Source organism: Gossypium raimondii, chromosome 10 (genome assembly GCF_025698545.1).
Source record: "Gossypium raimondii isolate GPD5lz chromosome 10, ASM2569854v1, whole genome shotgun sequence".
NCBI classification, from domain to species: Eukaryota; Viridiplantae; Streptophyta; class Magnoliopsida; order Malvales; family Malvaceae; genus Gossypium; species Gossypium raimondii.
Genome location: NC_068574.1, coordinates 33460695 through 33532783, shown reverse-complemented (window position 1 = coordinate 33532783; position 72089 = coordinate 33460695). Strand labels below are relative to the sequence as shown.

Sequence of the window (72089 nt, the reverse complement as noted above, 5' to 3'; positions counted from 1 at the left end):
CCATGTATTTTGGTTGTGGTTTTGGCCATTTAACTTGGCTTGTATCTTGGCATCTTGTTGTTGAAATGGTATAGTTTTGGCATGTAAATATTAGCCTTAATATGGTTGATGATTTGCTTAATGTTAGCTGAATGTGCATATTATATATGTCTTATAACTTGTTGTGAATTGGTACTTTGTTTTGGAAGACATATATGTATTTTTGAGGCTAGTGATTGAGTGGTTTAATTGGTACCATTTGGTATGTTTTGGTAAGGTAACTATATGTTATGTATTAATGTAAACATGCCTATAAATTAGTTGACTAATTGGCCATATTGAATACATAGTTATACATGTTTATTATTTTCATTTGAGGTGCCTAAGGGCATATTGGTTGTATGTGATCATACAATTTATATAAGGCTAGAATATGCATGGTTTTGGTGCCTTACTATGGCTTGTGTATATGTGCATTTTTTATTGTAGGTACATGTCAAATTGGGTAAGAAAAATGACTTGTAAAATGACCTATTTTTGTCCACACGGGTAAAGACATAGGCGTATGTCTCAGCCGTGTGTGACACATGGCTAGGTGACACAGTAGTGTGTCCCTTGTAGCTTTCAAAGGGTTGCAAGTTAGGTTGTTACATGACGTAGCACGCGGCCTGGCACACGGGCTTGTGGCTTGGCCGTGTGGCCCAAGTCAGTGAGTTACATGGGCACAGACACGGGCTGGGACACGGCTGTGTGTCCCTATTTCGAATGCCCACATAGCTTGAGACATGAGTGTGTTTCTTGGCTATGTGAGTCACAAGGCCTGGCCATGCGGCCATGTGACCCCTGTGTGTTGAAAATTTTCAACGTTTTCTAAAATATTCTCCGAGTTTTTGATTTAGCCTGACTTATTTCTAATACATATTTTGGGCCTCGAAAGCTCTTATAAAGGACAATTTGTATGTTTTTAATTGATTTTAATATGTTTAATGATATATTTCGAAATGTTTGAAATTTCTGTCCGATTATTCTGTAAACTCCTGTAATGCTTTGTGATCCTATTCTAGCGATGGATACGGGTTAGGGTTGTTACATCATTGTTATTGTTTTGGATATGTAAAATGTTAAGTATGAACTTAAGTGCAAATAATTAACTTATATGATATATATGTGAATGAGGTAAGATGTTTCAATGCAAATATGAATGATATGTGTTAATACAATGTTGTGTTTGAGGTGCCTATGATAGGTACATTGGTTAGGTGTTAGATTTGGTGAATTGATAAGTTGCGACTAATGTTTCATTTTGATGTATAATTGTATACACTTGTGGTATCAATGAGGATGCATTGGTTAGGCACTTAGGACGTCGATTTGGCATGTTTTTGGCTTGTTTCATGTTACTTTGAATAGGTCTTCTGGCAGGTAAATGGATTACTTAGAGTCCAATTAAGCTTGAAATGGTAAACTTGTTGTTTAAGGTTCATTTTGGGTCCACACAGCCTGAGACACGGGTGTGTGATTCAGACATGTGAGACACATGGCCATGTGTCACCTGATGAGTTATTTGGGGTACAAGTCAGTGAGTTACATGGCCTAGCACACGGGCATGTGACATGTTCATGTGACCTTACTCAAAGAGTTACACGAAAGAGGACACAGATTGGGACATGGTCGTGTGTCCCTGGTTTGAAGGTTACACGGCCTGAGACACAGACGTGTGTCTCAACTGTGTGAGGCACACGGCCTTGCCACGCGGTCGTGTGACCCCTGTATTGAAATTTTTGTAAACTTTTCCTAGACTTTCCAAATGATTTCAATTTAGTCTCGAATTTTTTCTAAGGTGTTTCTTGGGCCTCGAGGGCTCAATATAGGGATGATGTATGTATGTATGTATGAATAATTTCTTTTATATTTATGATATTGAATGAAATTAATTTTAAATGTTTTGATTGTATGGTAATGCTCTATAACCCTAATCCAAAGATGGATACGGGTTAGGGGTGTTACAATGTGGCTTTCATTTACATCAAAATATATGAGTCACATCTACATAGTCTATCATCCACTCAAGATTAAGGTCTGACACACTATGAATGTTACAAGTGAATAGATGCATAAACAAATCTAGAATCTATTCTACTTGGGTCCTTTTTGATGTACTGTCAATCTAGTTAGTCACATCTATGTCCCTGTCTTCTAGGAGTCATCCACTTCGATACCTAAGACAAGGCATCTCCCTAATTGGACTTGATAGATGTCATATTAGTCTTTCAAGCAATTTTCTCATTTCTAATTAAACGAGGTACATGTTTTAGATAATCCACTAATATAAGCTGTTTTTCTATGTTACGATTCGACCACGTAATACCGCTTAGTATTAATTAAGGATTAGATAATATTTGAGCCAATATTTTCGTTCATTTTGCTTTGCATGAAAAAACCGTTGAGAATAATATACAAATGATTTTATTGTAACTGATGGATATTTTATTAAACCAATATTCAAAAAATACAATTACATATAGGATTTCAGCATTGATGTGAATAATTGTCTTCGATTCCGCAATCAGATTTGTGTTCTTTACAATGCTAAACTAAAGAAATTCATTTTGCATGAAGCTCACAGCTCTTTTTCTATGCATTTTGGCGGTGCAAAAGTGTGTCGTGACATACGAGAATCATATTGGTGACCTGGGATGAAAAAGAGAAATCGTCGAGTATGTTGCTAATTCTTAACTTACCAGCGATAAAGGCTGAGCCTCAGTTTCCCAGTAGTTTGCTTCAACCAATCTCGATTCCTGAGTCAAATTGAGAATGAATCGTGATGGATTTTGTAGTTGGCCTGTCGACTTCGCTGAACAAAAGAAATGTTGTCTGGGTGATAATGGATCGATTAACGAAATTAGGTCATTTTTTCTGGTAGCCAGAATCGATTGGCCACTTTCGAATTTTTCTAAAGTGGATATTCGAGAGATAATAAGACTTCATGGAATACCTATATCTATTATCTTGGATTGAGATCCTCACTTCACTTTGAGATTATGGAAACAATTACATCAATATTTGGGTAAAAGGCTGAATTTTAGCACAACTTTTTGTAGCGCCCTCAACCTAACCCGATTCACCAGGTCCGGATCTCGAGTGTTACTTGAAATAAAAAACATTTAACAAAACAATTTACAATCTCATTTATTTTAAATATATTATTTGAAGTCCAAAAGAAAACTTGAAATTTGAAAAATTAAAGTGAGATATGTATTTAACAACTTATTATGACATATTTGATTCAGATCTTTACAAGTTTGAAATTTAATCAGGATATACTCAAAGGCAAATTTCAAGACTGCGCCACAATCCTCTACATGCATAATAACCCATTCTACCACTAGCTTGGCGTACTCTAGGCGTTGTCCCTATAGGTGAAACCTCTTCTCAACAAACTGGAAAGGAAATAATAATCTTGTAAGTACACAAGTACTTAGTGAACTCATTAACCATACCTTGATGGAGTCTTCGTAATATTTTTGGACATTCCATGAGTCAAATTCTACTCTGCATCATTTACTATGGTTGATACCATACGATCTTATCACTCTCTTACGCACCAATTATCATACCCTTGTTATACTTAAATTTCTTATTTAAATAACTGGATGACTCTTCCCATCATTAAACAATTCTCTTGCCCCATAACACGTTCTTAATAGAATATGCCTTTAGGAACCACTTTCAAAAATCCATAACTTAACTCATACTCTTCCTTCAATTAATTTCTTACTGACACTGTCTTGGGCAGACACATACATATGGCGAATACTTACATAATTTTTCATACTACTAGTTCTTGCTCGGACATACACTCATTCATTTTAGTTCACATGCCCTTACTTTTCATACTTCAGACCATCATAACAGACACCCTTCTTGTCATTCAAATGGACATTTCCTTTTCATGGAGAACCCTTAAGACTTAATTCAACTCTTTCTCTAGAGTATATAAATACTTTGTCTTAGTCATACTTGTTACAAAACTACTAGAACTTATTCGTATTTTACCATCGAGATAGAAATTCAGATTCATGGCTTGCCAAACATCTCTAACAGTTCGTGCCACATAGACTTAGCATAATACATCATACCAGTTATCAAATAGAGCATGACACTAAGGTGATCCTTTCATAAGTCGCCACAAAGGATTTTCTTTTATATTGCGCCACTAAGGCATTTTCTTTCCTGACATGTTTGCGATATGGATTTGCCTTGACTTACATTTCCTGAGGTTTTCCCATCATAGTCCTGGTACACGTAGAAAAACCTTATTAGGCAATAACCATCCTTTAGTCCCTTTACAGGGGGTGCCATGGCCATGGACTTTCCATTTCAGAGGTCGTGTTTAAAGTCCCAACGGACCTTGACCCGACTTGTACGTACATGTTAAAAACAACAAATTTATGAAATCATTTAAAGAGCGGGTTTTGATTGCAAGCATACAATGTCAGTTGTAATATTTATAGTTTTGATGGAACAAGAAGTATTCCAAGGGTCGAACCCAAATCGGGCAATAACTAGAATACACAATAAAGTCGAAGCGGCTACTAATACGATTTTATAGTATGACAATTCATAACAAGATGTCTTTGCAAAAAAATTAAAAACTCTACCCTAATGACTAAATTGTTAGAAATGTAAAACTAGGGGGACTATCCAACAAATAACTAATTGGGGGTTGGTTGACTTCGATGTGGTTCACCAAATCTTAGACTAGGGACATAAATCATGTAAATTACCAAGTGGCTCCATTATATCTTCCAATCTCAATTTTGCCGAATTAGACGAATTAGGTCCGGTTTATCTTTCAATCTCGTCGGTTAATATGGGACTAATGAACGAGTGTACGACAAGATTACCTTCTGGCCTCACTTTATCTTGATAGTCCCTTAAGGGAATAACTGCCTAAGTTCTTAGTTCTATTCAAATTAGTCCAATTTGTTACGATTTAGTCCTTTTTCCAAGGGGTATTAGTTTACTCACATCTCCATCAACCAACCTCCTTAAAGGTTTAGCTACACATGCTCAAAGTAAAGAAAATAGACATAACAATGAAAAAAAGGTAGCCAGGAAAGTAAAGCTTGAGAAAAATATAAAAGTTGAGATTTTTATGTAAGAAAACTTAAATAGCATGAAACCAAAAGTATTTCACAAGAAAATCCAAAGCAAGAAACATAAAAGGAAAAAGCTTTGATAGATTTAACGTAAAATAAGCTGAAATACGTTAAACTAAAACTTAAAGAGTCTTAAAAGCAAGGTACACAGACTGGAAATTTAAATAAACCTTAGGCACAGTAATAACTAACTTAACTAACACTAAGAAAAACAAGAAAAATAAGTAAATGTAGAAAAATAATCTCTAATCTAAGGTAGAAGAAGAGAAAAAAATTGTAGAAAAGTGTAGAGAAAAACTATAGAAAACCTAAAAAAACTAAACTTAAAACTAAGCTAATGTGTGTATCTCTCCTCCTTAGAAAATTTTGGCTATTTTGAAGTGTATTCTGATGACTTTCCAAAAATACCCCTACATGAGCCTTGTGTGATTTATTGGCAAGGTAGATAAAGACAACCCTTTCTATCAAAGTTTGTCCCCTTAAAGAAAGTGATATCGCAATACCAAGAAGAGGATATCACAATATCTCAGGAAATATTGAAACTTAGGGTCTTCCTCGGATGTGGATATCGTGATACCCAAAGAGGATATCGTGATACCCTTGCGCTAGGTCTCGTTCTCACTCATTTTCGCCTTCCAACACGTTTCAACATCACTCAAACATACGTTAGGCCTCCCAATGGCACTATCGGCCAATTTGGGTAAAAAATAGACAAAAATGAGATATTTTCTAAAAATATGAAAATAATGAAAAAGTATGCTAAAAACTCTATTTTGCTCGAGAAAAATCTCCTAAAGGGTGTCGACAAAGCTTAATTTGCCACATTGATTTGTGGTAGATCATACCTCTTTTGACAACTCTGCGAAGAACATACACACACCCACATTACAGACTTCTCATGTACTGATGTCATAGACTCACTTTATAGACCCTTTATGCACTTACTATATACTTTCCAAGCATACATACGTAACCATACTTCATCATGACATTATTTAACATCATTGAACCTAAAAATTTCCATATTAGATATACATACTACTCTGGAAAAACAATCATGCTTTCATAGATATCCTTTTGTAATTAATCATATAGCCATATACATAACACACCATACCTTTCATGATTTTAGTTTCATTTTTCAGTTAGTATCCTACATATCTCTTTGTATAGACAGTGCACATGCAAGAATTAACATAGAGACTCACTTAGTTTTCACGAACAACAGCTTGATCTCCAAATTCAAACTTCTATCTAGAAACTTTAGCAACCTCTACTTATAAGGCACATAAACACCATTAAAAGTCATTCGTATAATCTTTACCATCATCTCAAACCCAGAGAATCCCCATGCAAAGCCTTACTTCTTCATCTTATTGTTCACGCAAACAAAAAAATAGACTTACTCTCTTAGAGGTCAACATGAAATACTACAATACCTACCCAGGATGTTAAACAACTCTCTGCATGAACTCAGATACTTTGTTTCAGCTCAACAAGAAAGATCTCTGCTCAACTCCAAGGCAAATCAACAATGGTGTTTTAAATGGAAGAAAGAAGATAACTCTATTTTCTTCTCAAACCCATATCATAATATACATAACCCATGTTCCCAGACTAGGACTTGACACTTGTCACAAAGTTTTAAGACTCCCTTTTATTAATGGTTTACACGAGAATCCAATATCTTTATATATATCTTCTTCATCCCTTCGTTCATTCCTGACCATATCGTTAGAACTTAACTTGCAAAGTAACTAAACAAACTTGGTGTACTATACCTTTGGCGATACCCATGTTACCCAAAAACTCTCAATACTCTTACCAATCTCTTCTTCTTTATATCTCCACACGTTCAAAGAATAATCCTTACTTGATACTCTAACATCAACTATGTGCTCGATGTATATGCCAAGAGCATTAATTGGGCGGATAGGACTACGCCACTCAGATTTCTTTTAGTTTAATTGCTGAAATCAAGACCCGCCAAAGCTGAGTGTTACAATTTTCCCCCACTTAAGAAATTTTGTCCCCGAATTTAATATAATCGTGGAAAATTCATTTACTCATATAATTACTAGCCGCCCATTCGGCGCATCACCAGAAGCCCTTACTTCCTCAGAATACCAATAGGTTAGCCCACTTACTAAGACTAAGCGGTTACACCAAAATTTCAAAATTTCATAACTTACCTCGTGCCTAATGTCACCATCACATTGGAGAAATTAAACAGTCATCTTCAACTTGAATTCTTTCGCAAGATTACCTTTATTTATATCTGTCATTTCAACATGTCTTTTTTCCTTTTTCACTTTGTTGCAACATCTGAATCCCTAATTTCTTGTCAGCTCAATTTGTTCTTTGCTTTCTCTGTCTTTCTCTACTTAAAATTACTAATCATTCTTCCTTTTTTATTTACACTTATCACTAAAATGGTTCGAACCATAACCTGAGGAAGGGGCCGAAGTCAATCCAGACAAAAAGTTACTCTGACCAGTTCCATTCCATTTGGACCTCAAGGTCTTGATAATACCCCACCGAGTGTAAGGGCTCAATCAATCATTTGTAGCACCACCGAGGACAAGATGGATCGGTATTTAGGAGTCCAAGCTATACTAATCCCAAACTTCACTTACACTTTCTGGCTGCCTGGCGCGCTGCTGTTTAAGCGATAACATTGTAGGTTTTGTTTTACCATTGATTCTATTAGAGGTCAGATTCCATTTGTCACTGAATTATTTCTTCTATGTCATTGTAAAAGAGTATGGTATTGCACCAGGGAAGTTATTGGCTCTATCCTGGTGGGCACTGGTGGCTTACTATATCGTTGTTGCATGCATAATGAACCACCTCTATTGGGGGGTTTTTCAGAAGTTCTATGAATTGAAGGTGATTAGACAAGGCATTTCTGCTAGCAATGCCTATTTTAGTGCACGTTTAGGATTTGAACATTATATGAAACAACATTTCTAACCTTCGTCAATGGAAAGGCAAATACATAAGAGTTATTTGTGAAATCGAGTCTGTTTTTGTTTTCTAACAAGATGGTCCCTTCCCAAGAAGAGTACTTGCACTCAGTGTTAGCCAGTGGATTTTGAGCTTACTGATATACAATTTAAACAATTAAATAAGGATCACGTACTTGACTTGGTGGAACTCAGTTTAGTTAGAAATGTATTCCAATATCGTCTTCAAGAATTTATCCCAAATGGTTATTGATCAAATGATTCCATTAAGTGGTTGGACGGTTCTAAGGTGCCATATGCTTTCGAAGCCTGGCCATATAATTCAAATGGTGACTTAGCAAACATTTTGTTAGGGAACAAAAGAGAGCCACTCTTCTATTTTTATAGCATTTATGGCCATTCTCCACGAAATTGGAATTTTATTACTAACCATGTTACAACTTCTGCTTCTACTTCTAATCGGGCTAATTCTCCTATTGATGGTGTAAGGCCTTCATCTCACTCTAATTCTCAAGATATGGACATTTCGTCTATCCTTAAGGGAGCTCACACCGAGGGAAAAACCACTATTGCTTTATCCAGTAAGGCAACAGTAAGGAAAATGAGGAAAAGGATTAGAGCAGAAGAGAGTACTCAAGAGTCTAAAAGTAGTGAATGCCTTCCTCTAGTAAGGCATAGACCAAGTAGGGAACTTGTCACTGCAGTTATCCCTACCCCTTCAGTTCTTGCTCTTCTTGAGATCCCTTCATTACATGAAGAGTCCGCCCCTCATCTAGGTTCTCCCATACAATCTTCTGATCCTCCATTTTCAGAAGGTCCTTTAGATGCAATTCCTGTGATTCAATTAATGGTTCCTCCCCCTTAACCACCAGATGCTACCTCTATTGGAATAAGAAATAACTTTTCTTTATGAGTTCTTTTGGATTCAGTTCTAATTCACGAGCTCTTTTGGAGTCAGTTCTAACTTCCACATCTCTCAGCACTATATCTCAACAACAACAGAGCTTGTTACCTCTTTAGTTAAGAGAGGCTTTCTCCTCTTACCTTGCATCCAGTTCCACTGAATGTCCTCTAACACTTATGTCCTGAGCTTCAGAAATCATGTCCATCGAACATGGTTTTTGGAGTGGTTTCCTAGATATGCTAGTTAGCGTTATAGAAATAAAATATCTGATTTACAGAAGATTGCAAAATCTGGCAAAGACTCATTGGCTAAACTACTCCAGAAATATCAAGAATCTACCAATTTAATTGGAAGAATGGATGCACGACTCACAACTTTAATGAGTAAACACAAAGATGTTTAAACCAAAACTAAGTAGCTAAAAGGAGAAGTCAATTTGTTAAAGGTTGAGAAACTTGCCTCAAAAGAGAAATTTAAAGCTATGAAAGAGAGTCACAACACAGAACTAGAGAACCAATGCCATTCTCACGATGAAACCTTCAAGAAGTATTCGGAGGACACTCAAAAGAATTTTATCGAAACCTTGCCAAAATGGAGATCGAATTTGATTCTGCAGCGCCAGTTGGTTGCAGGTCCTCTGGATTTTAAAAAGTAGACTTCATCTGTCTAAAAGACATTTCCACTAGTTCACTTAACTTTAATTTTACCATCCTGAGGGTGAAGGGTGAGAAACTTTCCAAAGAGAGTGAAAGCAGTCTGATGACTTGTTTATTCCCAACAAGCCCAGTGTTGTAGGTGATGGAGAAGGCTTAACATTAGAAGGTCAGGTTCTATATGATGCCCCTCCTACTAAAGAGGTCTTTACTTAGCCTACTAATAAGCCTGGTGAAGGGGATAATTAAGTACTTCTCTTATCTTACTTCATGCTTCTCCTTCTCTCATTCGTGTAATATATTACCTTCTTATGAATGAACTATTATTTTGTCTTACTATTTTTATCATTGTGTCTTTAAACATAAAAAAACATGATACATATAAACAAAATTTAATGCACCTAAAAGACTAAGCTAGGTTCGACATACTATGCATGCAGGGCTTCTTCATCTTCATGGTCCAAGAACCGGCTAAATCGGGCTCTGGTACTAAAACTTGTAATGCCCACAACCCGACTCAATTCACTGGGTCCAAATCTTGAGTGTTACTCAATGATACAAAATCTTTAACAAAACAATTTACAATTTCTCATTTATTTTAAACCTGTTATTTGAAGTCCAAAAGAAAACTTGACATTTGAATAATTAAAGTGAGATATGTATTTAAAAACTTATTACGACATATTTGATTCAGATCTTTACAAGTTTGAAATTTAATCAGGACAGACTCAAAGGCAAATTTCAAGACTGCACCACAATCCTCTATATGCATAATAACCCAATTCGCCACCAACTTGGCCTTTTCCCGATGTTATCCTCTAGGCGAAGCCTCTTCTCAAAAACCTGAAAGGAAATAGTAATCTTGTAAGTACAGAAGTACTTAGTGAGATCATTAACCATACCCTGATGGAGTCTTCGTAAATTTTTAGGACTTTCTATGAGTCGACTTCTACTCTACATCAATTACTACAGCTACTACCATACGATCTTATCACTCTCTTATGCACCAATTATCATACCCTTGTTATACTTAATTTTCATATTTAAATAACTGAAGGACCCTTCCCATCATTTCATAATTCTTTTTCCACATAACACGTTCTTAATAGAATATGCCTTTAGGAACCGCTTCCAACAATCCATAACTTCACTCATACTCTTCCTTCAATTAATTTTTATTGACACTATCCTGGGAAGACATATACATTTTATGAATATTTACACAGTTTTTCATACTACTGTTTCTCGCTCGGACATACCCTAATTCATTTTAGTTCACATGCTCATACTGATAGTTCACTGTGAACATCCAAATGGACTCTATAGCACACTATATCAGAATCTCATAACTTAATTTAGCATTGACTTAGATTCAAAATAAATTTTGAAGAGGATATGATACCCCTTACTTTTCATACATATGAATCATCAAAATAGACACCCTTCTTTTCATTCAGGTAAACATCTCCTTTTCATGGAGAACCCTTAAGACTTTATTCAACTTTTATTCCATAGTATATCAACACCTTGCCTTAGTCATACTTGTTACAAAACTACTAGAATTTACTCGTATTTTACCATCAAGATAGACATTCAGATTCAAGGCTTTCCAGAAATTCCTGATAGTTCACACCACATCGACTTAATACAATACATCATATCGGTTATCAGATAGAGCACGCCCCTAAGGTGATCCTTTCATAAGTCACCACAAAGGCTTTTCTTTATATTGCGCCACAAAGTCGTTCCTTTCATATTGCGCCAAAAAAGATTTTCTTTAGGGTTCGCTGCGAGGACATTTTCTTTCCTGACTTGCTTGCGATATGGATTTGCCTAAACTCACATTTCGTGAGGTTTTCCCATCATCGTCCTGGTACATGCAAAAAAAACCATTGGGCAATAACCATCCTTTAGTCCCATTACAGAGTGTGTCATGGTCATGGACTTTCTATTTTAGAGTTTGTGTTTTGTAACACCCCAAACCCGGCCTAGACGTTATGGCCATATCTGGTGTGTCACATTGAAATGTCTCTCAAAACTTAAACTTGTTGATAAAACTCATTTCTTAAGTTTGGAAACCTCTTTAGTAATGTTTAACGGAACACATAACCAAAAGTTTACCTTATTAACTGCTATTATTATATTAAGTTGGTTTAAAACGCAGAAGCATGGAAAAACTCTAACGTTTAAAGTCTATGTCTTTGAAAACTATAATTATTTTGAAAATTCTTTTTCACTTAACTAGCAGTATAAAGTATGTAAGCAAAGCCCAATTAAAGTTAAAAACCCAAATTAAAGGCCTTATCATAAAAACAAAACGCAACAAATTAATAAAAAAACAAATGTAAACATCAGCAGTAGTTGTGCGGCCACCTCCGAGTCCCTCGCAGTCCCGAATCGTCTAAGGTTGAGGATTACCTGCACAGTTATAAGGAGAGGGTGAGTTTACGAAACTCAGTGTGTAATCCCCTACCAGCCAATCACTCTGCAACATGCAGAATTAATCTGGGCCTGAGCCCTATACAGTATCAGTACAGTGTGGGCCTTGGCCCATTACAGTAACAGTGTGGGCCTTAGCCCAATACAGTAATCAATACAATGCAGTAATACAACCTATCCCAATCCAGCCAACACACCACTCCGTACCACCAACACACCATGTGGGGATAAAATTGACCCACCCAGCTAACACACCAATATCGTAGCAAAGCTGCCAGTAATAATGACACAACAAAGCTGCTAACAGTATATGTGGCAAAGCCACAAGTAAAATATACTTCCCCTATATCAAAATCCCAACCCCATGCAATATGTCATGTCATAAATCATACATGTATGCAGTATGTCATATTCAGAAACAATCAAATATATATAACATAGAGCAAATCAGTCATACACTCATTTCAACTCCTAGGGGTATAACAGTCATTTTACCCATCGAGGGTATTTCAATCATTTTACCCATTGAGGGTATTTCAATCATTTTACCCATCAAGGGTATTTCAGTCATTTTACCCATCGAAGGTATTTCGATCATTTTACCCATCGAGGGTATTTTGGTTATTTTACCCATCAAGGGTATTTTGGTCATTTTATCCATCGAAGGTATTTCAGTCATTTTACCCATCAAGGTTATTTCAGTAATTTTACCCATAGAGGGTATTTCGATAATTTTACCGATCTAGGGTATTTCAGTCATTTTACCCATTGAGGGTATTTCGGTCATTTGCCCCCAAATTGCAAGTTAGGCTTACCACTTGAGCGATCGCACGCCCGTGAGGACTCATAAGCAGTGTTATCGGCTTTTCAGCTTTTCGCCGATGTACGGTTGTAGTGGGTGATTACACACTTGATTTGTGAAAACGCACCACAATCCACGAGCACCCAAAACCTACATTTGACCAAGAATCTTAGTTAATCGCATACGCAGTTACACAATCAATTAATCTCAAGTTATCACAATCGCCAACTTACCCCAACCTGATCGAGCGAAGAGGAACGATTCGCCTAACCAAAGTACTCACCAACGTTAGACCCTTCAAGAGGTTCCTAAGCACCAACTAAAAAACGGGTAAGCATTTAGATTAACCGGTAAAAGGGAATCACTCTACTACTATACTTACCAATAACGCGTGAGAGAATTAACTACAAAAAGCAAGCCCTACGATCGGCCCAAAAGAATGGGAGGATTAGACAATCAGAGCAAATAAAAAGGGAAAGAGTTGAGTAGGGAAGAAACCGAAAAGATGAGGAGGAAAAGAAAAGAAGAGGTGGGGGAGGAGAGGTGTAATATTTGGTCACAAGGAGAGAGGAGAAAGTTCGGCTTAAGAAATAGAAATAAATGATTGGGGTTTTGGGCAAAGGAGAAAGAGGAAAAGAGCAACAAAGGTAGAAGGGAAGAGGAAAGGGAGATTTCGGTAATGAGAAGAGAGGAGAGGGGAAGAGAGATTCGACCAATAGCAAGAAGGAAAGAGAGAAGAAGAGTAGTAATGTGCTCGAGAACTTGGCAAAATCCGTACCAATCGCAAATAGGTAAACTAAAACTGACCAAAATTTTCAACTTCGAGAGTGGGAAAACTCTCCAAATACTTGAACCCTCAGCAGCCTAAAGACCAATTCGGCACTAGCAGTTCCCCAATCAAATTTCCTAGAGTGCCAGAGTCCAATTTTGACACAACTCTTCCTCTCAAAAACTCCTCGATTATCTCCTCAAATCTCTCCCCTTATCACTCCATCGATTTCTCCTCAACTCCCTCTATGACCAGTTCAAACTTTCTTCGGCAGTATTTCACTCCAACTCTGCCACTTACATGGCTCAAGAAGCAAAATAAATACCCCATTGCGCAACCCAGGACTTGACCCTCAAACCTCACAGTACACAACACACAACCTTGCCACTAGACCACAGGCTCTTTTTGTGACATAAAACCAACACTAATATTTATAAAGCCTATAAACCAGTGTTCAGATTCATTTAAGGGAAAAACTAAAAAATTTGCAAAAGCCAAGACTTGAACTCAGGCTTCTCAAACACTCCCATACACACCCAAATAACTTAGCCATTAAAGCAAACAAGCAATCTACGGCAAAACATGTAAAAATTAAAAACTTGAATTTTTGGGGACTTACATGTTTAAAGTCCCAACAGACCCTTTTTGACAATTTTGTGGAGACCACACACAGACCCACTTTATATACTCTTCATGTACTGACGTCTTAAATTCACTGTATAGACCCTTTTTGCACATACTATATATTTTGCAAGCATACATACATAACCATACTTCAACATCACATTATTTATACATCATTCATCATGTACTTAAACCTAACAATTTCCATATTAGATATACATACTACTCTCTACAAACAATCATGCATTGGCAGATATCCTTTAGTAATTACTCATATAGCCATATACATAACATACCATACCTTTCATGATTTCAATTTCATTTTTCATTTAGTACCTTACAGATCTCTTTGTATGGATAGTGTCCATGCAAGAATTAACATAGAGACTCACTTGGTTCTCACGAACAACAACTTGATCTCCTGATTCAAACATCCATCCAAAAACTTCAACAACGTCTGCTTATAAGGCACAGGAACACCATTAAAGCTCATTCGTATAATCTTTATAATCATCTTAAACCCAGAGAACCCTCATACAAAGCCCTACTTCTTCATCTTACTGTTAACACACATGAAAAACAAACTTACTCTTTTAAAGGTTAACATGGAAGACCATAATACCTACCCAGGATGTTAAATAACCCTCTACATGAACTCAAATCCTTTGTTCCAGCTCAATAAGAAAGATCTATGCTCAGCTCCAAGGCAAATCAACTATAGAGTTTTAAATGGAAGAAAAAATGTAACTTTCTTTTCTTCTCAAACCCATATTATAATATATATATATAACCCATGTTCTCATAGTGGGAACTTTGAAGACTACCTTTATTAATGGGTTACACCTGTAAAGAAACACATACTAGAATCCAATATCTTTATATATATTTGATTCATCCCTTTGTTCATTCCTGGCCATCTCGTTAGAACTTAACTAGCATAGTAACTAAACAAACGTGGCGTACTATACCTTTGGCGATACCCATATTACCCAAAAACCCTAAATACTCATACCAATCTCTTCTTTTATACATCTTCATAAATTCAGAGAATAATCCTTACCTGATACTCTAACATCAACTATGCACCTAAAGTATATGCCTAGAGCATAAATTGGACGGATAGGACTATGTCACTCAGATTTCTATCGATTAACTTGCCAAATTTAGGACCTGCCAAAGTTGTGTGTTGCACTTTTCATACTAAATCTGACAACCAATCTAAACGTGTTATCTAGGTGTTAGAAGATATGCTTCGAGCCTGTATCATTGAGTTTGAAGCTAGTTGGGGTTGTTTACCTTTATCCATATTTGTGTATAATAATAGTTTCCAATAGAGCATTCAAATGGCTCTATACGAAGCTTTATATGGCAAAACGGTGTAGAAAACCTTTGTGTTAGTCAGATTTGAGTAAGAAAAAGATGATTAGGCTAGAAATGGTGCAAGAATTAGAAGATTTGGTAAAGATAATAAAAGGAAGATTAAAAGCAACATTAAATATAAAAAAATCTTATGTTGATCTGAAATGGAAAGTAATTGAATATGATGTGGGCGAAAAAGTATTTCTAGAAGTCTTTCCATGGAAGAAAGTGTTGTAGTTTGGCTGCAAAGGAAAGCTAAGTCCCAGATTTATCGGGCCGTACGAAATCATCGAAAAATTGGGGATGGTTGCCTATTGTTTAGCTCTACCATCTAAGTTACGAAAGATCCACAATGTGTTCCATGTATCTATGCTTCAATGGTATCGATCTGATCCATCCCATGTTATACCCATAGAGGCGATTGAAGTGCAACCCGATTTGTCTTATGAATAAGAGTCAATCAAGATCTGATCTCGAGGAGTAAAAGAGTTAAGAAACAAGTGTGTGCCATTGTGAAAGTCCTATGGCGCAATCATAGTATGGAAGAAGCTACTTGGGAACCAGAAAAGCCGATAAGAACTTAGTATCCCCTTCTCTTTCCAAGTAAATTTCAAAGCCGAAGTTTCTTAAGGGAAGGAGAATTGTAATGACCTGGTTTCCAAAGGTGTCAGAAAATATGATTTTTGTAATTACCAGTTTTTTAGTGGTACTGGAAAAAGGTGATTTTGGAACCCTATTTCCGTAAACCAAGTCAGTAAATATTAAATATTAATATTTATGAGGTTGATATAAAAATATATTAAAGTTTGGTCCAATAATTTTATAGAATTAATAGTTAATTAAGGCTCAGAGACTAAATCATAAAGTCCAATTGCTATAGAATCTTAATTGGCCAAAGGCTTTAGGACTTAAAGTGCAATTAGCCAAAGGTCTAAAATGATAATTCAACAATTTTAAAGTTAGACATTACAACAAAATAGGCTTTTAACGACACTTGGACAAAAAACGCTGGTAAAAATCGAGCATTAGCGGCGCTTTATGGAAATCGCCACTAAAGATCGAGCATTAGCGGCGTTTTTACGAAAAACACCGTAAAAAACCAAAGCCCAACGGCGTCATTTTCTTACCTTTCGGGTCTTTGGCGGCGTTTTCAAAAAAGCGCCGCTAATGCTGGTTCTTTAGCGGCGTTTTTGAACAAGCGCCGCTAATGTTTCGTTCTTTAGCGGCGTTTTTTGAGAAAGCGCCGCTAATGCTAGGGGCTTTAGCGGCGTTTTTGAAAAAGCACCGCTAATGCTCGGTGCTTTAGCGGTATTTTTGAAAAAGCGCCGCTAAAAATATTTTATCTTAATTGGTTTATTTATATTAATTAAATAAAATTCAATTTATTTCTAATTGAATATTTAAAATTTTCGAAAAATATAATGACACGTAGAAATAATTTGAAATAAAGCACATGGAAAAATTAAAATACTATTATTTAAAATAATTTTAAAGTTTTTGGGTACATGATTCTTGATTGTTTTTAATTTATATATTAAAAATTTCTTATATAATCGTAAAAGAGATAGTATTAATTTTAAAATATTGAATTAATTATCACTATAATTTAGTGTTTTTGGTTTAGGGTATATGATTTATTTAAGATTTAAGGCCGGTTTAGGAGTTACTATTTTAAGGTTTAGGGAGTATGGATTAGGGATTATGGTTTAATGGTTGGGATTTAAGGTTTAAGGGTTAGGAGTTAAGGGTTTAAGGGTTAAGAGTTAGGGATTTAGGGTTTAGGGATTTAAGGGTCAAATTAGGGTTTTGGGTTTAGATTAATTATTTATATATTAAATAATTTCTTATATAATCGTAAAAGAGATAGTATTAATTTTAAAATATTAAATTAATTATCATTATAGTTTAGGGTTTATGGTTTGTGGTATATAGTTTAGGGTTTAAGGTTTAAAAGATACTATTTCAAGGTTTATGGATTATGGGTTTAAGGATTATGGGTTTAGGGTTTATGATTTATGGTTTATGGTTTACGGTTTAAGGGTTGGGGTTCAAGGTTTAGAGGTTAGGGGTTTAGGGTTTAGATTAATTAGTGTTTTTAATTTATATATTAAATAATTTCTTATATAATTGTAAAGAGAGAATATAAATTTTAATATATTAAAATTATGATTATAGTTTAAATTATTTAAGAGATAATAGATAAACTTTATATATATTAAATGGTTTAGAATTTAAGATTTACTTGAGATTTGTTAAATGATGAAATTTAAACCATTTGATATATTTAAATATTAGATTTTAAAAAAACATTGATAAATAAATAAAAAAAATAATGATTGATATGGATAGGTAACTATCTATTTTGGATAGGACCAAATTATAACAAATATACGATATTTATAAAAATCCAATTTGTTTTCTTATTAGAATATACAATATTTATTTTGAAAGTACATAGTTTTTTTATAAAAATCCAATTTATAAAAAATAGTAATAATAAATGTTTTATAAAATCACTTAACTAATAATTTTTAGCAGATAAAATAAAGTATTTTTAGCAAAACAAAACGACATCGTTTTGTTCAAAATAAATGATTTTTTGTGGCGTTTTTATGAAAAACGCTGCAAAAGGTAAGCACTAGCGGCGTTTTTACAAAAAACGTCGCGAATCTTTTTTAAAAAATCGCGCCATATTATCCCTAAATTTTCAAAATCCCTAATTTTCCCCACTGAAACCCCTAACTTTACAACACGCCGTCCTTTTCATTTATTATCATTTATTATTGTTTTAGGTTTAATAAATAAAAACTTTTAACTCCATGCCCATTGCCATTTTTTCTTCCTCAACCCTGATTTTAAACGCCTAAATTTGGAACCCTAGATTTTTCTCCGCAGAACTTTTGTTAATCCCTAGATTTTTCTCTGCAGAACTTTTGTTAATCCACAAGGTTTAGCTGCTCTATGCAATTCCATCACGGATCTAAAAGACTCGAGGCTCCGTGAATTAGGTCATTCTTTTATGTTTTTGTGTTTTTTTTAAAAAAAATTTTAGTTTTCTTTTTTTAACGATTCGAATCTGGTTTACTCAATTGATTGGTGGATCTTTGTGATTTTTAAACCACAAAGAAAAATATGATGAAGCTGTGAGTGAAAAGAACTCGTTAGATCTTTCATCAACTAACGACTATTCAAAGTTGCATGACAGGATAGATGTCAAAAGTGTGAGTGCTTCAGCTTCTAGCGGCGCTTTTCTTTGTGAATGAAATCAAGTCCACATCAGGCAGATGAGTAACTGTTTAGGTATGGTTTCTCTGGTTGAATTTCGCGAACCATTCAACTATCTTAAGTGTCTTGTTTTTATTGTCCAAGTTACAGCAATTGCTTTTCCTTGTTTGTAATATTTGTGATTTTATATGATTTGCTTTCCATTTGTGTGGCATGGACACCATAAATCTTTATCTGTTGGGCATCCTGTTCCTTTGGAAATGCTCTATTTTTTGCTATTTTGTTTGTGGATCGTGCTCTTAGGTGGTTATGCATTTTAAATACTTCGCCATGTTTTAAATCATGCATTTGAAAGGCTCATACCCGCTTCTTCTCTAACACAAAACTGGAATACATAATAGTTGAATAAATAGCAGTGTAGTTTAGCTATGTTTTTATTTTATTTCTCATGTTTTTATTAAAAAAGTAAATATTTAACATAAAAAGTGATATTTAACTTCTTACTATTCAATTCACCGAGACATACATTGATGTTGTAATTAGTATTTAGCAGGCAAAGCGATAAGCATGTGTATGAAGAGCCAAGTATTGAGTAACCAGTAATTCTCCGTAACCCTAAGAGGTTTGGTGACAAACCTACTTTTCCGAACTAACTTCTTCACAGTCGCAAGTGCCATATAGCTATTCCTTTCTGACACTTTCTTTCACTATATATAACTAAGCATATTGTCTACACAAAAGCGACACTTATTATTTTCTTTGTTTGCATTGCTTTACTTTCATCTTATTTTTTGTTTTGTTTGTACGGAGGGATATTGTTTGATTTGATGGGTGACGTGGAGATAGAGGAGGTGAGCGGCGGTGTTAATGGAGGTGCAGAAGTGCAGCAGGGTGAGGAAGGGTTGGGGAGAGGGAGAGGGGAAGGAAATAGGATGTACTTGGTGTGGGAAGAACTGACGGTGGCGCTGCCCAACTTTGGGAATGGACCGACCAGGAGATTGCTGGATGGAGTAACCGGGTGCGCTCAACCTGGTAGAATCATGGCCATCATGGGTCCTTCTAGCTCTGGCAAATCCACTTTACTCAATGCCTTAGCAAGTTTTCGCCTCTATCCATCCCCCAACTTAACCACCACAATCCTCAATATTATGGCTGCATTTATGGTAACTTTTTCACATCTGTGTATTGTTTTTGATCTTTTGGTTTCATCGCATGCTTGTAACCCAACTCCATTCAACCTTTTGCAAGCAACTAATTAAACCAACAATCATCCTTTTTATGTCCTGATAAATCCATTTTGAGTGGTAAACATGATAATAACATATGAATATATATAAAGAAGAGAATCTCAAATACATGACATTTTCTGTTGGATTATACTATATATTATATAAAAACTCTTAAAAGGAAAAAAAAAAGTACGGGCTTACAGATCTTAAGCCTTTCTTCTTCTTCAGATTTATAAACAGCATTTGGTGCTTTCATAAAATATTTATTTCATATCTTCTGTTTATACAATTTAGTCTAAAAAGGCTTACATCTCTTTCAAAGTTGATGATCTTATCCATACTTGAACTTCAAATTCTTCCAGATTTAGTTGTTTATATACGTATGGATAAAATTGCTTCTTCTTTTAAAATCTGTTCTTTTGCATGTTTATATACGTTTCTTATCAACAATTTATTAGTTAATGTAGTTTTTCTCACTGTTTTCTAGCTTTTTTTTAGTTTGTAATAACTTTAATGAAATGGAGTGACATGTTTTCTTGATTGATTTCATTTTAATGGATACTACAGTTTCAATGAGATTGATTGATGTTGATGTATTGACGGCTATATGTAATTGGGATTAGTTTTGGATTTTGGTTTAATGTTGTTCTTTGTCTGCTCAATGGGCTTATCAACAATTTGTGCCTGGAATTCTACTGTCGGCATCCACATGATTACTAGAAAATATAAAAATGACTTGAGCTTCATACTTGAGTTAAGGGCTCCCGTTTCATTTTTCTGCTTGGAGATGTATGTTAGTAAATCCTGAAGATGGCCTAATGTGTGTAGCAGTATGTAGAATTTCTCTCAAGATAAATTGATTTTCTTATTCTTTTCTATGTTTTCCCTTTGCTTTTGATATGTTGATGAATCTACAGAGTAGGGAATACAAATATAATAGACAAGCTTTTAACCAAAAAGCACAATCAATGACTGAAAAATATGCCAAGGCTGGAGCTGGAGAAAGCAGTTGTAGCTATCAATGCACTGAAACTAAAGTTGATTCAACGATGGTATTAGCAGTTGATTTATTTGATTTTTACGTTGTTTGTTTTGGATTCGTTATTCTTCATACTAAATTGTTTGATAAATTGTCCACCCATTACATTTTTTTTTTTGCATTTGTTTTGCATCTTAGTGTGCTGAAGAATCGAGACAATATGGAATTTCTGGGGTGTTGTCTTATGGGCTACTGAATACAATTTACTACCTCATTACCTTTCTCTTGGTGTGGTAAGTAAACTATTGCTTCATTGTTAGTTCATGATTTCCTTGCTTGATTTCATTTGGCATATATATTGCATAGACCTATATCTTAGCTACCTAATGATCTCAACCATATCTTTAAATATTAAATCCTACTCGCTACTCCTCTTGGATATATATTATCATAATTTCCACTTCTTTTATTGCCTATTCATTGCTGCTTGCATGGTGTTGGTGTCACATAGAATATATATCTTTTTTCAATAATTGACTCTAATTCATAAACTATTACTAGTTGATAATTGATATAGATTGTACATATTAGTATTTTCTTTAGTTGAACTTCTTCTGTTAGGAATAACTCCATTATATATCAATATCCTATATAAAATTAGACCTACTTTCTACCCCTAAAATGCATTCTTATCTGATGAGTTTAGTTTTAATCACAATTTGTTTGCCCACGTTATCCATTTATTTTCCCTACGAAATAAAGAAAAATAAACATGTATTATGCTTTAATTAGCTGACAGAATAAGAAAATAGGTATTCTAATAGTGTTTTTTAAATTTCCCTTATTCTAATAGTGTTGCGGTGGATAGTCATGCACTGAATTTGCACCTGAAAGTAAAATATTAAAAGTATACCGGTGATGGAATTAGCTTTTATAAATCACTTCTGGATTGTTGTGTGATCACATGTTTTGATGATTGATGTTCATATATATATATGGTTTTTCTCTATGAAAATCCTTTTGTTTTCACATGTTGCCATGCTAAACTAGTAGCACTCTATCTTAATTTTGCAATCACTACTCAGAGGTAGGTTCTTGCATGAAAAACCTATTGAAGAGGAGAGATCACCTTCAATGGCAGTGAGTGAATTAAATCAATTAAGTCACTACTCAGAAGTAAAATATCCATTAGCCTATTACTTTATCAGAATGTGTTATATTTCCTCAACAATGTCTAATTTGAGTTTATAGAAGCAATAAACTCATGTAGTAAATATGGATGTAGTAAACCCATTTCATCTAATTTCAAAGGGTTTTGAATTTCCATTTTAGTCTATAAATTTTCAAGTTTATTCTTGTACATTTTGAACTTGTGCATTTTTTTTGCAATCAATTAGTTGCACTATTTTAACTTGTAATTTTGCTATTTAAATATTAACATGATTTTGCAATATTTTGACTAAAAAAGTTAATTTATTATATGATTAAATACTATCTTTTTGACTAAAAGTATATATTTAATACTAATTAATTTTTTATATTAATAATGTTTGATTTTAATATTTAATATTTTTAAATGTTTTTAAAAGTTAGTGGCATTTTTCCATAAACGCCGCCAAAGAACGGTACTTTTAGCGGCGTTTGTGATAAAAGCGCCGCTAAAGATTATGTTCTTTAGCGGCGTTTGTGTTAAAAGCGCCGCTAAAGATAATAAAAGCGTCGCTAAAGAACATGACCTTTAGCGACGTTTGTGAAAAAGTGCTGCTAAAGGTCATGTTCTTTAGCGGCATTTGTGATAAAAGCACCGCTAAAGATCATGTTCTTTAGCAGTGTTTCTGTGAAAAAACATCGCAAAAGTTAGCAACGTTGTCAATAGTGGCATTTTTTGCGGTGCTAGTGGAAGCGCCGCAAATACTTTTAGCGCCGCTAAAGGCCTAAAAAACGCTGCTAAAAGCTTGTTTTGGTGTAGTGAGATTTAGTGATGATGAAGCCATTTCGTTAAGTTAAACTAATAATTAAATTAATGTAAGTAAACCATGATTAAACCAAATTAAACTAGATTAATTAAACCATAATCCAACTAAATATATTAAGTTAGTGGAGAAGGATGTTAAAGCCATCTTTCATCTTCTTCTCGTTCACGAAGAACAAAACCTAAGGAAACTTTATTTTGTAAGTGAATTCAAGCAATTTTTATTGATTTGGGGTCATGGAAGCTTAATTTAGTTAGCTCACGTACTAAATTGTAAAACTGATAAAGTTTTAGAAAGTTTTCATTGTTGGTTTCTTGAAGAATTAGGCATGAAATTGATAGATTTTAAGCTTAGAATATAAAAAAAGTACTATATTGTAAAGTTAATTTAGCTTGTTGTTAACTTTGCTACATTAAGGACCAAATTGAATAAATGTAAAACTTGTTATGAAATTATGTTATAAATAGATAGTATGAGGTCCTTAAAGAGAATATATGAAATTGGATTTTAATCCAAAGCTAGGAATTTAAAGTTATGACTATCCGAAGTACAATAGGCTCATGCATATAATAGCATAGTAAGGGATATTTGGTACTAATTGGAGATATAAAATGATTGTTTAGATCAAGAAGTGAATCGAAGTGGAGTTGATCTAGAAAAGGCTAAAATTGCAGATTAGCCCCTAAAGTATCCGTTTTACATATTTTGAATAGGTAAGTTCATATGGGACTTTACATATGTTTTATTTAAGAAGAATTTAGTGAATATGACACACATGGTTTAAATTGAAATGAATTGAAAAGTTACATGAAGATTGGCTATTATGAGATACTACATAGTGCAAATGTAAAGGTTGGTTGATTACAAGACTGGTAAATGGAATATGTAATTATGTTCATATATTGGTAATGACATATGTATACAGAAATGATGCCCATGTGAACTTAGTAAAAGGTTAGGATATGCATGGCATGCTAACCTACCATTTGAGCCATTCCACTCATGCATCACAAGTACCCAAAATGATACATACCAACAAGGTCTCAAATGGTACCAACCAAGACAATTTGCAAGAGTTATACATACCATTACAAGTCCACTTATACATGCCATTATAACATTGGCCAAAAAATTAAAAAAATACTGATATTTATGCTGGATAGTGTGATAAATCTTTGACGAGCTTCCAAACCATCGAGCTTACAATAATATATAAAACATAAGAAAAGAAACAATCTAAGCACATAATGCTTGGTAATTTCGTAGAACATGAAACATAACTTACCATTTCATTTATATAACATTAAGTATAAACCTAATATAATCCAACCACAATCTTGACACAAGCTTGTTCATCATCATCAACACATAAGTTAGTGCATTTATACATAATTCACTTGAATTAAACATATGATAATTCATTTCCATATGAACATACATCATTTGATTCATTCATCATTTTCATGAGCATAAGCATAATTCCATTTGGAAACTTACCATTTCAATCCCTTTTCTTGCTCGCTGAAACATCTAGAATATCATTGGATACTTGGGAAAGCTGACACGAAGTGTGCTTAAATATATAATCGTAACCTTTCCTTTATATCATTGTTTACATGAGCTATGAAATGGGCCTGCTCACAAGAGTTGTGGGTCGGAATGAAAGCTATACGATGCTGCTCACATGAGCTGTAGAGTATCTGCAACAAACGCAGGACCTCAACCATCGGTAAGACATTCAAGACCAGTACCCGAAACATGAAATCCCTGATGACATGTCATTTGTATCCTACAAATTCCTAAGGTTCAACCAAAACTCGATAACCGTCATGGCATTGATTTATTTACATATCGACCAATTCACATGATAAATAACATATTAACATACTATTTGAAATAGTATTAAAACAATAACTTTTCATAAGAACTTACCTCGACAACTAGGGCGTAGAAACGAAATCGAACTAATCCAAGGCTTTAGGTTTTCCTCGATCTAGATTCAAACATGGTCTATCTTGATGTAACTGGACAAATTCAATACCTTTATAAGCCCTAGTATTCAATTTAGTCCACATTTCATATTTTTGCAAAATTACTATTTTGCCCCTGACATTTTAACTTTTTACAATTTAGTCCTTAAGGTCATAAATTGAAATCTACACATTTTAATCCTCCTTTCAAGCTCACTGATTTCTCTAGGGGCTTAAAACAATTTATACAAACCATCATTTCATAAATTGGCTATGAACTTTTACCATTTTTACAATTTAATCCCTAAATGTAATTTTCATCAAAAATCACTTTACAAAACTTGTTTATTTATCAACAAGGACTCTTAATCTATCATTAAACATCAAGAATCATACAAAAGCATTCATGGCATAACCCTCAGTCTTTAACAGTTTTACAAATTGATCATCAGGCTTGCTAGGTTAAGCTAAAACGACCTCAAAAACATAAAAATCATTAAAAATGGAGTTGAAATACATACCATGCAAGCAAGGTAGCTTGACAAAACCTTTAAACCTTAAAGATGGACTTTCTAACCCTATTTTCGGTGGAGAAATACACTAAAGAAGATGATACAATTGTTTTACTTTACTTTACTTTATCTTAAGTATTAAATTACCTTAATAACCTTGCTAATTAATTAAATAAAACACCAATTTCATGCCCATCTTTGTCCACTTTAAAGTTTTATAGCCATTTCACCCTTTTAACAAATAGAACTCCCATTTTGCACATTTTATGATTTTGTCCTTTTCACATAATTAATCATGCAAACATCAAAATTTCTCAACAAAATTTTAATACGACCTTGCTAACATCCCATTAACATTAAAATAATAATTTATTCATCAAATTTGTGGTCTCAAAACCACTATTCTAATTTTACTGAAAATAATCTATTACACGGCCACCTATAAACGTACTACCGTTTATAGAATAAATATAACACCAAAGATATAAGAATTAAGAATGACGATGTTCGCAAGTGCACAGGTCAAATTGTAATATAATTGTACAACAAAATTTTAATACGACCTTAATAACTTCCAATAAAAATTAAAATAGTAATAAAATAATATTTTATTTGTCAAATTTGTGGTTCTGAAACTACTACTCTGATTTCACTAAAAACGGGCTATTACAACTCTCCCCTAAAGGATTTTCATCCACAAACCTTACAAAAAATAAGTTTGGGTATTGTACTTTCATAGCTTCTTCTAATTCCCAGGTAGCCTTTTCTATTCTATGTCGCTGTCAGAGAACTTTAACTAAAGCTATACTTTTTTTCCCAATTCTTTAACTTTCTGAGCTAGAATTCTGATTAGTTCTTCACTATACGTCATATATGGCTATATCTTAACACCAATAGGTGAAATCACGTGTGAAAGATCTGATCGATACCATCGTAACATCGATACATTGAATACATTGTGAATCTTTTCTAACTCTGATGGTAAATCCAATCTTTAAGCTACTGGCCTAATTCTCTCAATGATCTCGTATGGGCTGATAAACTGCGGACTAAGCTTTCCTTTCCAACCAAATCGAAGGACTTTCTTCCAAGGCGATACTTTCAAAAATACCTTGTCGCCAACTTGAAATTCAATATCTTTTCTTTTCAAACTACATAAGATTTTTGTTGATCAGAAGCCACTTTCAAACTATCATGTATCACTTTTACATTTTCTTCGGTTTCTCAAATCAAATCAACACTGAATAACTTTTTCTCCCTCAATTCAATCCAGTATAACGAAGGTCGACATTTTTAACCATATAAAGCTTCATACGATGTCATTTTAATGCTCGCTTGATAACTGTTATTGCATACAAATTCAACCAACGGCAAAAATCTCTCCCAGTTACCTTCAAACTCTAAAACACATCAAAGCATATCTTCGAGTATCTGAATTACTCGCTCAGACTGACCATCACTCTGTGGATGAAATGTTGTACTAAAATGCAGTCTAGTAACTAGAGTATCATGTAACTTGCTCCAACATCGAGACGTAAATCATGGATCCCTATCAGAGATAATAGAAACTGGCACACCATGGAGTCTAACAATCTCAGAAACATACAATTCTGCTAATCTTTCTAGTGAATAATCCATACGCACAGGAATGAAATGCTTGGATTTCATCAAATGATCTACAATGACCTAAAAACATCTTTCTTTCTCAAAGATAAAGGCAATCCAAATACGAAATTCATCGTAACACGTTCTGATTTCCACTCTGGAATCATAACAAGTTGTAGCAAACTAGAAGGTACCTGATGTTCAGCTTTAACTTGCTAACAAACCAAACATTTCAATACAAGCTCTGAAATCTCTCGTTTCATACATAGCCACCAATACATCTGTTTCAAATTGTCGTAGCTATCAGGATGAATCGACAAGCTACTACTATGAGCTTCCTGTAAAATCTTCTGAATGAGATTAGAATTTCTCAGAACACAAATTTTGTTTTTGAAGTACAAACTGTCGTCTGAACCAATATGAAAATCTAAATCAAATGTCATCTCAATTTGTTTTCATTTAGCGACCAAAGCATCATCACATTTTTAAGCTTCGCAAATCTCTTGTAGAAACGTTCGTCTAGCTTTTAATTAAGGTAAAATTGAACCATCATCAAGCAATGTCAATCGTGTGTTCAATGCTCACAAAGAAAATAGAGATTTTCTACTTAGTGCGTTAGCAACAACATTAGCGTTTCCCGAATGATAGTCGATAATCAAATCATAATCTTTCAACAATTCAAGCCATGTGCGTTGTCTCAAGTTCAAGTCTTTCCGTGACATCAAATACTTCAGGCTTTTATGATCCGTAAATATATGAAATTTTCTCTGTACAAATGGTGTTGTCAAATATTTAAAATGAATACGATAGCTTCAAGCTCTAAATCTTGAGTCAGATAATTATTTTCGTGTGGTTTTAATTGTCGAGAGGCATACGCTATCACTTTTCCCTCTTGCATCAAAACACAGCCCAAACCATTCAATGAAGCATCACTATAAATCACAAATTCTTTACCGAACTCTGGCTGAACCAAGGATGGTGCATTGGTTAACAAAGCTTTCAATTTTTTAAAAATTTGCTGACATTTCTTAAAGTCGAACTTGACATCTTTCTGAAGTATTTTTGTCAACAATGTAACAATCATTGAAAATACTTTGACAAATCTTCTATAATATTCGGCTAATCCCAGAAAACTTCTGACTTCAAATACATTTCTTAGAGGTTTCTAGTCCACTGCAACTGAAATTTTACTTGGATCAACTCTAATACCGTCTACCGACACTACATGTCCCAAAAATCTGACTTCACGGAGCTAGAACTTACATTTACTGAACTTAGCGAACAATTTTTTTTTGCGAAAATTTTGCAAAACAATTCTCAAATGTTGTACATGCTCTTTATCATGTTGAGAATAAATTAGAATGTCATCAATGAACACAACAACAAATCTATCTAAATATGGTCTAAATATTATGTTCATCAATTCCATAAACATAGCAGGTGCATTAGTCAAACCAAATGGCATCACAAGAAACTCATAATGTTCGTACCTGGTTCTGAACGTAATTTTTAGTACATCATAGTCTTTAACCCATACCTGATAATAACCGAAACAAAGATCGATCTTTGAGAATATCATCGCACCTTTCAACTGGTTAAACAAATCATCGATACATGGCAATGTATATTTATCTTGATCATGACTTTGTTAAGCTATCGATAATCAATACATAGTTGCTTAGATCCATCCTTTTTCTTAATAGATAACACATGAGCACCCTAAGGAGAAAAGCTAGCTCGAGCAAAGCCCATATCTATCAATCTTGCAACTTTGCTTTCAACTCTTTTAATTCAGTAGGTGCCATTTGATACGGAGCTATCGATATTAGAGATGTTCTTGGCATTAATTTCATAGCAAACTTAAACTCTCTGATCGGCGATAACCTTGGTAATTCTTCTGGAAACACATCTTTAAACTCACATACAATTGGAACTGATTCTAACTTCAATTTTAAAACTCTGGAATAAAATATATAAGCGAGATATGCTTTACAGCCTTTTCTAAAATATTTATGTGCCGTCATAGCGGAAATAACATTAGATGTACTTTCCAGAGTGTCTGATTCAATTTGAAGCTTTTCACCGTTTTGACATTTTAACACAACATGCTTTTGTCTACATGACATCGTTCGCCTTTCTCGGGTGATATTCGATTACACATGTAACACTACAAACCCAATCCTAAGGAGGATCCAGGAATGACGTATCACTGCCTTAAAATAATTTTCTTGAAAACCATATCTGGCGTATACTTATTTACTACAGTTTAAGCTAGTTTGAAATATAAGCTATTTGTCAATCGAAGATCAATAAGATGATACACTTTGAAAACTAAAAATGCTTTACTAAAACTTCTTTGAAATAATAGTTTCGTTAGCACAAGTTTAAAAACAAAATATGTTCTTCAACTGTGAACATTTGACACCACCACATGTCATGCATAATAGAAAATACAATGAGTCTCACGGTAATGGTTTTCCTCTGGCGTAGTTTTTAGAGATTCCTTTACTTAGTCAATAGGCCTAGGAAGGAAAGGTAACTAAGTAAGTTTAAAGAACTTAGTGAGTTCCAGAAGAAAACATTGCAATAGTTACATATAATTCAAGTAAGCCTTTCCAACTCCATGAAGTCAGAAAGTTCACTACTTGGCGAATACCAAACACAGATAGGTTATACATCAGAAATAATTCCTTTGGCGTGTAATTAGGCCCATGCAACCATATAGACTACCTTCTTCATGTTAGCCACAAACCTTAGCCAATATACAGAGCCATATCAATTTTTCATTCATTTTCCTTTGTCATGATTTACTAATATGGTTTGCAATAACACTAGTCCTACCAGAGGCTACACGAAGATCTTCATGTATCGTGATTTGCCAGTTCAATGCTCATTTCATTGAAGGCAACACCATGAATTCATTTTCATATATCAGATCATGTTATTCATTTCAAAAGCAAGGAGTAGTAGCTTAAACACAAAAGAAGGTTCTTACATCTTAACACAGACAAACATTCATCACTCTTGTACAAACATTTTGTCTTCATAGAATATGTATATTTACCTTAAAACAAACATAAACAAAGGCATTACACACACATGGAGGAAGAAGGAACCCACCAGAAAATCCAGCAAGTAGCAAGACTCTTGCCCTTATCATGAGAACCTTCAGGAGTGTCTTGAGCTATAATATAAACTGTTAAACTTATCAGACTGTATACCAGAAAACTAAACAAACTTGAAAGTAACATCATCAGAAAACCCAGATTTAGGAAGTTTCATTCCTTACACCCAAAAACTGACGCTTAAGCGTGTAGCCCTAAAGTCACGTAAATAACCATGAAAATAACCTAAGGTTCATTGACATTTACTAGGTGCTAAAACAACAAAAGAGTTGGCTGAGTACAGTGAACCCAAATATTCAAGCAGGTTTTTGGTCTTAGGCTTTTCGAGAAAGTTGGCTAAGTATAGTGTACCAAAGTGTAGAGAAATTTTGAGAGGAAAATGTGAATACAAGAGCACACGTAAAAGCTTGCTTAAGAAGCTAATACCAACTTTATACAGATAGACACAAAAGCTAGGTTTAGTGGATAAATCTGATTATCCCTCTAACCTCCTCAATTCCTATGACTAAGAACTTTCTCTCTCATCATAAATGCAAGTCTTATCGGCTACGGTAACATAGTTCTATTCTAACCAATTCCCATTTGTCTAACTAAATTGTTCAACTAGAATAATAAAATAATTATATAATAAATGGTTCCATCAAACTAAAGATGTAACATATTCGTCTAACAGTTGAGGTGGCGTATACTCTTTAGAAGAGTCTGCCAAACCACCAAGCTCGCCCATCACAGACTTCGCCGAAAGGCGTACTCAAAGACTTACATACTTAGTCACAATTAATACATTACCCACTCAAAACTTGCTCTAAACACCATACTTCGATAAAAAATATTCGAACACTAGGACTATATGGAAACACAAAAATTTACACATTTTTACATACCCTTTTTAACTTAAAATCATACAATTTCGATAAAATTCTTGTCGAAAAAATAATTAATTTTTACAAAATAATTAAAGTGCACATAAAATATGACCATGTTGAATTTTATTTAATTTTATAATTAATTTTGATGAATTTTTTTTATTTTCAACAGATTTGCACAAAGGACAAAAAATGGCTCGACAAACACTACTAGAAGCGCAAAACCAAGAAGCAATTTGAAGTATCGAGGTGAACTAAATTTCAGCCTAAGATGGTTCAAATTTATATATATTAATTCATAATATAATTAATTTTAATTTATATCCAATTTCACTTGGGTTAATAAATTATTATTAATTAATTATGAAAAAGTGGTCCAGTTGAACTAAACCGAGTGAACCGAACCGACCAAGAAATGGACAGCCCAAAAACAGTCCCTAGAGCTGACCCAAATCAGCTTATTAGCTTGTTATTTAAGCTTGGAAAGACGCCCTTGAATACTTGTTCAAGTTGCATTCAAACCCCTCCACAATTGGTGGCTTTATAGATTTGCCCCAAGCCTAAATTAGCAAAGTTAAAACTATCAACCTTGCCACATGTGTGGTCGGCCAAGGGAGGGCTCTTTGGCTAATAATTTTAGCTATTTTTAGCAGCCCTCCTCAGCTATAAAAACCCCTTAGGCTGGTCATTTTAGAAAAACACCTCAAGCATTCACATATTTCCTCTCTTCTCTCCACTTTCTCTCTTCTTTCCATTCCAAAATTCCCTTGCTCTCTTGCCGATTTCTCCTCTTGGGAAAAGGGCACTCATCAGCTATTTGGAGCAGCAATTAAGTGTTCATAGCAGCCTTGGTCTACGAGGACAATAGAGAAGGAAGAACAGAGCAACTAGTCAAGCCACAGAAAAACAACGGATTTGATTCTTGTTCCCTATCTCTTTTATTTCTGTTGTTGTTATGCTGAACATATCTATGAATATTTATGTTGTTGGAATGGTTGATTTGATCAATTTAGTTTGAAATTAATTCGTGTTAGGTTGATTGCATTTCGTTTGTTAAAATTATTAAAATTGTGTTTATGTTGTTATAGGCCTCGATAAGATGCTTGATTAAGTAAAATCATGACTAAGTTATTTTTGCAGTAGAATTGTTAGGTAACTAATGAATTATTTATTTAAATGGATTGAAATTGTAATTAATGGACACAAGATTTAATCGATTGCATGTTTAATCATCTAAGGTAGTGAGGTTAGATTAGCAACAAGATGTCGACGATACATTTGCCTTGCATAACTTGCAAGATTATTGTGATTAAACTGTTTCAAGGTAAGGATACTTTGTTACCTCACATAGTCTTTTATGTGCTTATTAAATCGAGTTAATTGTTTGAATTGACATAAGGATATGTACAAGAGATTATTTCGATTTAATAAGTATGTATGTTCAATAACATATTTCCTATTAAGATTTGTTTAATTGGTTGAATTGACATAGGGATATAGTTAAGAGATAAATGGATTTGGTAGGTGAGTATATTTATAAGTTATCAAATTACCGAGTTGTCGTGAACTTATTCGTAACAATATAAACATGAGTTTAATAATTTTAAGTTAAGAAATGTAATTAATCTAATACAATTATGTCATTTGATTAAAATTGTATTTTGAAATCGTGCATTTGAGATTTATTTATTTAGTTTACATAATTTAAAATCTTAGTTTTTAATCACCCTTTTCAAACAAAGTATTTTTCTTTACCAAAGTGTTTAAAATAGCATTCATAACTAATTCTTTTCAAAGTCCCTGTGGGTACGATAACTCGGCATTTACTTGTCACTTTATTACTTGTTGCGATTGTGTACACTTGCACATTTCCGTCGTTCCACTATACCAGGCGGGATGTTACAACTTTACCCCATTTAGGAAATTTCATCCCCAAAACTCATGCGTAAAAATAACCGAGGATATTGATCTCTCATTAGGCTTTCTCTTTCCCAAGTAGCTTCTTCAGTAGTATGATTTCTCCGTAACACTTTAACCAAGGGAATTCTTTTATTTCTTAACTCTTTAACTTCTCTGGCTAGAATACAAATAGGTTCTTCCTCATAGGACAGGTTCACTTCAACCTCTAGTTTTTCAATCTACACAATATGATCAGGGTTGGATCTATACATTCTTAACATCGATACATGAAACACATTGTGGAGCTTTATAACTCGGGAGGCAAAGCCAACCTGTACACCACTGGTCCTACTCTCTTTATAACTTCATATGGCCCTAAAAACCTTGGACTCAATTTTCCTTTCTAACCAAACCTAATGATCTTTTTCCAATGGGAGACCTTTAAAAACACTTTATCTCCAACCAAAAAGGAGACTTCCTTCCTTAAAAAATCTACATAAGTTTGTCGTCGATCTTGTGCAACTTTTAAATGATTGTGGATGATGGCAACTTTCCCTTTAGTTTCGCATACCAAATCTGACCACACTATCTTTTTCTCATTAAGTTCCATCCAACAACTAGGTGTTTTATACCTTCTACCATACAAAGCTTCGAATGGTGACATCTTCAAACTGGCATGGTAACTATTATTATCGAGGAACTCGACCAAAGGAACATACTTTTCCCAGTTTATCCCTAAGTCGATTACATAACTCCTTAACATATCTTCCAAAACCTAGATAACTCTTTCTAATTGGCCATCTGTTTGAGGGTGAAATGTAGAGCTAAATTGCAGCTTAGATCCCAATGATTTCTATACTTGATTTTAGAACCTTGAAGTAAACCTTGGATCTCTATCAGACATTATGGAAAATGATATTCCATGTAGGCGTACTATTTTAGCAATCCAAAGTTCAGCTAACTTCTCCAGAGAATAGGTAGTATTTGCTGGCAGAAAATGAGTTGACTCGGTAAGCCGATCTAGAACAACCCAAACAGAATTCTTCTTGGTTGGACTGAGGGTAACTCTGATACAAAATCTATAATGATTCTATCCCACTCTTATTCTGGAATTTCCAAAGGATACGGTTTGTCTGAAGAAACTTGATGTTTATCCTTAACTCTCTAACACATCAAACAAGTTGATACATACTCAAAAATTTCCCTTTTCATGCCAGGCCACCAATAAGAGCCCTTCAGATCTCTATACATTTTGATGCTTCCAGGGTGTAGAAGGTCCTTGATGAGCTTCCTTAAACAACTCTTTTCACAACCAATTTCCTACCGGTACAAACATTCTATTCTTAAACCTTAGCTCGCCATCTTTTCCTATACTGAAGTTTACTACTATGCCAAACTACATTCTTTGCTTGACTCGATCACACTGACTATCTTTCATTTGTTCCTCTAATATCTATAAAAGATGGGTTGGTTTCATGACTAATTCTGCCACCAAGGATCTATTATCAGACAAGGTGACCTTAGTCCGAAGAGACAGAAAATGATACGATCTGCCTCGGTGATGAGTCGAGTCGTATTTGTGTTGCCCGATCGTTTAAGACGAAGTTAGGAACAGATGGATGGTTAGTTAGTAACATTGGTGAAATAGTATCAATATGGTTTTTAAACAACAAAGTTCATAAATGGCAAAATTGGATGTGTTCGGATATGGTAAAAATGATGGAAAGTAACGACTCAAAATACAAGCAAGATTGGAAGTTTCGACCCAACACTTATAAGTATTTGAGAAAGGTTGAAAATTCATTCAAAACCTCGACCTACTATCTAGAAAAATATGAACCTCGGTATAGGGTTTGAACGCCACACTTGCTAAAGTGATAAGTTCGGGATAAAACAAAAAACGGGTTGACGCCACTAGCTTTGTAGATAAGCCAACAAGTCTTTGTACAAAATCGGAGAAAAGTATTTCTCACCAAATGAATAGAGTTTCATTCAAAGATGTCCAAAAGTTTCATTACAAAGTCTGATTTCACCTATTTATAGTGCTAGAATAGAGTAGCCAAATAGTCACAAGCATTCATCTTAATGTGCTAATTAAAAGCTGAAATAAAGTTCAAGTCTCTTGGCATTCTTCAGCCAATTAACTCCATAATTGAATTTCACTTCAATTTAGCTGAATGAATGTCCTTGAATGCTTGAAATATGACTCTTGAATTGTCCCTTGGCTAGCCAAATAGACACAAGCTCCTTAATGGTGTTTTGAATGCTTGATTTATTCTTTTGAAAGAGCAAAAATAGCTGCTAGAAGAAAGGGTTGTTGCCAAATTTTAAAGGGTATATAATGCTTTTTAAAACTCCTTAAATTATGTATAAAACCCCTTTCATAACAGCTCCTTCTTTTGTATTCAAATAGCACATGAAAAGTCACTTCAATTAAGTTGTAACAGCCTTGAAATGTAATGGTTGTGAGCTAAAGAAACTCCTGCAATAATCACATTAAAATGAAATCATTAAACATATTAAACACTAATTAAACATATCAAGAATAAATATTTAACTTAAGTAAATGAACTAAACATATGCATTAATTATTCCATCAACTAGTTAATTAAGAAAAATAAACTTAACTCATGCCTCAATAAATAATTCTAGAAACTAGATTAATTAAGAGCAATACTTAATAAAGTTCAACAAAAGAAAAACACTTATTAATTAAACTAAGATGAGTTGAATAAATATCCAGCAACTCATTTATTATACTAAAGATGAGTTTATTAAAATTTCAGTTCAACTTGCAATAAATTTCAAGTGACGCCTATTGGTTTAATCCTTTCATGGCGAATAGGTTCGACTTCTTATTCATCCTAAACTTGATCCACATAGCTTGCCAATGCATCTTTAAAGTTCTTAGCTCGTGACCTAGTTATAGGCCCTTGTGGCAGCTTAATGGATTCAGTACAAACATCCCGGGCTAAGGTCGTATCAGAAAGGTTGCCACAATTTTCCTACTCAGAGCATCCGCCACTACATTTGCATTTCCTAGATAATACTCAATGGTCAAGTCATAGTCCTTTAACAGCTCTAACCATCTTCTTTGGCGTATATTTAATCCCCTTTAATTCATCAAATATTTCAGACTCTTATGATTAAAAAATATATGGTATTTCTTACCATACAAATAATGTCTCTATAATTTCAATTCTAAGACCATTGTTGTTAATTCCAAATCATGTTTAGGATAGTTCATCTCATTGGGCTTCAATTGGAATGATACATAAGCTATGACCTTACCTTTTTGTATAAGTAGGAATCCTAAATCATTCAGAAACACATCTATATAAACTGTGTATTCTACTACAGGCTCTAGTTGTGCTAATGCTAGAGCTTCAGTTAGAACTGCCTTCAGTTTCTCAAAGCTCTATTGACAATCATCACTCCATACAAATTTTTCCTTCTTTTACAATAGCTAAGTGAGAGGCGATGCTATCATCGAGAAACCCTTCACAAACTTTTTGTAGTACCCAGCTAATCTCAGAATCTTGTGGACATCAGTAACATTCTTGGGTGAGTTTCATTCTAGTACTGCCTTAAACCTTAACAGGATCCACCATAATACTACTCTCTGAGATAATATGTCCCAAAAAATGCACTTCTTTCAGCCAAAACTCACAGTTACTGAATTTTGCATACAACTGATTATCGTGCAGGATTTTCAATACAATCCTCAAAAGCTATTCATAATCAATTTAATTATTAGAATACACTAATATATCATCAATAAAAACCACAACAAAGTAATCTAAATATGGTTGAAATACCCTATTCATTAAGTCTATGAATATTATTGACGCATTTGTCAACCCAAATGGTATTACCAAAAACTCATAGTGGCTATACCTTGATCGAAAGATTATCTTGGGCACATCATCACATTTAATATTTATCTAGTAACTTGATCTTAGATCAATCTTGGAGAAAATGGAAGCCCCACTGAACTAATCAAATAGGTCTTCAATCCTTGGAAGAAGAAACTTATTCTTTATCGTGACCTTGTTTAGTTGACGGTAGTCTATACATAGGTGCATCAATCCATCCTTCTTCTTAACAAATAAAATTGGCGCACCCCATGGTGACACAGTAAGCCTAATAAAACCCTTACTCAATAGATTTTACAATTATTCCTTTAATTCTTTAAACTCTAATAGAGCCATTCTCTAAGGCATACACGATATAGGGGTTATTCCAGGTTCCAACTCAATTGAAAATTTTATCTTCCTCTCAAGAGGCATCTCGGGAGGTTCCTTAGGAAACACATCCAAAAACTCTCTCACCACAGGCACTTGACTGATCTTACTCCTGGACTCATACATATCCATGATGTATGCCAGATAAGCTTATTTGCGCCCTGAACAATCATCTTCCTGGATGACATTGCAGAAATAATTCTATTCGTCAGTCATAACTGGGTACCAAACATCATTATCTCTTTACCTTTAGTATTTACTAGTCGTACACTTCTAGTTTTACAGTTAATGATAGCATTATTCCTATTTAGCCAATCTAGTCCTAAAATAGCATCAAACTCGTAAAAACTCAAGAATAACAAGTACCCCGAAAATACATGTTCACCAACAGCCAATGGACACTTTTTTATCAACTTATTGACCATTGTACTTTGATCCAAAGGGTTCGTTACTAGTACATTCGCTTCAGAGCACTCTATCTCAAGACCAAAACCCTTTATAACTTTAGTACAGATGTAAGAACGAGTAAAACCAGGATCAATCAAACCATAAATATTATAGCCAAGAAAATAAAAATTACAAGTTATAACCTCTGGTAGATCTACATCTTCCTTAGCCTTTATCACGTAGGCTCAAGCTGATGCGCCAGAACTCGTCTTACTAAAGTTCTTCCTTTGTGATCCCTGTACTGAGCTAACTTAGCAACTATCTTAGATCTACTCTTGCTTTGGAACTTTCGTGGACTTCTAACTGTTTGCTCAGTGCTAAATTCAGACATTGACGGGCAATCCTTAACCAATTGATCTCTGGATCCCCAACCAAAGCAATCTCTCAATTTCTTCCTACATTCACTACCGTGACTTCTACCACAATAGTAAAATTCACTTTTTATCATTCTAGAACCACCAAAACTCATCATAGACATAGCTGACTTGTTAAATCCCTCACATTTGTAGATGATGAACTGTGAAACTTTCCTTGAAGCTAAAAAGGTATGGTCTTTCGGTTTCTTAAAACTGGATGGATGTGGAGGACTTGATCTGCCTCTTTTCATTCTTTCTCTCTCAAATATTTTGCTTTTATCCTTGATAATTGATTGCATCTTGTGGGACTTAGTTGTCATTTTTACCAGAATCTTAAATTCTAAAGCTACCACCAAAGCTCAAATTTCATCTCTACGTCCGCATTCAAACTTATCACGCATCTATTTTTTTGTCTAAAACATACTTTTAGTGTAGCAACTAACTCGAATGAATTCACGCTTATACTCCATAACAAACAGTCTACCCTATTTCAGATACAAGAAGTTTTTCTTCATCTTCTCTTTGAACATCTGATTGACATATCTCTCTCTAAACTTTTCTAGGAAGAAATCCCAATCTATCATTGGTTCCGGGGTAACACTAACCAAGGTTTCCCACCATTGGCTTCTTCAACTAATAACACATCACATTGAAGATTGTCTTCATGGTTACATTTTAGTTCCTTACTAACCCTACACAACCGAGACAACCACTGCTCAGCTATAGTAGGGGTCATCTCCCTTATCACCAAGGAATTCATTGGCGCTTCTTTTCTGAATCTCTTGGACAGGATCAACCTTAGGGGGAGTCATAGCAAGCATAGGTGGGGCAGGCTGAACCGAGCAAGCTTTTCAGGTTGTGGTTGAGGAGGGTGTTGTGGCTTTTTTTCTTGTTCATCTACCATGAATTGGTCAAACAACTGAGTCATCTTGTAAAGAACATATTTCTAAATGCATTTCTTGTATTTCCTGTGTTGTTGTTATTGGCAGTGGTTGCCTATTTTTGGGTAGGGACATGACTTTCCATTTCTTCACCAATGACTTCTTTAGGTCTATTAGACATTTTCTTTACTCACTACTGTAACAACCCGGTTTTGACCCTAATCGGAATAGTGGTTTCAGGACCACAAATCCGAATTAGAAAAATATTATTAATATTATTTTGTGTGATTATTTTGTGTGCATTTGATTGTGTGAAATTTTCGTGTTTTAATTTCGTCGTCTAAGTGTCCGATTTGATAAAAGGGCTTAATCGCGTAAAATGAAAAATTAGGGGTTAATTATAAAAGTACCTAATTGTTGTTGTCTTTATAATTTAGAGGTTTTATTATGCAATTAGTCCACTATGAAAGTTAGTGGGTGGCAAAGGACTAATGTAACCTTATTATATATGTTTTATATATATATTAATAAAGGTTAATATAATAAATTAATAATAAGATTAATATATGTTTAATATAACAAATTAAAAGGCCATATTCTTCATCTTTTGGCCGAATTGAAGAGAAAATAAAAGGGGTTTAAAGCTTGCTTCATTTTGGCACTTTCAAGCTTTAATTAAGGTATGTTTTTGCTTCAGTTTTTGATGATTTTCACGTTTTTGATATCGTTGCTTTGAATACTACCCGACCCATGCTTGAATTTCTGATTTTGATGAATATTTTGAGTTATGCCATTGATGAATATTGTGTTTTGTGATGTTTGATGATGAATAATGGAAGATATGTCTTAGATTAACATGATTTGTCTTGGGATTTTTGATGAATTTGAGTATTTAGGGCTAAATTGTGAAATTAAATTTTTGGAGGACTAAAATGTGAAATAAATGAAATGCATGGACTTGTATGAATACAAGGAAGATTCGGCCTAACTATGGTGTTGTGAGATTTTGTGTAATTTGTGTTTTACGCAATAGGGACTAAATTGCAAAAAGTGTAAAATGTCTGGGGCAAAATGGTAATTTGCCCATTTATGTGTTTTTGGATAAAATTGAATGATTTTATGAATAAAAGGGTTAAATTTGAATATGTTTAGATCGCGAACTGAAGAAAACAGAATTAGATCGGGGAAAGTCGAAAGTAATCGAATAGTCGATCGTGTCTGCGGATATCCGAGGTAAGTCTATTAGCAACTGAAAGTTATTAAGTTAATATTTATACATGCATACTCATAGTATTTTATGTTGAGCTATAATTTAAAGTATATTAGTAGAATAAATTTTGAAGTGTGGATAATATATGTATATACTATGTTCGAATATACAAGTATGATCTTGTATAAATTCATGGTTTGAAATGAATATATGAAATGTAATCAAAATAGGTGATGTTAGAAAGCATGAATATAAATATGTAAATTTCTTTCTTGAAATTAGGTAAGAGAGATATATATACATACATACGATAGGTCAAATATATATATATATATAAGTTTTTGAGTTTAGTTAAAGTACAAATGTTGTATATGTATAAATTGTGGTATAAATCAAAGGTATGTATAACATTTATATATTAGGTTCAATATATGTATATATATATACAAGTATATACAAGTATAAAGTTTTGGATTGGATTTAAAATACGTAACTTATAATTGTATATATATAGTTTCGAATAGGTATATATATATATATGTGAGATATAATTTATAAGTAAATGCTATATTAGAATGAGCATCCTTACATATATGTATATGTTCTTTTATTGAACTTAAGTAGGACATTTATATAAGTTTATCTGAGGTTTAATTATGCAAGATTGTGTGTATTTGTTCTTGTAATGAATTTAAGTATGAAATTTTATATATGTATGTGAAAGTTTCGATTATGTATGTATATTCATGTAAAAGTTCTTGAATGGAAGTGATGATATGAAATTATTAGTTTGAATCATTATAAGGTGGTTGAATGTAATACAGACTTTACGTCTAGCAGGCTTGATGCTGGTGAAGTAATTCAGACTTTACGTCTAGCAGGCTTCATGCCGGTGATACATTTCGGACTTTAAGCCTAGCAGGCTAAATACCGGTGTACTGAATCAGGCTTTAAGCCTAGCAGGCTAAATGCCGGTGAATCTGTTTTTAAGCATGTGATTAAGTGTACAACTATATGATTTTGGATATATTTAATTGATAAGTATATTTATATATAAATTCGACTAAGTGTGTTGGATGATTATATATATATTCGGCTTATGCATTGGCAATATATATATATATATATAAGCTTGGGAGAATGCATTTGTTCATATGTATTAGATTTGTATTGGTTTAAAGTTTATCATTAGTATACATACACATTCGGTTATGATAGGTGTATAATATATATATATATGCTTGATTATATACATTCGGTTGAAATGTTGTTTGGTATAAACATATATTCAATTGATTGCATTCGATGTATACATATCTGACTATAAGTAAAATGGTCTGAGTGCAATAATGTATGAATGTTAGTTAGTCGTATTGGTTGAAATCTCAGTGAAATAGATTAAAAGGTTATTTTATTTATATATTTATATACATCTATTTATGTTGTAGACTTACTAAGCTATAAAAGCTTACTTTGTTTGTTTTTGTCCATTTGCTTTTATAGATTTTGGAGACGCGTTACGAGCTCGGGGATCATCAGCATAGTCCATCACACTATCGACTTCTTTTGGTATTTTGTTAAATATTTGAACTCAATCTTATGGCATGTATAGGTTTGAGTACGATGTTAATTACATTTTGATTGTAAATTATAATAGCTATGCGAAAGTAATTAAATTTCCATGTTGTGATCAGTTTGGTTTTAAAAATGGTTGTGTTTGTTCGGTAATGCCTCAAAACCCTAATTCAGCGACGGAGACGGGTTAGGGGTGTTACAACTACAAAAGAAGTGTTATCTTAGTACAAAACATTAGAGACTAAGCCATATGTGTACAATGCATGATATGGGTGTGATATTGCCTTTAATTTTTTTGAGAATTGATTAAACCTTGGCTCTGATACCAAACCTATAACACCCCAAACCCGATCCTAAGGAGGATCCAGGAATGGTATGTCATTGCCTTAAAATAATTTTCTTGAAAACAATATATGGCATATACTAATTTACTATTGTTTAAGCTAGTATGAAATATAAACTATTTGTTAATTGAAGATAAATAAGATGATACATTTTGAAAACCATAAATACTTTACTGAAACTTCATTAAAATCATATTTTCGTAAGCACAAGTTTAAATATAAAATATGTTATTCGACTGTGGACATTTGACACCACCCCCATGTCATGCATAATACAAAATACAGTCTCACGGCGATAGTTGTCCTCTGGCATAGTCTTAAGAAAATCCTTTACTTCGTCAGCACGCCTAAGAAGGAAAGGTAACTAAGTAAGTTGTAACACCCCAAACCCGGCCCAACTGTTATGGCCAAATTCGAAAAGCTACATCGGCCACCAAAATGGCCTAGAAAAAATTTCTTGATTTCAAACATACTTTAAACCATTTGCGCAATTCGTTCAAAACTAGTAAAATCTAATGTTCAACTTTATTTTCAATCTCATTTCAAAAACCATTTTTCCATAAAAATGACCTAAATAAATTTTTAGAATTTTGAAAAAATATTTAACAACTATTCACTTATTTGATTTCAACTTTCGTAAATAATCTTGAACGTTTTTTACCGCCTCAGCTTGGTATTTCTTTAATGCAACTTGCTGGTTTTTCTTTAAATTTTCCATTTCAGCACTATGTCTTTCTTTCATCCCTTCTATATTTGTCTTACGAGAACCCTCTATTTCTTTCACATTCTCATCTAGTACCGACTTCTCTATTTTAAACCCATCAAGCTCTTCTTTCATCCTCTTCCCCTTCTCTTCCCGGGCAGTAACATCCCTCTCTAATTTCATATTTCTCTCCTCCAACTCCTTGTATAATTGATGACCTTTGTTCAAAGCATGTTGGTTGATCTCGCTCTCTTTCTTAAATTCTTTTAACTTAAGCTCGTTGCAAACCACATGTAATTATCTCACTCTTAGCAATAATCATCTGTAAGGACTCCAACAACTCATTCAGAGAAGGTTTGTTCGTAAAAACTGACAATTAAGAAGGATATCCACTCTTCTTCACAAATTTCGAAATGTTTTCCTCCCACTTTTTCATCACCTCACTGGAAGAGAAAGGATATCTCCCCACACTAAGATTTTCACACCACGAAAAGAAGGTTTTTACCTCGCCATCAAGAGACTTCACTTTAAACGAACAACCAAGAGCTCTACACTGCACATTGCAAATTATGCTGAAGCTCGCTCCTCTAAATAGGGGTCCTTGTGGAACACCACATGGGATGACAGGGGGAGCTGGTAGTAGCGTGATTTCCTCACCTCTAGGCATAGCACAATCCTTTCCCTTCTTATGGCGGCCTTCCCTCAACCTCTCCATTGTTTCGTCATTGTTGCTGCCTTCTATACTCAGGGACATTTCAGTCACCATTTGATTCTTTTTAGCAGCACTGCTACCTTCACTAGCTGGAACAATGGGATTATTTTTACCTCATAAATTATGCATAAGAGATCCGATGTCCATGATACACCTAAGTTCCTGGAAACACGACAATATATCGACTTTTTCATGCCCTTTTTAACTCAAATTCATCCAGTTTCGGTGTAATTCTTATCGAAATATATATCATAAATATAAAAATAATTAAATTGTACTTAAATTATTAACATGTTGAATTTTAATTAATTTTATAATAAATTTTAATTAATTTTTATTTATTTTCAATAGATTCGCACAAAGGGCGAAAAAGGGCTCCGCAAACACTACTAGAAGCACAAAACCAAGAAACAATTTTGAAGCATCGAGGAAAATTAATTTTTCATCCTAAGACAGTCCAAATTATGAATATTATTTCATAATATAATTAATTTTAATTTTAATCCAATTTATTTTGGGCTAAATCATTATTATTAATTAAATTATGAAAAGATGCCCAATTGTGCTAAACCAAGAAGACCGATCCAACCGAGCAATGGGCTGCCCAAAATCTTCCCACATACTGACCCAATCATTTTATTTAGCTAATTATCTGGCTTGCAAAACAGCCCTTGAAGCTTCCTTGAAATTCCTTTCAAACCCCTCCACTTATCAAGCTTTTGTAGATTTGGCCGAGCTAAAATTAGCAAGTTTGAAGCTTCAACCTTGCCACATGTGTGGCCGGCCATGGGGGGAGTAAATGGCTGCTAATTTTTTCTATTTTTAGCAGCATACTCAACCTATAAATACCCCCCTTTGATGCTCAATTCAAACACACCACTCATCCTTTCATTCTACACTTCTCTCTAACTTTCTCTCTTCAAAACCCTTCCTTTGTTTTCAATTTTTTCCTTCCATTCCCTTATCGATCTCCCCTCTTGGAAAGGAGCCCTTCAACCACCATTGGAAGCAGCATTCAAGTGCTCGTAGAAGCCTCGGTTCAACAAGAACAAGCGGAGAAGGAGGAGCAGAGCAAACTAGTCAAGCTTCAGAGAAACACCGGATTTGATTCTACTTCCCTATTCTTTAATTTTTATTGTTGTTGTTATAAACATGTCTATGAATAATTATGATGCTAATATTAATTTAATTAATATGGCTTATATTTAAGTCGTATTAGGTTGATTGCATTTCGTCAACTTAACTTGTTAAAATTGTGTTTCTATTGTTATAGGCCTTGGTAAGTTGTTTTATTAAGTAAAATCATGATTAAGTTATTCTTGCATTATATTTGTAAGGTAACTGATGAATTAATTATTTAATCATGTTGAAATTGTAATTAATTGACACAATATTTAATGAGTGCATGTTTAATCTTCTAAGGTAGCTGAGGGTTAAATTAGCGACGTTATTAGACGATACATTAGCCTTGCATAACTTGCAAGATTTTTGTGATTAAATTGTTTCAAGGTAGGAATACATTGTTACCACACTTAATCTTTTATATGCTTATGAAGATTGTTAATTGTTTGAATTGGCATTAGAAATGTTTAAGAGATTAGTTAATTTAATAGGTATGTATGAGCAGTAGTTAGTAAGTTACCAAGTTGCCGTGAATTTATTCGTAACAACATGAACATGAGTTTAGTAATTGTAAGTTAAGAAATGCAATTCATCTAACACAATTATGTCATCTTGATTAAAATCATCTTTTGAAACCGTGCATTGGAACTTTTATTTTTATTTTATTTTATTTTACTTAATTAAATTTTAGTTTTTAATCACTTCCTCAAAATCAAAATATTTTTCTCACCAAAGTATTTTAATTGTATTCATAAATAAATTCTTTTCACAGTCTCTGTGGGTACGACAACTCGCCACTTACTTGTCACTTTATTACTTGTTGCAATTGTGTAGACTTGCACATTTTCATCATTCCAAGTTTTTGGCGCTGTTGCCGAGGACTATTTTAAAAGTCATTATTTGTGAATTTATTAATTTTGCATTTTGGTTTATTTTTCTGTTCAATTTTAACTTAATTAATTTTCTGTATTTGTTTCAGGTGTTTATGAGTTTTGATCAAATTATTGATTTACTCCTTGTAGACCGTGAGATTGAACGAAATTTTCAACAACGAATAAGACAAGCAAGTCAGAGAAGGACCGAAGAGATGAACTTTGAAAATTTGAATCAAGGAAACAGAGCACACCCTACTCAAAATCCTATCCTTATTGTTGATGATAGGGATAGAGCTCTCAGACAATATGCCATGTCAATGTCTCGTGATCTTAATCTGGGTGTTAGGAGACTCGAAATTGAGGCACAACAATTTGAGCTGAAGCTAGTTATGTTCCAGATGCTTCAGACAGTGGGCCAATTTAGTGGAATGCCTACCGAAGATCCTCACCTCACCTTCACTTAAGACTGTTTATGGAAGTCAGCGATTCTTTCAAGCTATTTGGAGTAACCGAAGATGCATTACAATTAGAGTTGCTCCCATATTCGCTAAGGGATGGAGCTTGAGTCTAGTTGAACTCATTGCCACCAAATTCTATTTCCACATGGCAAGCGTTAGCAGAAATATTACACATGAAGTATTTTCCATCTAGCAAGAATGCTAAGTTGAGGAACAAGATCACTGCTTTCCAACAAATTGATGATGAGTCCTTGTAAGAGGCATCGGAAAGGTACAACGAATTATTACAGAAGTGCCCTCATCACGGAATCCCTCATTGCATCCAACTTGAGATGTTCTATAATGGTCTCAATGCTCACATGAGGATGGTAGTGGACATTTCTACTAATGGTGCTCTCCTTTCTAAGTCTTATAATGAGGCTTATGAAATCATCGAGAGAATTTCCAACAACAATTATCAATGGCCAACCGATCGAGCAGTGTCAGGAAGATGAGTCGTTGGATTACATGAAGTGGACGCTCTCACTTCACTTGCACTCAGGTATCTTCTATTTCCTCAATGCTTAAAAATTTTACCAATAATGGGTTTAATAATTTTGCAGCTCCACCACCTAATCACTTTGAAAATATAACCAGTGTTTATTGTGGGGAAGGAAATTTGTTCGAAAAGTGTCCACCAAACCCAGAATCCGTGTATTACATGGGTAATCAGAACCAGAACTGAGGAAGGAAACGACTGCAATCCAATTTTTATAAACCATCTTGGCGAAACCACCCTAACCTTTACTAGAGTAACCAAGGGGCTGGAACCAGTAACACTTACGCCCAACCTAGACCAACCCAGCCAGTTGTTTTTACCCAACAAGTTCAGAAACCAACTCAAGCTGAACCTTCCAATAGTTTAGAGAACCTATTGAAGGTGTATATGGCAAAGAATGATGTTATTTTAAGGAATTTGGAGAATCAAGTGGGTCACCTTGCCACTAAACTTAGAAACCATCCACAAGGTGATTTGCCTAGTGATACGAAGAATCATAGAAATCCAGGGAATGAGCATTGTAAAGTGTTCACATTGAGGAGCGAAAATACATTAGAGCCCAACATTGTTGAAGTTGAAGGAGAGACAGATGATGCTCAAGACTTAGTGGAAGTTTAACCGAGTGTTGAAATTCTAGTTTCCCTGGAACCAAAATCTGTAAAATTCGATAAGGTAACTTCTGAACCAGTTAATTCTGATAAACTCACAACTTCGTTAGATGCAGAATTGCCATAGAAGATGAATCAACCAGTTCTAGTAAAGAATCCTCCACCACCCTACTCTCAAAGACTTCAGAAGCAGAAGCAGGAAGTCCAGTTCAAGAAATTTATAGACGTACTCAAGCAACTTCATATCAACATTTCATTGGTAGAAGCACTTGAACAGATGTCGTATTACTTCAAATTCATAAAGGATATCCTATCTAAGAAATGGAACTTAGGGAATTTGATACGGTAGCCTTAACAGAGGAATTCAGTTCATATCTTCAAGATAAACTACCCCAAAAATTGAAGGATCCTGGATGTTTTACCATACATTGCAACATTGGAGCAACATATTATGGTAAGGCACTATGCGATTTGGGTACGAACATTAACTTGATGCCCATGTCCATATTCAAAAACCTGGGGATAGGTGAAGTTACTACGGTTACACTTCAATCAGCAGATCGATCTTTAGCACATCCAGATGGAAAAATAAGGATGTATTGGTACGTGTAGATAAATTTATTTTCCCTACTGACTTTGTTATTCTAGACTTTAAAGCAGATAAAGAGGTGACAATCATCCAAGGAAGACCATTCCTAGCAACTGAAAGGACCCTTATTGATGTTTAGAAGGGCGAGCTTACTATACGTGTTCAGGACGATCAAGTAACAATTAATGTTTTTAAGTCTATGCGATTCCCTGACACACTTGATAATTGTTCTGCAATGTCTGATTTAGAGGAATTAGTCATGGAAAAGGAACTTAACTATGTTGAGGACCCGTTGGAGCAAATTTTGACATCAGACGCTCCAAGTGATGAAAAAGGAAAGGAATACTTAATTTTGTTAGAAGCTAATCAAATGGGATTTCATCCGTAATCTCGCTTTGAATTTTTGGAGTTAGAAAGTAAAGATTACATCCAACTGAAAGTGTCAATTTAGGAGCCACCTAAATTAGAACGAAAGGTACTTCCCTCACATTTAAAATATGTTTATTTAGGTAAGGCTTCTATTTTGCCTATAATTGTTTCAGCGAAATTGACCGAAGAGCAGGAAGAGAAACTCATCTTAGTCTTGAAACAATTCAAGAAGGCTATCAGATGGACCATAGTCGATATTTGTGGCATTAGTCCATCTATATGCATGCACAAGATCATCTTGGAAGATGGAGAGAAAGGGACGATTGATGGACAATAAAGACTGAACCCCATCTCAAACAGTTTGTGGGTAAGTCCTGTCTAGTGTGTGCCAAAGAAAGGAGGTATTACAGTCATTGAGAATGACAATAACGAGTTAATACCAACTAGAATGGTTACGAGATAGAGAATTTGCATCGATTACCAGAAGCTAAACAAGGTGACTAGGAAAGACCATTTTCCTTTGCCGTTCTTGGACCAGATGTTGGATAGACTCGCGGGGTGACACTATTACCATGGAGTCCACTATCGAAGAGGGCAAGAAGCGATTCATGCAAAAACAAAGATGATGGAGCAAAAGATGAGTCAGATTCTGAGGGATCTACAAATAAATAAATAAATGGGGGATCTTTACCTTAAGTTATTTTCTTTCCTAGGTTATTTTAGGATTAAGATCAATTATAATTTTTACTGTTCGCATAATAAAACAAGAGATGGAAATAATGAATAAAAATGAACAAGTTTTAATATAAGGAGTGTGGCAATAGATATATACATGTCTAGGATTAGATTTAGAAAGAGCTTGGTACTTAAGCAATCAAATTAACTCACCTCCTCTTTTCTAGAGTCCTACCTAGTGTATAGTATCTATTCACTTCTAACATGAGGACATTGTTCATCTTAAGTAGGCGGGACCGAAAAATTGAAATTATTTCCTCTCAGAATAAATTTTTCATTTAATTATGGTTAGATTATATTTTGTTCAATAATTTGAAATTTGGTTAAGTAAGCTAAAATTCAATATGAATAAAGTTCTATTATTTCAATAATTATTATGTTAGCTGAATTATAACATAAATGTACTCTTAATAAAGTATGTAAATCATATCATAAAATTTTAGTTCCTTAGGAAAGCTAGGCATGCATGAAAGTTTAAGTGTCTAGAACTGACTTAGTAATTTCTTGAGGCGAAATCCTAGGAAGCATGGAATGTTGAAAATGATTTATGCAAACATTTGTTTGGACCGTTTGAGCCTTTCAAGCCAACCTTGATGAATTTTTATCCCTTGAAACCCAACTTTGAGACTATATGGCCTAATTTTATTTGAACCCTTGCAATATTTAGCCACCGTTTTTCTCTAAATTATCTTTAAATTGTCCCAAACACTAAACTTGGTACTATTCAGAATATTCTTTGAAAATAAGTGTGGGAGAGTTGGAAAGAAGTATCAAATTCTCAAAAAATTGTAGTACATACAGCAAAATGCTCGTTAAAAAAAAGAAAAAAATAGAGCATATGTACTCGAAAGAAATATATGTACAAAAGAGCAAGTGAAAGCAAAATAAGTTGGTGTACTAAAGGTAATTATTCCAAAAGTCTGATTCAAGCTGAGTCTAGGGTTTTTAGCCTAAATTTATCTATCTTTTACCCACCCCTAGCCTAGCCACGTTACAACCTATTTAAAAGACCTATTGATTCAAGTTTCTATGCTACCTACATTAGTGGAGAGAAATTGCTATGTTCAACATGCGAAGGCATAAATTAAACTTAATGATTGTAGCTTAATCTTGAATAAGGGAATAAAATCAAATTGGTAGGGATTTAACATGTTTTTATTGAGAAGGCATTTAGTCTATTTTTGCTACCATAATGATAATTGAGATTAAATTGAATGATATACATACTTAAGTAGCATAAATATTAAAATTCTTGTTCTTAAGCATAAGTATACAAAATTCATAATTTTGGGAAGAATGTTTTCTGAAGGAATTTTTCAAAGGTGTTTCCAAGAAATTCTCTTTAATTTGTGCATTACTTGGGACAAACAATTTTTATAGATTTTTTCATGCCATTTTAACTCAAATTCATGCCCTTTTTAACTCAAATTCATGAAATTTCGATGTAATTCTTGTCGAAAATATATCATAATTATAAAATAATTAAAGTGTACTTAAATTATTAACATGTTGAATTTTAATTAATTTTATAAAAAAATTTGATTAATTTTGATTTATTTTTGACAGATTCGCACAAATGGAGAAAAATAGCTCAGCAGACACTGCTAGAAGCATAAAACCGAGAAGCGATCTTAAAGCATCGAGGAAAATTAATTTTTCAGCATAAGATGGTCCAAATTAGGAATATTATTTCATAATATAATTAATTTTAATTTTAATCCAATTTATTTTGGGTTAAATAATTATTATTAATTAAATTATGAAAAGATGCCCAATTTTGCTAAACCGAGAAGACCGATCCAACCGAGCAATGGGCTGCCCAAAACCGTCCCACATGCTGACCCAATAAGTTTATTTAGCTGATTATTTGGCTTGCAAAACAGCCCTTGAAATTCCTTTCAAGCCCCTCCACTTATCAAGCTTTTGTAGATTTGGCCTAGCTAAAATTAGCAAGTTTGAAAGCTTCAAACTTGCCACATGTGTGGCCGGCCATGGGGGGAGTAAATGGCTGCTAAATTTTTATATGTTTAGCACCGTACTCAACCTATAAATACCCCTCTTTGCTGCTCATTTCAAACACACCACTCATCCTTTCATTCTACACTTCTCTCTAAATTTCTCTCTTCAAAACCCTTCCTTTGTTTTCAATTTTTTCCTTCCATTCCCTTATTGATTTCCCCTCTTGGAAAGGAGCCCTTCAACCACCATTGCAAGCAGCATTCAAGTGCTCGTAGAAGCCTCGATTCAACAAGAACAAGTGGAGAAGGAGGAGCGGAGCAAACTAGTCAAGCTTTAGAGAAACACCTGATTTGATTCTACTTCCCTATCCTTTAATTTTTATTGTTGTTGTTATAAACATGTCTATGAATACTTATGATGTTGATATGTTTAATTTAATTAAAATGGCTTATATTTAATTCGTATTAGGTTGATTGCATTTCATCCACTTAACTTATTAAAATTGTGTTTGTATTGTTATAGGCCTTGGTAAGTTATTTTATTAAGTAAAATTATGATTAAGTTATTCTTGCATTATATCTGTAAGGTAACTAATGAATTAATTATTTAATCATGTTGAAATTGTAATTAATTGACACAATATTTAATGAGTGCATGTTTAATCTTCTAAGGTAGTTGAGGGTTAAATTAGCGACAGTATTAGATGATACATTAGCCTTGCTTGTAAGATTTTTGTGACTAAACTATTTTAAGGTAGGAATACATTGTTACCTCACTTAATTTTTTATGTCCTTATGAAGATTGATTAATTGTTTGAATTGGCATTGGAAAATGATCAAGTGATTAGCTAATTTAATAGGTACGTATGAGCAGTAGTTAGCAAGTTACCAAGTTTCCGTGAATTTATTTGTAACAACATAAACATTAGTTTACTAATTCTAAGTTAAGAAATGTAATTAATCTAACACAATTATGTCATATTGAATAAAATCATCTTTTGAAATCGTACATTGGAACTTTTATTTTTATTTTATTTTATTTAGTTAAATTTTAGTTTTTAATCACTTCCTTAATATCAAAATATTTTCTTCACCAAAGTGTTTTAATTGCATTCATAAATAAATTATTTTCACAATCCATATAGGTACGATAACTCGACATTTACTTGACATTTTATTACTTGTTGCGATTGTGTACACTTGCACATTTCCATCGTTCTAGTTCATCTAACGAGTTACTAGACTCTCTTGAATTTGAATTTGTTGCGAAAACACCAGCTGTTGTCATCATACGAGAGCTCGTAGAACCTTCCTAATCATTGGTAGGCAAGAAAGACCATTTGCTAGGTCACAACTTACAATAGGAATATAAAAAATTTACAGACTCCTCCTTCATTCCAATCAAAATCAACCACAAATCATTAGAAACACCATGAGATTATATGAGCTCTATAGGCAACATATGATTTGAATTTGTGCCTTTCCTAATATCGATCATCTGACACTCATTAGGGCTTTCTTCTACAAGGCAATATCTATAACACCCCTAACTCGTCTTCGTCATCGAATTAGGGTTACAAAGCATTATCGTACAATCAAAAACATTTAACATCCAAACAATTTTATAAATTAAAATATGTCATAATGCATTCATTCACATGCAATCCGTCCCTAAATCGAGCCTTCGAGAACCTAGAAATAATTTACAAACAATTCGGGACCAATTTGAAATAGTTTAGAAAGTTTAGGAAAAAAGATGCAAAATTTGCAAAACAAGGGTCACACGGCCGTGTACCTTACACGGCTGAGACACACGCCCTTGTCTCGAGCCGTGTAACTTTCAAACTAGGGACACATGATTGCGACCCAGCCTGTGTCCCCACCCGTGTAACACTCTAAGTTGAGTCACACGGCCGTGTCACACGCCTGTGTGCCAGGCCATGTAATTCACTAACTTCCACCATAATGAAATCATCAGATGACACACGGCTGTGTTGCCAGGTCGTGTGCCTTACACGGCTGAGTCACACACCCGTGTCTCAGGCCGTGTGGACCCGAATTTACCTAAAATCAAGCTATTTCAAAACCATTCCATGCATGAACATTTAGACCAATAATCCACACTTTCAAAGCATCAAAACCTTATCTAAACACATACATATATTTTCCATTTTTAAGGTCTTAATTCAACTAACAAATATATCATTCAAGGCACTACAATTAGTATCCAAACATCACATACATAAACAAGTTCATATGACACATTTCATGTATATAAATCTAGTCCATTTAGGTACTAAAACACACTATATTTAACAATTTCCAAACCATTCAACACATACCATAAGAGCCTTACCCTATTATGTGTCTAACCACATCATAATTGACCATTTTCAAGCCAACAAATTGTACCAATAAACCATACACATCCATTATCAAAAAGTGACCAAAAAGACTTACCTAAACAAACATTATAAGTTCATCAACCATACATAAACATCAAAGCACAAACATACAAAGTTGCCATTTACATATTCGACAAAAACACCATTATAAACCACTCTATACATTGCATTATAAACATTGCCCAAAATGCTCAAAAACTATCAAAAAGACTTTTGGATAGTGTGATAGATCTCTAATGAGCTTCCAACCAACTCGAGCTTCCGGTAATCTATAAAACAAAGGAAAGGAACTACATAAGCAACAATGCTTAGTAAGCTCATATCAACATAAACAAAACTTACCATTTTCATAATACATATCATAGTTTAAAATACAATTCAACACAAATGCCACAAGCTTAGAAATGCCTAGCCAACATCATTAACTCAGAAGTTAGTAAGTTTTTCCATGATATAATGAATCATCCGTATGTACAACATCATGTAATTCATCTTTCCATTCAATAAGTCATGATTCAATCCAATTGCATACTTACCTTTCCGTTCCCTTTTCATGCCCGTTTAACCATCTAGAATTTCATTGGATACACGGGAAAGCTCACACAAAGTGTGCATTTACATATACCGTAACATTTCCTTTACATCATTGCTCACACGAGCTATGAAATGGGTTGCTCACACGAGCTGTGGGTTGGAATGTAAGCTACACGATGCTGCTCACATGAGCTATGGAGAATCCAAAAAAATGCAAGACCTCAACAATCGATAGGAAATTCAAGACCAGCACCTTAAATATGAAATCCCTTATGACATGTCATTTGTATCCTAAGAATTCCTAATGTTCAACTGGGACTCTATATATGTCAATTCATCATAGCATTGATATGTTCATATATCGATCCATTTACATTATAAATAACAAAATAACATTCAATTTAAATAAAATTAATACGATAATCGTTCATACGAACTTACCTCGATGACTAAAGGCGTAGAAGTTAGGTCGAACTAATCTGAAGCTTTCGTCTTTCCTCGATTTAGGTCCGGTTAAGGTTTATCTTGATCTAAATAGATAATTATATTCAATTAAATACTTAAATTAACCTCAAACATTCAATTCAATCCATAACTCACATTTATGCAAAATTACCAATTTACCCCTAACATTTTAATTTTTCACAATTTTGTCCTTAAGCTCGTAATTTGAAATCAAACCATTTTCATCCTCCATTCAAGCTAGCTAAATTTCTTAGGGACCTATACCAACTCATTTAAACCAACATTTCATAATTTTAACATGAAATTTTACTATTTTCACAAATCAATCCCTAAATGCAATTTCATCAAAAATCACTTTACAAAACTTGTTCATTTTTCAACCAATACTAATAATCTATCTACTATGATACAAACCCAATCAAAAACATTCATGGCAAGTCCCTCAACCTTTAACATTTTTTCAAATTAACCCCCGTGCTAGCTAGATTAAGCTAAAACAGACTCAAAAACATAAAAATCATTAAAAACGAGGTTGAAATCACATACCATGCAAAGAAATAAGCTTGATCGATCCCTCAAACCCTAAAAATGGTGTTTTCTCCTTCAATTTATGGTAGTGAAGTTGAATGAGAATGATGATACCATTTTCTTTTAATTAATTTAAGCTTAATTGTTCAATTATCATTTTAACCTTTAAAAACTTTCATAATTTCACTAAAACCATGTCCATAAACATCCACTATCTCATTTATTGGTATAATTACCATTCAAGTCCCTTAATTTGAGATTTCATAGCTATTGGACCATTTTTAACTAATAGAACTCAACTTTTACACTTTTTATGATTTAGTCCTTTTCACTTAATTAACTATGTAAACTTCAAAATTTCTTAACGAAATTTTAATACAACCTTAGTTTAATCCCAATGAGATTAAAATAGTAATAAAATAATAATTTACTTATCGAAATTGTGGTCCCAAAATAATTGCTTTGATATCACTAAAAACGGGTTGTTACAGTATCATAATACATTTTGCACAATTAGCAAATACTCTAATTTTAGCACACGACCCATACAAAGCCTTGTGTATTGAACAGGGACGAGCTCAGAATCAAAGGGTAGGCATTGTGTACAACCATCTATAATTGGAAGAGACCATTTAATGGGGAAACCAAAATCATCCCTAAATTTTTTCATCACCATTATATATTTACAATGCTTAATCCAAAGATTTGATGACCAATTCCGAATAATTGATTCACATACCTTCCAGGGGAAAAAATATGTCATTCCCAATAAATTTTCCCGATTGGAAATCTTTAACTGATAATTTTTTTTGGAAAATACAAAGTAGGGGAGGCTCATCCCGAAGATAGCAATCAAGGAAGTACGCGACCAATATCCACCAAGAAAAGTAGGCAAGTTGTTCCGGTGTGATTCTGTACTCTTGAAAAATTGTGCAAAAAAAAAGATGAAAAGGATGATGAAAACTCACCTCTAATAGATGTAAAAGCAACAAAAAAACCCTCTTCAGTATCACTTAACCTCTTTTCACCTTTGATAATCTTGAAGTCATAACCAAAGTTCAACAACTTAATCCCCCAATAGCAAGATGTTGAACCATTTTGCGATCACCACATTCATTCTCTACCCTAGACCCATGATCCTAGTTACCACGGTCGTTGCAACCACCGCCCCTGCCGCCCCAATCCATCCTAACTCTAGCCATATTAAATAAACAAATTTAAGACAAGAAAAAGAGTAGTCAAACAGTTTACTTATCAACAGATGATTCTCTCTTTCCGCCAAAAGCTATGATATTCTCAAATCAAAGTCTTTCGAACCCGCAGAAGAAGAAGAAGAATAGGGAAACCGAGGTAAAAATGAAAATATTCAAAAATTAAAATAAAAAGAATACAAAATATGGAGAAAAAAATCGAGAGGCAATCCAGGGTTTATGCAAAATTCCTTTTAAGGAAATGAATCGACTAAAATTTATTTCCCCAAAATTAATCCCCCAATAACCTTTTTACCTCTGTACTCCACTATCACAAAATAAAGCTTAGTAAGTTTTCAATTAAAATTTACATAACAAGCCCCTAATTGCACTATTCACGCATGTACGTTTGTCTTAGAAGGGTCACTTTATAACTCTTCTTTGACAAAATGGGGGACAAATTGTTATAGGATACTTTACAACTTGAAATTTGAACCGTCCTCACAACCCGAAATCTGACCCTCCTCACGAGCTGAAACTCCCCATCATTTCTTTCCACCTCATGATATGGAGTACAAGAGAGATGTGCGAGCCTGACCTAGAATCTGATCCTCCTCGCGAGGTGGAACACCCCACCGCTTCTCACCACCTTACGAGATGGAGTACAAGGAAGGTGAGCCACGAGACGAATTCCCCCATCGTATCTCACATCCCATCGATATGGCAACCTCGCGAGGTGATCCCATCGCATCTCTCCACCTCATAGATGGAGCATAAAGGACATGTGGGTACTTCTCATTTCTATGATAATACCTGAGTGTGAATTCTGCCAAAGAGACATGTCTAGGGGTACGTGTCGAGTCTAATTACATCTTTCGTTAATTTCGCCTTTATTTTTTTAGTTAAATTTTACCCTCAATTTTTTAAAAAGAGTTAAATTTTACCATCAACCTTAAAAAATAGTTGAAGTGCTTTTTCTTTAATGGTTTTGACATTTTTATAATATTTTTTGAACTTCAAATTTTTATTTTTTTAATATTTTTTTGTTGATGTGGCATATAAGACAAATAATACCATGTCAACATGAAGTACATGTAGATTACCTAGTGAGTTGCCACACCAACATCATTAAAAAATTAATAAAAATTAATACTTTAATCAGCATTTTCGTTAAAAAACAATTTAACTCTTTTTGTAGACTAATAATCAAATTTAACTATAAAAAATAAAAAAAATCAATTGACAATATATATAAATATTGAAGGTAAAATTTATCATTATACCTGTTAAAAACGAACCAAAAGCATTGCACAAAATATGCGTATAAGCATCAACCATCAAAAGAGAGAAAAGGGAGGCACATTACAAATGTACAAAAGGTCAAGCTGAGAATTAGCATCCATAAAATTAAAATTAAAACTAAAACTACTTTCTGAATAGGCAAGAGTATCCATAAATCTATTCTTCTTACCTAAGAAGTGTTTTAAGTGTTTTTTTCATTCAATTTTGATAGGAGCATCTTGCAATAAAAGCGAAGAGAAGATAACATATTATGCAGGGAAACATTAAGGCTAATGGCAACATTAGCATCAATCTCGATGGTTTTTTAAAGGTATAATGTCAATTTTAGTTCTCAACATTTATATTTTTTGCCAGTTTAATTTGTATCTTTTTTTAGCTAAATTTAATTTTTAACTTTTAAAAAAATCAAATTATTTTTAAATTAAAATGTTGATTAAAATATTATTTTTTAGACCACATGTATTTTTCTGCTGCTATATGACACTATATCTTATCTATCATGATAAATAAATTTAAAAAATATAAAAAAATTCATAAATTTTCAAAAAAAAAGTATGAAGTATACGTGGATAGCTCCATGTTTAAAATTTTTATTAATATTTTTATTTAAAAAAATAATTTAACTTTTCTTTTAAAAGTAAATGATGAAATTCAATTTAACTCATGGCAAGTTGAAGACCGTTTCTACGTGATGAATATGTCGGTAAAACCCTTGGCAAAATGACTAGTGATGAAGTAACCGCCCCCAATAGGTGAGAATAATGAGAAGAACCCGTGAATATATTAACCCTTGAAACGAGGACCACATAAAGGCCAAGCAGGCTGTCTCTGGTCCACGAGTAATCAGCAATCAGTGTATCACACACCACCACAACGTGTGGTTCCAGTTCAATGCCGAATGGGGAGCTTTTAGTCCTTCAATCTGTGGCATTTCATTTCTGCAGTATGGGATTTTCTTTATTTGTTTGCAATGCTTTTGTTTAGATGAAATTCTGTTTGAGTTTCCTTTGGTGAATGATCAGCATCACCTCTACTTAGAGAGAGAGCAGAGTAATTTGGGTCAAGTGTTTCTGGGTTTTCACAACCATGGCTTCTTCAATGCTTAGTGGAGCAGCCCCAACAGGGGTAGGCTTTGCGAGGTCCAATTTTCATTTTAGGAGCTTGCCCCTGAAGAGTTTATTTTGTTATACAAAAAATCAGAAGACTAGAATGGTGGTAGCACCCAGATGCAGTATATCATCCTCAAGGCCGGCTTCTCAGCCTAGGTTCATACAACACAAGAAAGAAGCGTTTTGGTTTTACAGGTTTTTATCAATAGTGTATGATCATATCATAAACCCTGGTCATTGGACTGAGGATATGCGGGATGAGGCGCTTGAGCCTGCTGATCTTTATTCTAGGAATATGGTAGTAGTCGATGTTGGCGGCGGAACTGGGTTCACTACACTTGGTATAGTGAAGCATGTGGATGCTAAGAATGTCACAATTCTTGATCAGTCCCCTCACCAGCTTGCTAAGGCCAAGCAGAAGGAGCCTTTGAAAGAATGTCAGATTATTGAAGGTGATGCGGAGGACCTACCATTCCCTACTGATTATGCCGACCGATATGTGTCTGCAGGGAGGTAATATCTCCATTTACCTTCCTTGATGCATAATTTTGCCGTGATCTTTTTTTTCAGTTATGCATAATCATTTTTATGAGTGTAAGCAAATTTACGGGAATTGCCAAATTTGGTGGCAAAAGTCATAAAGTCGAAATGGACAAATTAATCTCATTATGTTAGATAAAAGAGTAAATTGGTTATTTTTGTTAAAAAAATTCATCTTTTTTATTGTTAAAAATTGGCATGGCTTATAGAATAACGAAATAGTGACGCTTTGTGTGCCATGTGTATTTCATGCTCACGCAGGACTATTTTTTTAATAGTAGAAATTGATGAAATTCGTAACAGAAAGATTAGTTTGCTTTTTAATTTAACGTACAAGAATTAATTTGTCAATTTTTTAAGTAGAGGGGCCAAAACGCAATTTAACTCTTGACGCAGATGCCTCCATGATAGTTTTACCTAAATTGGTTCCATTCATAACATTCTTTTTGGTGTGCTTTGAATGGAAAATCAAGTACTTAGGCAATATGGCTGTTGTATAAGATGCGTTACATAAAAGTATGCCATTCTATGCTGGTATTAAGCTTTCTATGCGGATAGTCTAAGTTGTTTGTAAAGCTTATCTGTGATATTATTATGTGTTACGTTTATGATGTTCAGTATTGAGTACTGGCCAGACCCACAGCGGGGAATTAAGGAAGCTTACAGGGTACTGAAAATAGGAGGGAAAGCCTGTCTTATTGGTCCTGTACACCCAACATTCTGGTTATCACGGTTTTTTGCGGATGTGTGGATGCTCTTTCCGAAAGAGGAAGAATATATTGAATGGTTTAAAAAGGCTGGTTTCAAAGATGTAAAGCTGAAAAGGATTGGTCCGAAATGGTACCGTGGTGTCCGAAGACATGGCTTGATCATGGGTTGCTCTGTCACTGGAGTGAAGCCCTTCGGCGGAGACTCTCCATTGAAGGTAGCTTACTTTCATATATAAGAACATAAAGTTGGCTGGGTCTTTTGGGTCCTTAGTACTAATGACGTATAAATGTTATTGCAGATGGGTCCGAAGGCAGAAGATGTTCAGAAACCTGTTCATCCTTTGGTGTTCCTTTCACGATTTATTCTTGGGACATTAGCAGCAGCATACTTTGTACTAGTTCCAATTTACATGTGGCTCAAAGATCAAATTGTTCCCAAGGGTCAGCCTATTTGAAAATCAGAGAACTGTAAAATAGTGATCGAATTCTTCTTCTTTACCTCTTTGGTGATTTGCTTTATTTGACTGCTTATGTGTTTTTGCTTCTCTTTCCAAGATTTTGTAACTTAAGCCTTGCTAAATGTGAAAGTGCTGCCTTTACCCTTTAGCTGCCTCTGGGCCCAATCATAACACAATGTTATTCTCCTTCTTCCTTTGGTTCTGCATTTGTTACATTCTTAATTGTATTATGCATGACACAATTGTACTTTTAAGTCACAAACTTGATTTTGTTCAAAGATTTTATACTGAACAATCATACTGTTTAAGTTTGATTGTAAATAAAGAGACGTGATTTAGATCACATTTTTTGTTGCTCTTTTTCAACCTCAAAACTAATGCCAAATTCTTGGTTTTTGAATAAAAAGTGCTATAAAAAATGTTTTTAGAAATAAATGAATAGCAAATAATATTTTAATATGCATCATATTAATTATTAATTGTTATTAACTTTGTGTGGAATTAGAATTTAGAATATTTTAATTATTAATTTGTTCTAAGAATTCTAATTGAACTCCCACCCTCTTCACTATAAATTCCACCCACCTTCTCCACTTTTTCACATCACCTTAACCAAACCACACCAACACCCACCATCGGCACACCAGCAGCCCCAATGAGTGCCAATTGCTGCTACCAGCTCCAGCTCGTGTGCGCCAATAATCCAACAGCTGCTCCCAATCGCCGCACCTGCCTGCACGTCCAACTTCAAAGTTGTCATGCACCAGCCTGCTACTCCCTTGCACTTGCTCGCGCAAGCACTTGCCCGATCACACCACGCTGCTGTTGTTTACTGCCTATCCAACACACCTGTTCACACCAAGGCCGCACGCTGCTGTGCTTTTTTGCTCCTAGCTCGTGCACACCTTTGCTAGTTGCACACCCCTGTCACTTGTGCACTATAATTCCATCTTATTTCGCCACCAACCAATCACCCTTCCAACCAACCCTCAATTAAAATATTTTGCTTCTAATTTTATTTATTGAGTTCTTTAATACAAAGGTGGTTAACCATGCCTCGCAAAAGAACTCATGCCTCTATCCAAATTGACGAATCACAATACAAATTCCTCTATGAAGAAGCCAAAGCAAGATATGATAGCGTTTTCAAGAATCAACAAATGAACCCTGAAAAAGGCTTTACACTGAAAGAAAGAAACTATATCGATTTCATGGCATGCATTCGACAAATTGTTGAAGCTCTCAATTGGGAGTTATTTTGTAAGAAAAGACCTAGTGCAAATGAGGAATTAGTTCATGAATTTATGCAAATTTGACCTCAAACGAATTAACGGAAGTTTCTGTCCGAGGAATCAAGGTACCAATAAGCTCAAACGCTATTAATGAATTCTTTGAATTACCTGATTTTGAAGACAACGAATATTCTTCCTTGATGAGAAATATTGAGGCTGAAAATCTGCAAGAAATTCTCGAGGAACTTACAGTTCTGGGTTCTAAGTGGACTGTGTCAAAGAATGGAACTCACACTTGCCGCAGAGAATATTTGACACCAGTAGCGAAGGTATGGTTCTATTTCATTCGATTCAGCCTTATGTCTATTTCACATGGGACTACGATTTCATTAGAGCGATTGGTCTTGTTATACTCGATTTTAACCGCAAAGAGTATTGATGTGGGAAAAATCATTCTTAGAGAAATGCAGAATTGTGCCGCTAGACATTCTGGCCCAGCTTATTTCCCCTTTACGATAACAAATATGTGCTTAAAAGCTAAAATTCTTGCAAACGTAAAGAATACAGGTTATATCCAAGGCACAATCACAGATTGGGACCTCTACCAAATAGCCGGAGATTTTTTTCTGCAGCGACTAGTTGAATAAAGAAAGGATCCCAAAGAAGAAGAAGAAGAAGAAGATCCCACAGACATCGAACCAATGCAGTCAGTTGAAATCCCTGATAAGGCAGAACCAATGGAACCCATAACCAAACCTGACATGGCAACCTCAACATTCAGAGCTCAATTGCCTCGCCCAAATCTTCGAGATAAGCTGTCAAAATTGATCGACATAATGCAACATATGCAGTGGCATCAACAAGCTTACTGGAGATATTCAAAAATACAAGATGACTCAAAGAGAAGCGCTCTTACGAAAATATTCAATGACCCATTTATTTTTGTGCCTGAGTTTCCAGATTTTATATTTGAACCATGGAGTCCACTCTCAAAGAGGAAACGAAGCGATTCATACAAAAACAAAGACGGTGAAGCAAAAGATGTGTCGGATTATAAGGGATCTATAAATAAATAAAAAATGGGGATCTCTACTTTATTTATTTTTCTTTTCTAAGTTATTTAATGTTTTAGAATTAAGTTCTATTAGGATTTTTATTTCTCGCACAATAAAACAAGAGATGGAAATCATAAATAAAAATGAACAAGTTACAAAGTACGAAGTGTGGAAATAGGTATGTACATGTCTAGGATTGGATTTAGAGAGAGTTTGGTACTTAAGCAGCCAAATTGATTCACCTCCTCTTTTCACAAATCCTACTTAGTATATTATATATTCACTTCTAATAATGAGGACATTGTTCATCTTAAGTAGGGGGACTGAAAAATTGAAAGTATTTCCTCTCAGAATAGATCTTTCTTTTAATTATTATTAGGTTATATTTTGTTCAAAAATTTGAAATTTTGTTAAGTATGCTAAACTTCAGTATGAATAAAGTTCTATTATTTCAATAATTGTTATGTTAGCTGAATTATTACATAAATGTACTCTTAATAAAGTATGTAAATCATACCATAAAATTTTTAGTTCCTTAGGAAAGCTAGGCATGCATGAAAGTTTAAGTCTCTAAAATTAACTTAGTAACTCCTTGAGGCGAAATCCTAGAAAGCATGGAATGTTGAAAATGATTTAGGCACTTTTGTTTGGACCGTTTGAGCCTTTCAAGCCAACCTTGATGAATTTTTATCCTTTGAAACCTAACTTTGAGACTATATAGCCTAATTTTATTTGAACCTATGCAATATTTAGACATCACTTTTCTCCTAATTATCTTTAAATTGTCTCAAACACTAGACTCAGTACTATTTAGAACATTCTTTGAAAATAAGTTTGGGGGAGTTGAAAAGAAGTATCAAATACTCAAAAAATTGTAGTACATACAGCAAAATGCTCGTGTTTAAAAAAAAAGATAGCAAATGTACTTGAAAGAAATAGATGTACAAAAGAGCACATGAAAGCAAAATGAGTTGGTGTATTGAAGAGAATTATTTTGAAGGTCTGATTCAAGCTGAGTCTAGGGTTTCTAGCCTAAATTTATCTATCTTTTACCTACCCTATCCTAGCCACTTTACAACCTATTTAAAAGACCTATTGATTCAAGTTTTTGTGCTACCTACATTAGTGGAGAGAAATTGCTATGTTCAACATATGAAGGCATAAATTAAACTTGATGATTGCAGCTTAATCTTAAATAAGGGAATAAAATCAAATTTGAAGGGATTTAACATGTTTTTATTGAGAAAGCATTTAGTCTATTTTTGCTATCATAATAATAATTTAGATTAATTTCAACGATATGTATACTTAAGTAGCATAAATATCAAAATTCTTGTCCTTGAGCATAACTATACTAAATTCATAATTTTGGGAAGAATGTTTTTCTGAAGTAATTTTTCAAAGGTTTTTCCAAGAAATTCACTTTAATTTGTGCAATAATCAAGACGAGCAATGAATTAGATTTGGGGGTACAAAAACACGAAAATATATAGACTCTTTCATGCCTTTTTTAACTCAAATTAATGCACTTTCGGTTTAATTCTTGTCGAAAAATATATAACAATTATAAAATACTTAAATTGTACTTAAATTATTAACATGTTGAATTTTAATTAATTTTATAATAAATTTTCATTTATTTTTATTTATTTTCGATAGATTTACAGAAAATGTGAAAATTAGCTCGGCAGACATTACTAGAAGCACAAAATCGAGAAGCGATTTTGGAAGCATCGAGGCGAATTAATTTTTCAGCCTAGACGGTCCAATTTATGAATATTAATTCATAATATAATTAATTTTAATTTTACTTTTAATCCAATTTATCTTGGGTTAAATAATTATTATTAATTAAATTTTGAAAGGAGGTCTAGTTGTGCTAAATCGAGAAGACCGATCCAACTGAGTAATAGGCTGCCCAAAACCGTTCCACATGCTAACCCAATCAATTTATTTAGTTGATTATTTGGCTTGCAAAATAGCCCTTGAAGTTTCCTTGAAATCCCATTCAAACCCCTCCACTTATCAAGCTTTTGTAGATTTTCCCCTAGCTAAATTTAGCAAGTTTGAAAGCTTCAAACTTGCCACATGTGTGGCCGGCCATTGGAAGAGTTAATGGCTTCTAATTTTTGCAATTTTTAACAACCTATCAAACCTATAAATACCCCCTTGGCTGCTCATTTCAAACACACCTCTCACAGATTCATTCTTCACGTTTCTCTCTCACTTTCTCTCTTCAAAACCTTTCCTTTGTTCTCCATTTTCCAATTCCATTCCGTTGTCGATTTCCCATTTTGGAAAAGATCCCTTCAACCACCGTTGGTATCAGCATTCAAGTGTTTGTAGAAGCATCGGTTCAACAAGAACAAGCGGAGATGGAGGAGCAGAGCAAACTAGTCAAGCTTCGGAGAAACACTAGATTATTCTAGTTCCCTATCCTTTAATTTTTATTGTTGTTGTTATGAACACACCTATGAATACTTGTTATGTTGATATGTTTAATTTAATTAACATGGCTTAAATTTAATTCGTGTTAGGTTGAATGCATTTCATCCACTTAAGTTATTAAAATTATGTTTGTGTTGTTATAGGTCTTGGTAAATTGTTTAACTAAGTAAAACCATGATTATGTTATTCTTGCATTACAATTGTAAGGTAACTAATGAATTAATTTAAATCTTATTGAAATTGTAATTAATGAACACAATACCTATTCAGTGCATGTTTACTTATCTAAGGTAGCTGAGGGTTAAATTAGCGACGGTATTAAACGGTACATTAGCCTTCCATAACTGGGACGATTTTTGTGATTAAACTATTTTAAGGTAGGAATACATTGTTACCACACTTAATCTTTTCTGTGCTTATAAAGATTGATTAATTTTTTGAATTGGCATTAGAAAATGGTCAAGAGATTAGTTAATTTAATAGGTACGTATGAACAGTAGTTAGCGAGTTACCAAGTTGCCGTGAATTTATTCGTAACAACATGAACATGAGTTTAGTAATTCTAAGTTAAAAAATGTAATTAATGTAACAAAATCATGTCATCTTGACTAAAATCATCTTTTGAAATCATGCATTGGAACGCTATTTTTATTTTCTTTTATTTTACTTAATTAAACTTTAGTTTAAACCACTTCCTCAAAATCAAAATATTTTTCTTCACCAAAGTGTTTTTAATTGCATTCATATATAATTCTTTTCACAGTCCCTATGGGCACGATAACTTGACATTTACTTGTCACTTTATTTCTTGTTACGATTGCGTACACTTGCACATTTCCATCGTTCCACAAACACTATGCAGACATCTAAGCCCAAAAATGTCTTAATCTTATTCAAAAATTTGTCACAAGACGACTGGTCTTCCAAACTTGAAAATTGACAGCTTAGTTGAATTGACTTTAATAAATTTCACCACATCCTTGTATGTATCAGTTTCACATAATGAATTTATAGTTGTTTGGCCCCAATTCCTTTTGTCCACTACTTTAGCTTTACACCCCTAAGGATTTTCCAATTCACTAATATAATTAATAGCTTTCAAGGAGATGGCATAACCTTTACAACACTATCTTTTCTTAAGGCTTAGATAGAACCTTTTCTATCCAGCTTTTATTGTTAAACTAGAATCCTTCTTAATTTCAATGGCTCAACTAAAATCCTCCCAATTTACAATTAATGACATGGAAAAAAAGTAAATAAAGGGACTTCTACAAAAATTAAGCTCTCAAAGAAATGAAAATGAGGGTGATAATACATATGTACAAGAGAAAATGAAAAAACAAAGAATTTGAAGCTTTTCTCTTGACTTTGATGCTTGGATGCGATAAAAATGTGATAGATAATGATGAATCCAGCTTAGATTAAAATTATGTATAAAGTTAGGGTCTTATTCGCAAAAGATAGAAAATTTGAGGTTTCATAGTAAATAATAATATCATGAAGTACCTATTTGATTTGGCACCCTAAGTCTAGTATATTCGTCTTATATTTGTAATTTTTTTCGAATAGATTGGTTAATAAAATTATTCATGAATTACATTAATATCTTTTGTATAATGTACTCGTGTGTGTTTTGCATGCAAAGCAAAATAGATGTAAATACTAAGCGGTATTATGTGGTCGAATCGTAATAGAAAAAGACAACTTATATTAGTAGATGAACCTATACATGTCCTTAGTCTAATCAGAAATAAGAAAACCAATTAAAATACTAATATGTTATCTATCAAGTCCAATTAGGGAGATACTTTGTCTTGGGCATCGGAGCGGATGACCCCCAAAAGATAGAGACATAGATATGACTGACTAGATTGACAGTACATAGGACTGGATCCAAACAGAATAGATCTTAATTATGTTTTTGGATTTATTCACTTGTGACATTCATTGTGTGGCATACCTTAATCCTAAGTGGATGATAGACTATGTATGCATGACACATATACTTTAATGTAAGTAAAAGTCTAAGTTCAAATAGATACGGAACCGTAAGCTGTTGTGTTGGGTATATGACTTTTACAGTATGTAGCATCATTCACAATAGTGGAATTCATAGCTCAAGACATGGGTAAATGATATTCTCTCTTTGGTATTACATGATAGATGAAAAGTAAGCGTAGCCACGGGTTGTTCGTCTTTACTTAATTACTATTTGATAGTAGTTGATTTGTTATGAAAGAAAATGTAATGGTTACCATGAGATCAAATGAGATCATTTTGGGAGAAAGAATTTATCCCAAAGAGATTAAGGATATCCTATGAGGGTAACACACTTATGACAATGTCATTGGAATCGAGTAGCTTGCGTAATAATATGTTATTAGGGAGAGCTCAGTCACGATACTATACTGGATTGGCTTCGTGACTAAATGAGCTTATAATTAATAGGTAAAAAGTTGGAACTTAATTATAAATCATTTGAGCCCTAATTACATATGTTCAATCAGTCCCTCCACTAGCTCCTTGAAATAACATAAATGAATTGCATGTTGAATCAAACGAACAGAAATGGATAGAAATAATAAAGTTAGAGAAATGAGTTACATTCAAAAATGAATGTGGTTTCTCACTAAGTATGGAAATAACCTGAGAATTAATTTAAGTTTTAGAATTATTATTTAATTAATTGAGGTTCAAAAATAGAATTATATTAATTGGTCATTGTGAATCGGTTGAATGTAGAAATTAAATATATTTTTCATAGATTCTTTTACTGTAAAGTTGTCATGATTTTACTAGAATTAGAATTGTGTTGAGAAAATTATTTAATTGAAAAACTAATTTAATAAATAATGTCAATTTTGAGAAATAGAAAAATATGTTCTAGGTTGAATTAAATTATAAAGTGTTGGGTTAAAAGTTCAGGAAGCAAATATAATTGGACATAATACAGGAGAGGCCCGAACCCCTATCATAATACATATTAGGGGAAGCACATCCTATTAGCCACTTTCTCTTCTAGTTCAACTAGGGGACTGTTTTTCTATTAAATAAGCATTAAATGCATTCGACTAATTCAATTAGGGTTTCACTTCCTCTCCCTATAAATAGATGATAGTAGTAGGACTAAAAACGCAATAAGTTATATTCAACTTTGAGATATTGTTATTTTGCCTGAAAATAGTGAGAATTTATTTCTAAGTATAAATTATATTTTTTGAGAATATCAATTCTATCGGTTTCTACTTAAGAGAAAGTTTTACTTTCCCACTAAAAGTAAAGTAAATATTTTTTGTCGTGATTAATTCGAATTGTTTGAGCCCACACTTGACAAAGTTCATGGTATGAGAATAGCAGAAAAGGTCATTTGCTTAAAAATTGGGAATGAAAAGGATCCGTCTAGCCTAAAACACAGGTGTAATTTTGGGAAAACTTTTTCACTTTAAATATCACAAACTGACTCGGTTTTCAAAATTTTATTTTTCCACTGTACAAGAAAACTATTTTCGAACTAGTTCTTTCCATAGTTGGTACCAAAACCAGATTGTGCTATGTTTATAAATTTTTTTCAAAATTTTATTTTTCCACCGTACATGAAATTTTTCTCTTCTTCATGTGTGATTAATTTTGATAAGATATGTCATTTTTTATATGTATTTTATTATTTTATTATTTATATGATAAAGTAATTTTGCTAAGGTTGTGATACCTAGAAATTTAAATGTAATTACTATTAATTTTAAGGTATGTAATTAGATCTTGGACTATCATCTCCAAGTAAGATTTATTTAATTATTATTTTAGAATAATTTATTTGAGCCAAAAACGGACAAAAGACTTATGTAACCAATAATTTCGACATAACTCAAAAAATTGAGACGCATCTAGGCTGATTGAGACGATGCAAACCCGACCCAACCAAACCAGCAAAAGACTGACGATTGTTCGATGGCAGAGGCTACTAGTAGTTCGAAGGTGGTGATTGACAATAGGGACCGATAGCGAAGATCGATGACAATGGCCGGTGGCAACCAACGATAGCCCAACAATGGTAATAGTGACGTGAACCACTACAACAACAGAAGTCTGTGGTGGAAAAATAGAAGACCCAAAGTCTATTTTAGGGTGACTTTTGTAATTTTATTATTTTTCTAAGATGAAATCATGGAAACTTTGGCTGGTGAGGGTCATTTCAATATTATGTTTTTATCTGTGATTACATGATGATATTTATTTAACTGCGAATGTATGTTCATGCATAATATGATAACCATGCCATATAGTTTAGGGAAAAAATGTCACGTGTACTTATCATGCATTTTTTAACCATTCATGATTGAAACTAGACTTTAAAGTCTTGCAGGTTTTTAAAAGATTGAGTGGGAGAAGGTCCTTAAACAAGATGTTCAGTCTCCATCAATCGTCTACTGTGATGGCATGGAAATTTAACTACCCCATAGTAGGATTGCCACGTGGATCTCACTGAGGAGATTTCCTGAAAGTAAAAAGAATTATCTTGTAATCGTATAATAGTTGGTCAGCCCTGTTGTAGGTATTATCATGTGATATAAAAAGAAGTTTATCTTCAAATAGAACAATTACTCACAGCATGTCACTTAGTGAGATTGTCCCACGATGACTCCTTTGTGGTACATGATGTGATAGGTGTTGAGTTAATGGTTGAAAACTCAAGATCTTCTAGTTAAGTTAGAATGATGGCCAAACATTAAAAAATTATTAGTATGTAACACCTCATACCCGACCCAATCGTCGGGTCCGAACTAAATGATGATGCATTCCAATTTAAAATTTAACTTATACTTTCAGCATTATTATCCGTAATAATAAAGAATGAAGACAAGAATATATTTGATATTGCTACTAAGAAAATTAAAAACTTTCAAGAGTATATGTTGATAAAATTTTAATTTACTGCACAGCAATTTCACATAAGAAACTTTAGCATGTTAAAGATAATCATTTAGTATTAAATATTTGTATTATGACGACTTATTTTATTTACAACAAAGACCCTAAGTCTCTGCCTCTAAATCACCCCGTTGTATGTATATTACATCTAAGAAATGAATTTACCGGCATCCAAGGCAATATAACAGTTCTTGCATTCTACTCCCTATGTTGCGACATCAATATCCCCGTGTTGCAACATAATGACCAGCTTTGAGTTCCTATGCCTTTGAATGGTCTCCTACACACTCACTAAGTACGTTAGCTCGTCTTTAGACCTCATTCGGCCCCTAAGGTCAATAAAAGACTCAAAATGCACTTTTTGTTGAATTTAAACTAAACTAAGAAAACATAAATAAAACATACTAAAATTACTCATATTCAAGCTCCTCAAGTAAAAAATTAGTTTAATCTACTACACTGAATTACGAAAAATCAGCAGGATATTACAAAAACCATAGGGTGTAAGTGGATCTAAAAGAAAAAAAGAAATACAGATGGAAAAGTGGAAACTTACAAGGATCAGACTTGTAACAAAGGGTTATATTCAGAAAGAAGTATCGATTATGAAAAAACCTTTTATCTGATTTTCATACTCAAGTTAATTTGCATATTTTTATCCATTGCGATGAAGCTCGATTACGAGATTTGACAAATGGATGTCAAGGCAGTACTCTTGAATGACTATCTTAAAGAGAGCATCTACATGATGCACCCACCATATATACAACTAAATGAAATAAGCATAAAGTTTACAAACGGCTTAGATCCATATATGGACTTAAGTGAGCATTCCACTCATAGGATCAAAGATTTGATCAAGCAATCAAAACTTTTGGATCTGAGCAACATGTGGATGAACCTTGTCTTTATAAATGTATGGGGGATGGAATATGATCTTTCTCGTTCTATATGTCGATGACTTTCTACTCATTGGAACTGATGTAGGGACACTATCATCAGTTAAATTGTGTTTAACCTAATAGTTTAGCATAAAAGACTTGGGATGTAACACCCCAAAAATCGATGGTTAGTAGAATTGGGTTTATGAATCGATAGAGAGCTGTCATGCCTTAATTTTTAAGATTATCTATGAATTTTAGGAAAAATGAGATATTGGTTTGTTGGATAAGTGTTAATGAAAGGTTCCCTGAAACCCAAGTTCAAATCTCTTATCTCTCACCATTTTTATTATTTTGCAAATTTTGCCTTAAACCCCAGTATGTGACATGCCTTGTTTTTAAAATAAATATGGAAAAATTATTTCAAGAATGAGGAAAAATCCTAATTGTTAAAAGAAATATGAGAAAGCATAGAAATTAAATGAGGTCCCAAGTTCAAATCATTTCCCTTATAAAATAATTAAATTTTATAAAATCTCTTTTTTTTCATGTGTTTGTCATCCATACCGTTGAACCCTAAGTATAAATACAAAATTTTATTGTATTTTTAATCATTTAAATCAATTTTTCCCTACCCTAGTCGTGCACCCTTTTTCTCTCCTCTTTTCTCTTCTATTTTCTTTCTTTCTCCCATTATTCTCGTCGTCAATACCTCATATTTTACCATCTCTTTCTTCTTCTTTTTGTATCAATATTGGGCACCATATCCTTTACTCTATTACTTCCATTTATCCTCAACTAAATTAGGCCCAAATCTAAAATCTTAAACCCCAAGATCGGTCCTGAGCATTGCCAAGAAAGTGTCATTGTCGTTTTTCTATACTAGCTTGAGTAAGATCTATTTTCTCTTCAATTTCATGATTAATCTTGTCAATTAAAAACCAAAATTTCTAGATCTGGAATTTTGGGGATTTTAAATGATTTCAAAGGTATTTTTTCAAATTTTAATGAGATCTCAAACCGTTTTAAAATTCAGCCCCAATTTTGGCCACCATGGGTGGTGGTGTGTGTGCCTATGTGCAAGAAAGGGGGCCATTTTGTTTCTTGTGTCTTGCCCATATTTTTCTAGAATTAAATTGTGTTATTGAACCCTCCTAATTGGCCTTCAATCACATGTTAATTAGGGTTGATCAATTAGTCAATCAAATCCCACAAATCATGAAACATAAATGCAATTACAGATAACTAGTTTGTTATTTCGACACAGTTGTTGGGTAAAGGTTATGAATTAATTAAATGAAGCAATTTAATCATTAATTACCTATTGATTTCCTAGTATATTATTTGATTAGGTGCTAACCCAAACGCCCCAAATTATTCGTAAAGGCGAAGAACAATTGTACATACGGTTCGCATCGATACAGTGTTAGGAATCTAACTAGTTTGGATTCATAAAATAGTTATAATTTCAACGATTAGTTTAAACTCATAAGTGGGTGTTTTCAGGCTAGTTTAATGATAAATTAATTGAATTTATAC

The 72089-nt window shown here is 33.7% G+C and overlaps 2 protein-coding genes and 1 non-coding gene across 7 annotated transcripts; 2 read left to right on the top strand and 1 right to left on the bottom strand.

Annotated features, from left to right (window-relative positions):
- The first annotated feature begins 19420 nt into the window (after positions 1-19420).
- Positions 19421-41864, top strand: LOC105778427 (ATP-dependent permease PDR12). 5 transcript variants are annotated; one of them, XR_008189874.1, is made up of 7 exons: positions 19421-20045; positions 21029-21163; positions 21289-21383; positions 23687-23776; positions 31314-31390; positions 40121-40201; positions 41682-41864. XR_008189874.1 is itself a non-coding variant. In XM_052621938.1 (4 exons), coding segments are annotated over exons 1-4 (567 nt in total). In that variant the 5' UTR covers positions 19436-19709; the 3' UTR covers positions 31315-32116. The 5 variants fall into 5 exon arrangements, 1 of the variants encoding a protein (XP_052477898.1); XR_008189873.1 differs by having other exon boundaries at positions 41019-41864; XR_008189871.1 differs by lacking the exon at positions 23687-23776 and having other exon boundaries at positions 19436-20045; positions 41019-41864.
- A 4306-nt stretch (positions 41865-46170) lies between these two features.
- Positions 46171-46277, bottom strand: LOC128034282 (small nucleolar RNA R71). Its single transcript, XR_008190412.1, has one exon. It is a non-coding gene; the product is annotated as a small nucleolar RNA R71 (small nucleolar RNA).
- Positions 46278-58079: 11802 nt separating this feature from the next.
- LOC105777662 (2-methyl-6-phytyl-1,4-hydroquinone methyltransferase, chloroplastic) lies at positions 58080-60153 on the top strand. The gene is made up of 3 exons (XM_012601025.2): positions 58080-58810; positions 59456-59762; positions 59847-60153. The coding sequence occupies exons 1-3, from the start codon at positions 58275-58277 to the stop codon at positions 60000-60002; spliced, it is 999 nt and encodes a 332-aa protein (XP_012456479.1). The 5' UTR covers positions 58080-58274; the 3' UTR covers positions 60003-60153.
- The last annotated feature ends 11936 nt before the right edge of the window (positions 60154-72089 follow it).

Excerpts from the sequence above, each read along its gene's own strand:
- LOC105778427 (XM_052621938.1), top strand. The coding sequence starts at position 19,710 with ATGGGTGACGTGGAGATAGAGGAGGTGAGCGGCGGTGTTAATGGAGGT. Across the intron at positions 20,046-21,028 it reads ATATTATGGCTGCATTTATG|AGTAGGGAATACAAATATAA; the intron begins GTAACTTTTTCA and ends ATGAATCTACAG. Across the intron at positions 21,164-21,288 it reads CTAAAGTTGATTCAACGATG|TGTGCTGAAGAATCGAGACA; the intron begins GTATTAGCAGTT and ends TTTGCATCTTAG.
- LOC105777662 (XM_012601025.2), top strand. The coding sequence starts at position 58,275 with ATGGCTTCTTCAATGCTTAGTGGAGCAGCCCCAACAGGGGTAGGCTTT. Across the intron at positions 58,811-59,455 it reads CGATATGTGTCTGCAGGGAG|TATTGAGTACTGGCCAGACC; the intron begins GTAATATCTCCA and ends TATGATGTTCAG. Across the intron at positions 59,763-59,846 it reads GCGGAGACTCTCCATTGAAG|ATGGGTCCGAAGGCAGAAGA; the intron begins GTAGCTTACTTT and ends ATGTTATTGCAG.